The sequence below is a fragment of the Salvelinus namaycush genome, chromosome 3 (genome assembly GCF_016432855.1).
Source record: "Salvelinus namaycush isolate Seneca chromosome 3, SaNama_1.0, whole genome shotgun sequence".
Classification (NCBI taxonomy): Eukaryota; Metazoa; Chordata; class Actinopteri; order Salmoniformes; family Salmonidae; genus Salvelinus; species Salvelinus namaycush.
Window position 1 is genome coordinate 90,657,211 of NC_052309.1, and position 71,885 is coordinate 90,729,095.

Consider the following 71,885-nt stretch of genomic DNA (forward strand, 5'->3'; position numbering starts at 1 on the left):
TTGCTCCCCAGCCCTACGCCATCATCACCCCCAACTGTATGGAGGACTTGGACCAGGAACTACGACAGATGTGACTTATTACATCACAGAGAGAGCTGGTCACTGTGGAGCTACTTCCATATAGCTTCTAGCCATTAGTTCCCTCAGGGTGAGGGTTATATCCATGAATCCAGACTACCACACTGTTTTACCATGTCACTTCTGTTCCCCTACAGGAACCCAGACTACCACACTGTTTTACCATGTCACTTCTGTTCCCCTACAGGAACCCAGACTACCACACTGTTTTACCATGTCACTTCTGTTCCCCTACAGGAACCCAGACTACCACACTGTTTTACCATGTCACTTCTGTTCCCCTACAGGAACCCAGACTACCACGTCACTTCTGTTCCCCTACAGGAACCCAGACTACCACACTGTTTTACCATGTCACTTCTGTTCCCCTACAGGAACCCAGACTACCACGTCACTTCTGTTCCCCTACAGGAACCCAGACTACCACACTGTTTTACCACGTCACTTCTGTTCCCCTACAGGAACCCAGACTACCACGTCACTTCTGTTTCCCTACAGGAACCCAGACTACCACACTGTTTTACCACGTCACTTCTGTTCCCCTACAGGAACCCAGACTGCCACACTGTTTTACCACGTCACTTCTGTTCCCCTACAGGAACCCAGACTACCACGTCACTTCTGTTCCCCTACAGGAACCCAGACTACCACACTGTTTTACCACGTCACTTCTGTTCCCCTACAGGAACCCAGACTACCACGTCACTTCTGTTCCCCTACAGGAACCCAGACTACCACACTGTTTTACCATGTCACTTCTGTTTCCCTACAGGAACCCAGACTACCACACTGTTTTACCACGTCACTTCTGTTCCCCTACAGGAACCCAGACTACCACACTGTTTTACCATGTCACTTCTGTTCCCCTACAGGAACCCAGACGAGCACACTGTTTTACCACGTCACTTCTGTTCCCCTACAGGAACCCAGACTACCACACTGTTTTACCATGTCACTTCTGTTCCCCTACAGGAACCCAGACTACCACACTGTTTTACCATGTCACTCCTGTTCCCCTACAGGAACCCAGACTACCACACTGTTTTACCATGTCACTTCTGTTCCCCTACAGGAACCCAGACTACCACGTCACTTCTGTTCCCCTACAGGAACCCAGACTACCACACTGTTTTACCACGTCACTTCTGTTCCCCTACAGGAACCCAGACTACCACACTGTTTTACCACGTCACTTCTGTTCCCCTACAGGAACCCAGACTACCACGTCACTTCTGTTCCCCTACAGGAACCCAGACTACCACGTCACTTCTGTTCCCCTACAGGAACCCAGACTACCACACTGTTTTACCATGTCACTTCTGTTTCCCTACAGGAACCCAGACTACCACACTGTTTTACCACGTCACTTCTGTTCCCCTACAGGAACCCAGACTACCACACTGTTTTACCACGTCACTTCTGTTCCCCTACAGGAACCCAGACTACCACACTGTTTTACCACGTCACTTCTGTTCCCCTACAGGAACCCAGACTACCACACTGTTTTACCACGTCACTTCTGTTCCCCTACAGGAACCCAGACTACCACACTGTTTTACCATGTCACTTCTGTTCCCCTACAGGAACCCAGACTACCACACTGTTTTACCACGTCACTTCTGTTCCCCTACAGGAACCCAGACTACCACGTCACTTCTGTTCCCCTACAGGAACCCAGACTACCACGTCACTTCTGTTCCCCTACAGGAACCCAGACTACCACACTGTTTTACCACGTCACTTCTGTTCCCCTACAGGAACCCAGACTACCACGTCACTTCTGTTCCCCTACAGGAACCCAGACTACCACACTGTTTTACCACGTCACTTCTGTTCCCCTACAGGAACCCAGACTACCACACTGTTTTACCACGTCACTTCTGTTCCCCTACAGGAACCCAGACTACCACACTGTTTTACCATGTCACTTCTGTTCCCCTACAGGAACCCAGACTACCACGTCACTTCTGTTCCCCTACAGGAACCCAGACTACCACACTGTTTTACCACATCACTTCTGTTCCCCTACAGGAACCCAGACTACCACGTCGCTTCTGTTCCCCTACAGGAACCCAGACTACCACACTGTTTAACCATGTCACTTCTGTTCCCCTACAGGAACCCAGACTACCACGTCACTTCTGTTCCCCTACAGGAACCCAGACTACCACACTGTTTAACCATGTCACTTCTGTTCCCCTACAGGAACCCAGACTACCACACTGTTTTACCATGTCACTTCTGTTCCCCTACAGGAACCCAGACTACCACGTCACTTCTGTTCCCCTACAGGAACCCAGACTACCACACTGTTTAACCATGTCACTTCTGTTCCCCTACAGGAACCCAGACTACCACACTGTTTTACCATGTCACTTCTGTTCCCCTACAGGAACCCAGACTACCACGTCACTTCTGTTCCCCTACAGGAACCCAGACTACCACACTGTTTAACCATGTCACTTCTGTTCCCCTACAGGAACCCAGACTACCACACTGTTTTACCATGTCACTTCTGTTCCCCTACAGGAACCCAGACTACCACGTCACTTCTGTTCCCCTACAGGAACCCAGACTACCACACTGTTTAACCATGTCACTTCTGTTCCCCTACAGGAACCCAGACTACCACACTGTTTTACCATGTCACTTCTGTTCCCCTACAGGAACCCAGACTACCACGTCACTTCTGTTCCCCTACAGGAACCCAGACTACCACACTGTTTTACCATGTCACTTCTGTTCCCCTACAGGAACCCAGACTACCACGTCACTTCTGTTCCCCTACAGGAACCCAGACTACCACACTGTTTTACCATGTCACTTCTGTTCCCCTACAGGAACCCAGACTACCACACTGTTTTACCACGTCACTTCTGTTCCCCTACAGGAACCCAGACTACCACACTGTTTTACCACCTCACTTCTGTTCCCCTACAGGAACCCAGACTACCACACTGTTTTACCACCTCACTTCTGTTCCCCTACAGGAACCCAGACTACCACGTCACTTCTGTTCCCCTACAGGAACCCAGACTACCACACTGTTTTACCACGTCACTTCTGTTCCCCTACAGGAACCCAGACTACCACGTCACTTCTGTTCCCCTACAGGAACCCAGACTACCACACTGTTTTACCATGTCACTTCTGTTCCCCTACAGGAACCCAGACTACCACCACGTCACTTCTGTTCCCCTACAGGAACCCAGACTACCACGTCACTTCTGTTCCCCTACAGGAACCCAGACTACCACACTGTTTTACCACGTCACTTCTGTTCCCCTACAGGAACCCAGACTACCACGTCACTTCTGTTCCCCTACAGGAACCCAGACTACCACACTGTTTTACCACGTCACTTCTGTTCCCCTACAGGAACCCAGACTACCACACTGTTTTACCACGTCACTTCTGTTCCCCTACAGGAACCCAGACTACCACGTCACTTCTGTTCCCCTACAGGAACCCAGACTACCACACTGTTTTACCACGTCACTTCTGTTCCCCTACAGGAACCCAGACTACCACACTGTTTTACCACGTCACTTCTGTTCCCCTACAGGAACCCAGACTACCACGTCAATTCTGTTCCCCTACAGGAACCCAGACTACCACGTCACTTCTGTTCCCCTACAGGAACCCAGACTACCACACTGTTTTACCATGTCACTTCTGTTCCCCTACAGGAACCCAGACTACCACACTGTTTTACCATGTCACTTCTGTTCCCCTACAGGAACCCAGACTACCACACTGTTTTACCACGTCACTTCTGTTCCCCTACAGGAACCCAGACTACCACACTGTTTTACCATGTCACTTCTGTTCCCCTACAGGAACCAAGACTACCACACTGTTTAACCATGTCACTTCTGTTCCCCTACAGGAACCCAGACTACCACACTGTTTTACCATGTCACTTCTGTTCCCCTACAGGAACCAAGACTACCACACTGTTTAACCATGTCACTTCTGTTCCCCTACAGGAACCCAGACTACCACACTGTTTTACCACCTCACTTCTGTTCCCCTACAGGAACCCAGACTACCACGTCACTTCTGTTCCCCTACAGGAACCCAGACTACCACACTGTTTTACCATGTCACTTCTGTTCCCCTACAGGAACCCAGACTACCATGTCACTTCTGTTCCCCTACAGGAACCCAGACTACCACACTGTTTTACCATGTCACTTCTGTTCCCCTACAGGAACCCAGACTACCACACTGTTTTACCATGTCACTTCTGTTCCCCTACAGGAACCCAGACTACCACGTCACTTCTGTTCCCCTACAGGAACCCAGACTACCACACTGTTTTACCATGTCACTTCTGTTCCCCTACAGGAACCCAGACTACCACGTCACTTCTGTTCCCCTACAGGAACCAAGACTACCACACTGTTTAACCATGTCACTTCTGTTCCCCTACAGGAACCCAGACTACCACACTGTTTTACCACCTCACTTCTGTTCCCCTACAGGAACCCAGACTACCACACTGTTTTACCACGTCACTTCTGTTCCCCTACAGGAACCCAGACTACCACGTCACTTCTGTTCCCCTACAGGAACCCAGACTACCACGTCACTTCTGTTCCCCTACAGGAACCCAGACTACCACACTGTTTTACCATGTCACTTCTGTTCCCCTACAGGAACCCAGACTACCACACTGTTTTACCACGTCACTTCTGTTCCCCTACAGGAACCCAGACTACCACACTGTTTTACCACGTCACTTCTGTTCCCCTACAGGAACCCAGACTACCACGTCACTTCTGTTCCCCTACAGGAACCCAGACTACCACACTGTTTTACCACGTCACTTCTGTTCCCCTACAGGAACCCAGACTACCACACTGTTTTACCATGTCACTTCTGTTCCCCTACAGGAACCCAGACTACCACGTCACTTCTGTTCCCCTACAGGAACCCAGACTACCACACTGCTTTACCACGTCACTTCTGTTCCCCTACAGGAACCCAGACTACCACGTCACTTCTGTTCCCCTACAGGAACCCAGACTACCACACTGTTTTACCACGTCACTTCTGTTCCCCTACAGGAACCCAGACTACCACACTGTTTTACCACGTCACTTCTGTTCCCCTACAGGAACCCAGACTACCACACTGTTTTACCACGTCACTTCTGTTCCCCTACAGGAACCCAGACTACCACACTGTTTAACCATGTCACTTCTGTTCCCCTACAGGAACCCAGACTACCACACTGTTTTACCACGTCACTTCTGTTCCCCTACAGGAACCCAGACTACCACCACGTCACTTCTGTTCCCCTACAGGAACCCAGACTACCACACTGTTTTACCATGTCACTTCTGTTCCCCTACAGGAACCCAGACTACCACGTCACTTCTGTTCCCCTACAGGAACCCAGACTACCACACTGTTTTACCACGTCACTTCTGTTCCCCTACAGGAACCCAGACTACCACACTGTTTTACCACGTCACTTCTGTTCCCCTACAGGAACCCAGACTACCACACTGTTTTACCACGTCACTTCTGTTCCCCTACAGGAACCCAGACTACCACACTGTTTTACCACGTCACTTCGGTTCCCCTACAGGAACCCAGACTACCACGTCACTTCTGTTCCCCTACAGGAACCCAGACTACCACACTGTTTTACCACGTCACTTCTGTTCCCCTACAGGAACCCAGACTACCACGTCACTTCTGTTCCCCTACAGGAACCCAGACTACCACACTGTTTTACCACGTCACTTCTGTTCCCCTACAGGAACCCAGACTACCACACTGTTTTACCACGTCACTTCTGTTCCCCTACAGGAACCCAGACTACCACACTGTTTTACCACGTCACTTCTGTTCCCCTACAGGAACCCAGACTACCACGTCACTTCTGTTCCCCTACAGGAACCCAGACTACCACACTGTTTTACCACGTCACTTCTGTTCCCCTACAGGAACCCAGACTACCACACTGTTTTACCACGTCACTTCTGTTCCCCTACAGGAACCCAGACTACCACGTCACTTCTGTTCCCCTACAGGAACCCAGACTACCACGTCACTTCTGTTCCCCTACAGGAACCCAGACTACCACACTGTTTTACCATGTCACTTCTGTTCCCCTACAGGAACCCAGACTACCACACTGTTTTACCACGTCACTTCTGTTCCCCTACAGGAACCCAGACTACCACACTGTTTTACCATGTCACTTCTGTTCCCCTACAGGAACCAAGACTACCACACTGTTTAACCATGTCACTTCTGTTCCCCTACAGGAACCCAGACTACCACACTGTTTTACCATGTCACTTCTGTTCCCCTACAGGAACCAAGACTACCACACTGTTTAACCATGTCACTTCTGTTCCCCTACAGGAACCCAGACTACCACACTGTTTTACCACCTCACTTCTGTTCCCCTACAGGAACCCAGACTACCACGTCACTTCTGTTCCCCTACAGGAACCCAGACTACCACACTGTTTTACCATGTCACTTCTGTTCCCCTACAGGAACCCAGACTACCATGTCACTTCTGTTCCCCTACAGGAACCCAGACTACCACACTGTTTTACCATGTCACTTCTGTTCCCCTACAGGAACCCAGACTACCACACTGTTTTACCACGTCACTTCTGTTCCCCTACAGGAACCCAGACTACCACACTGTTTTACCACGTCACTTCTGTTCCCCTACAGGAACCCAGACTACCACGTCACTTCTGTTCCCCTACAGGAACCCAGACTACCACGTCACTTCTGTTCCCCTACAGGAACCCAGACTACAACACTGTTTTACCATGTCACTTCTGTTCCCCTACAGGAACCCAGACTACCACACTGTTTTACCACGTCACTTCTGTTCCCCTACAGGAACCCAGACTACCACACTGTTTTACCACGTCACTTCTGTTCCCCTACAGGAACCCAGACTACCACGTCACTTCTGGTCCCCTACAGGAACCCAGACTACCACACTGTTTTACCACGTCACTTCTGTTCCCCTACAGGAACCCAGACTACCACACTGTTTTACCATGTCACTTCTGTTCCCCTACAGGAACCCAGACTACCACGTCACTTCTGTTCCCCTACAGGAACCCAGACTACCACACTGCTTTACCACGTCACTTCTGTTCCCCTACAGGAACCCAGACTACCACGTCACTTCTGTTCCCCTACAGGAACCCAGACTACCACACTGTTTTACCACGTCACTTCTGTTCCCCTACAGGAACCCAGACTACCACCACGTCACTTCTGTTCCTCTACAGGAACCCAGACTACCACACTGTTTTACCATGTCACTTCTGTTCCCCTACAGGAACCCAGACTACCACCATGTCACTTCTGTTCCCCTACAGGAACCCAGACTACCACACTGTTTTACCATGTCACTTCTGTTCCCCTACAGGAACCCAGACTACCACGTCACTTCTGTTCCCCTACAGGAACCCAGGGTGGGGTCTAGCAGACATCGACGTTCTGAGACAGCTGGCGTTTGGGAACGGGATGCGTATGGAGAGGATGGTGAGCCTCTTTAACCAGTCTGCTTGTGTGTATGTATAAACTAATGGATCTTTAAGGGTGGACTATACTGTACACACAGAATGTGTAACATAGAAGGTATGTCTGCTGCTAGCTCAGTCCTTCTAAAAGGATGTTGAGGATCAAGTCTTCATTTCTTTTCCCAGATAGAGATGGAACAGTATAATAAATGCCTGGTCTTCAGGAAACGTTGACATGAAAACAGGGCTTCTTCTGCATCTGGACAAACATCCTAATGACCCATATTTTAAACATCTATTTATGTAAATAAAGTACCTTATGCAAAATAAAATGTGTGCCCTTTCATTTTCAGCTCTTAAATGACACTGGATCTAGTCTGGTCCCAGATCTGTTTGTGCTGTATAGTCAACTCCATGACAATGCATCTAGTCTGGTCCCAGATCTGTTTGTGCTGTATAGTCAACTCCATGACAATGCATCTAGTCTGGTCCCAGATCTGTTTGTGCACTTGCCAACTGCATGGCAATGAGTGACAAGGAGTTGGCATGACAACAGACTGGCACTCAGCCTACTTCAGATCCCAAAGACAATATGACAGAAACACACAAAGCAGGTGGACAAGAGAACAAGATATTTATTAAATATAATCTTAAAATGACTTTAAAGAAGTCAGACAGAAGATCATTAATGATGAAGTAAAGAAGTTCAAAGATGGCATCAAAGGGGTTACAGAAGAAGTCACTGATTGGGTGTATGTTACATACATGCACAACACATGTACATCACATGTACATACCCTGAAGAACTGACTACCACCACCTCTCCACTCGCGACCCACAGGGTTCTGAAAGACACTCCGAAAGGGTGGATCTCAAAAGTTTTTTCCTGATTCCCTCCCCTAGGTCCTCTCTCCTCTTCCTCCTCCTCCTCCTCAAAAACATCCGACGGAAGCGGGCAAAGAATTGGAGAAGAACCAAGGAAAGGAAACGAGGAACTGAGGAAATAGTTTTGTGATTAAACCGAACTTTACTGAAACTAGCACCAGAAACACAATGGATGCCCATCTAATGTAGAGTCCCTCTCTACAGATCAGATAACTCCATCTCAGCCCTGTCTACATCTCAGCACCCACAGATACACACCTATAGGGCTCTGGTCAAAAGTAGTGCACTATATAGGAAAAGGGTGCTATTTAGGACACACAGTCAGAGGGTCTCTACTCTCTCATAGGCTGTGTTTACACAGGCAGCCACATTCTGGGGGTTTTGCCACTAACTGATCTTTTGACCAATCAGATCTTTTTCCACTAATTGGTCAAAAGATCAGAATGGGGCTGCCTGTGTAAACAGCCATATAGACCTGACTGCAACCCTCTGGATAACTGCTAGTTAATAGTTGGCAATGGAACTACATTTGTAATCTTAAGTTATATTCACACTAGTTCCTCCTGGAGTGTGACGCAAGGCATTGTGGTTAATGGAGTTGTTGGGAGAGACCCATTATGTCAACAGTTGTGACACAGGACACCTTGAGAGAGTGATGGTGGTAATCTGTCTCTGGAGCTGTGAATATTGGGAACTGTAGTTCCACACTGGATGTAAGTGTTCTATTGTAGTCCCATACTGCTTCCCCTCAGCCAGTCTGATTGGTGAGAAGATAACTATCAGACGTGTACAAACTAATAAAAAGGTTCTTTCTCCCATGTTCTCCATCAACTCAAAAAGATAGTGAAAAACACTACCAAGCCTTACCAACATAAGACGGCCAATCTACACTTTAAAATGAGCTCTGTGTCAGTGGATGTGTGTGTGGAAAATTACACTTGAATGTAAACTCAGGAGGTTAGGAGAGGTGGGTTAGTGCATCCATCCAGTCATCCCTCCCTCCATTCCTCCCTCTATTCATCCATTCCTCCCTCCCTCCATTCCTTCCTCCCTTCATCCATTTATCCCTCCCTCCCTTCATTCCTCCCTCTCTCCATTCATCCATTCCTCCCTCCATTCATCCATTCCTCCCTCCATTCATCCATCCCTCCCTCCATTCATCCATCCCTCCCTCCCTTCTCGGACACTCTCACTAGAACCTGTTCGAGGTGCTTTCTGTGCTCTGTCCTACATCTTTCATTCCCCATCTCCATTAACTTCCACAGCCTCGGTCAACCAAGCAGGCAGTATGAAACATGGCAGTATGAAACATGGCCAATCACCACAATATGACTCCAGAACAGTTACTGCTGTAACACATCTGCCATGTCCATGAAAATAAGGACTTTAACATGCAAACTAGCTTATACAAATATGAGGAAGGATGATTATGGTCTTGCCTTAGATTCCATTGATTCCTATCATATTTGATTTGTTCCTTTATTATACCACTGACTAGATGAGCTTCAGATATTACTTTCAGAAGAGAAAGACTACATACATTATCAGAGAGAGAGAGAGACAGAGAGAGAGAGGAGGGAACACTGTAGCAAAACACATTAAAAGGGAAAGTGTTTCTTATAAGTTCTGGTAGTCACTCCCCGTCTAGGTTCCTAGTGAATACAACCCCGGGGTATGCATGGTGCATAGTAACCCTACCTAACCCCCTCCTCACTCCTCTCATCCTCCATGTCAGGTGGGGGAGAGAGGATGCCTAGGAGGGGTATGCATGGTGCATAGTAACCCTACCTAACCCCCTCCTCACTCCTCTCATCCTCCATGTCAGGTGGGGGAGAGAGGATGCCTAGGAGGAGGGGTAACATGTCCGTTATTTCACAACATTGCCGTAACAAAACAGAAACATTGTAAGAAACATGTGTTTGTTGGGGAATCCAGGCCACGAGCCCAGCAGAGAGAGAGGAGAACACAGAGGAGGAGAGAGGTGAGGACAGAGGTGAGGACAGAAGAGGAGAAGAGAGGTGAGGACAGAAGAGGAGAGAGGGTGTAGTGTTGAACCCTGCCAGCAGCAGGTGGTAACGTTAAGCTGAGCTAGCCAGGTGGATAGATCAGTCGAAGGAGATGAGCTGTGCCTCGCTGCCTGGATGGACCTGCGGAGGCTGCTGCTGCTGAACCTGCTGCTGGGGGCCACCAGGGGGAGCCATCTACACAGAGAGAGACGAGAGATTACCATCAATCCCTCACTGCAACTCCCACTACATAACACATAGAACAAACAAGCCTCTGACATACGGAATCAGAAGTCCCCCTATAGACAGGCAACACTATGCTGGTAGAGGGAGAGAGGAGTGAGAGAGAGAGAGGAAGGAGAGGATGGAGAGAGAGAGGAGAGAGAGGATGGAGAGAGAGAGGAGAGAGAGGATGGAGAGAGAGAGGAGAGAGGATGGAGAGAGAGAGGAGAGAGGATGGAGAGAGAGAGGAGAGAGGAGAGAGAGAGAGAGAGAGAAAGAAAGGAGAGAGAGAGGAAGAAAGGAGAGAGAACAGGAAGAAAGAGACAGGAAGAGAGGGGGAAGAGAAACCAAGGACTCCTACCTGTTGGTACATGGGCTGTTGTCCTGGGCCCTGCATGTAGGGTTGTTGTGGGGGCATGTTGGGGTCCTGCCCAGGAAGGGCTGCCATCATATTCTGCATGGCGTAAGGTGGAGGGTAGGCCACATAGGACATACCGTTAGTGGGGGGAGGCTGGGACATGGGGGGCAGAGACTGGGCCTGGGACACCACATTCTGCTGAGACCGATGACACAAAAAAATATGAACATTACAGACGTCGCTAACAGATGATTTAAAGCCTACATGTAGAATGTATTATGATGTGGTTATAATCTATTATAACACTAGTCGTGAGCCGTTTGACTCCCTCTATAAATCATCATCACATTATGATGCTAAATAACAGTCAAACAGCTCTGAGGAGGAGCCACGCTGAGCTTTAGAAAGTGAGGACCAGGAAACAAAATGAAAGAGTGACATGAAACCTGAAGCACATTTTAAAAAGGACTCCGGTAAACGGTACCGGAGCACCAAGTCTAGTACCAAGAGGCTTCTTAACAGCTTCTACCCCCAAGTCATAAGACTCCTGACCAGCTAATCAAAGGGCTACCCAGACCCCTCTTTTACACTGCTGCTACTCTGTTTATAATCTATGTATAGTCACTTTAACTCTACATACATGTACATATTACCTCAGCTAACCGTGCCCCCGCTCATTGACTCTGTACCGGTACCCCTGTATACAGCCTCACTACTATTATTTGACTGCTGTTTTACTTTTATTTTCTATTGTTTTACTTAACAATTAATACTTTTCTTAAAACTGCATTGATGGTTAAGGGCTTGTAAATACCTGTTGTATTCGGGCGCATGTGACAAATAACATTTGATTTGATCTGACGGTGTAATGCTGAGCCTCTCATTGGGCCGTGACATCAGGCATTACATCATGTAGTTCACATTAAGGAGGAAACCTAGTTACCTAGACGACAAACTCCGTATGAGGAAGTCCACTAACACGTTTCCAGTTCAACACCAATAGTATTGTAACAGGCATGACACTCCCCCCTCTGTTCTCACCTGGTATCCCTGTGTGGGTGTGGGCTGGTAGTTAGAGTAGGCGGGGCTAGTGGTGGGCGGGGCCTGGCCAGGGAGTGCAGGCTGCCCATTGGTTCCTGCAGGCTGGTACATGTACATGTTGGGGTCTGGAGCAGGGAGGCAAACACAGGAGCGTCACGTTACAGAAGGTCAATGTACACAACATATACAAAAGTATGTGGACATCCCTTCAAATTAGTGGATTCAGCTATTTCAGCCACACCCACTGCTGACATGTGTATAAAATCAAGCACACAGCCATGTAATCTCCATAGACAAACATTGGCAGTAGAATGGCCCGTACTGAAGAGCTCAGTGACTTTCAACGTGACACCGTCATAGGATGCCACCTTTCCAACAAGTCAGTTGGTCACATTTCTACCCTGCTAGAGCTGCCCCGGTCAACTGTAAGTGTTGTTATTGTGAAGTGGAAACGTCTAGGAGCTCAAGCTCACAGAACGGGACCGCTGAGTGCTGAAGCACGTAAAAATCGTCTGTCCTCGATTGCAACACTCACTACTGAGTTCCAAACTGCCTCTGGAAGCAACGTCAGCACAAGAACTTCATGAAATGGGTTTCCATGGCCGAGCAGCCGCACACAAGACTAAGATCACCATGCTCAATGTGTTTGGAGGACGCCAGTAGAATGATAACTGTTCTAATGGATAGTGCCAACTGTAAAGGTTCATGAAGGAGGAATAATGGTGGCAACAGTTTGGGGAAGGCCCTTTCCTGTTAAGGCATGACAATGCCCCCCCGAGCACAAAGCCAGGTCCATACAGAAATGGTTTGTCCAGATCGGTGTGGAAGAACTTGACTAGCCTGCACTAACCTCAACCCCAACGAACTGAGAGCCCGGCCTAATCGCACAATATCAGTGCCCGACCTAGCCTGGAACCAAGTCCCCACAGCCATGTGGAACGCTTTCCCAGAAGAGTGAGCTTTCCCCACGTTCTAGTGGAACGCTTTCCCAGAAGAGTGGAGGCTGGTATAGCATCAATGGGGAGGAGCAACCCTGATTCCACCTCTGATTCCACCCCTGATTCCACCCCTGATCCCACCCCTGATTCCACCTCTGATTCCACCCCTGATTCCACCCCTGATCCCACCCCTGATTCCACTGCTGATTCTGAGACACTCCAGCATTTATCCTGGTCCCAGATCTGTTTGTGCCATCTTGCCACTCCTTGTAACGCATTGCCACATCAAACAAGCCCCAGGCTAACTACCATGCTATTCAACAAGACATGCTGGCCCCCAGGCTAACTACCATGCTATTCGACAAGACATGCTGGCCCCTAGACTAACTACCATGCTATTCAACAAGACATGCTGGCCCCTAGACTAATTACCATGCTATTCAACAAGACATGCTGGCCCCTAGACTAACTACCATGCTATTCAACAAGACATGCTGGCCCCCAGGCTAACTACCATGCTATTCAACAAGACATGCTGGCCCCTAGACTAACTACCATGCTATTCAACAAGACATGCTGACCCCCAGGCTAACTACCATGCTATTCAACAAGACATGCTGGCCCCCAGGCTAACTACCATGCTATTCAACAAGACATGCTGGCCCCCAGGCTAACTACCATGCTATTCAACAAGACATGCTGGCCCCCAGGCTAACTACCATGCTATTCAACAAGACATGCTGGCCCCCAGGCTAACTACCATGCTATTCAACAAGACATGCTGGCCCCCAGGCTAACTACCATGCTATTCAACAAGACATGCTGGCCCCCAGGCTAACTACCATGCTATTCAACAAGACATGCTGGGCCCCTAGACTAACTACCATGCTATTCAACAAGACATGCTGACCCCCAGGCTAACTACCATGCTATTCAACAAGACATGCTGGCCCCCAGGCTAACTACCATGCTATTCAACAAGACATGCTGGGCCCCTAGACTAACTACCATGCTATTCAACAAGACATGCTGACCCCCAGGCTAACTACCATGCTATTCAACAAGACATGCTGGCCCCCAGGCTAACTACCATGCTATTCAACAAGACATGCTGGCCCCCAGGCTAACTACCATGCTATTCAACAAGACACAAACATTTGACTCATTGGGGTCTGTACTAACCCGGAGGCATGGCCTGGTACTGTCCTGGTCCAGGCTGGTTCATGTAGACGTTGTGCATGGGCGACCCCTCCACTGACCCTGAGGGGCTAAAGGTGCCTGGGTAACTGGGGGGTCCCCCCGGCTGCCCGTACACCACCCCTCCTGCCACGTTGGGGGGCAAAGACTGCATCTAGGGTGAAACGGAGAGGAATTTACACAAGAGCTGGACAAAAAGAACAGCCACTAAGGTAAACGCCAGATAAAACACCTGCAGCAACCATTAACACAGAACCTCTATAGACTAACAGTGTGCAGAACCTCTATAGACTAACAGTGTGCAGAACCTCTATAGACTAACAGTGTGCAGAACCTCTATAGACTAACAGTGTGCAGAACCTCTATAGACTAACAGTGTGCAGAACCTCTATAGACTAACAGTGTGTCGTGACACGCCTGCTCCAAGGCTCTGTTTGAAGACTAACTCCCCTGTGTGCCGGCCAGAGAGACGGGTATAGTGTAGTGTCTACCTGTGGGTAGGGCACGGTATAGTATAGTGTCTACCTGTGGGTAGGGCCCGGTATAGTGTCTACCTGTGGGTAGGGCCCGGTATAGTGTCTACCTGTGGGTAGGGCCCGGTATAGTGTCTACCTGTGGGTAGGGCCCGGTATAGTGTCTACCTGTGGGTAGGGCCCGGTATAGTGTCTACCTGTGGGTAGGGCCCGGTATAGTGTCTACCTGTGGGTAGGGCCCGGTATAGTGTCTACCTGTGGGTAGGGCCCGGTATAGTGTCTACCTGTGGGTAGGGCCCGGTATAGTGTCTACCTGTGGGTAGGGCCCGGTATAGTGTCTACCTGTGGGTAGGGCATGGTATAGTGTAGTGTCTACCTGTGGGTAGGGCACGGTATAGTGTAGTGTCTACCTGTGGGTAGGGCATGGTATAGTGTAGTGTCTACCTGTGGGTAGAGCATGGTATGGTATAGTGTAGTGTCTACCTGTGGGTAGGGCATGGTATAGTGTAGTGTCTACCTATGGGTAGGGCATGATATGGTATAGTGTAGTGTCTACCTGTGGGTAGGGCATGGTATGGTATAGTATAGTGTCTACCTGTGGGTAGGGCATGGTATGGTATAGTATAGTGTCTACCTGTGGTTAGGGCATGGTATAGTGTATACCTGTGGGTATGGTATGGTATAGTGTAGTGTATACCTGTGGGTAGGGCATGGTATAGTGTCTACCTGTGGGTAGGGCATGGTATGGTATAGTATAGTGTCTACCTGTGGGTAGGGCACGGTATAGTGTCTACCTGTGGGTAGGGCACGGTATAGTGTCTACCTGTGGGTAGGGCATGGTATAGTGTCTACCTGTGGGTAGGGCACGGTATAGTGTATACCTGTGGGTAGGGCACGGTATAGTGTATACCTGTGGGTAGGGCACGGTATAGTGTCTACCTGTGGGTAGGGCACGGTATAGTGTCTACCTGTGGGTAGGGCACGGTATAGTGTCTACCTGTGGGTAGGGCACGGTATAGTGTCTACCTGTGGGTAGGGCACGGTATAGTGTACCTGTGGGTAGGGCACGGTATAGTGTACCTGTGGGTAGGGCACGGTATAGTATAGTGTCTACCTGTGGGTAGGGCACGGTATAGTGTCTACCTGTGGGTAGGGCACGGTATAGTGTCTACCTGTGGGTAGGGCACGGTATAGTGTCTACCTGTGGGTAGGGCACGGTATAGTGTCTACCTGTGGGTAGGGCACGGTATAGTATAGTGTATACCTGTGGGTAGGGCACGGTATAGTGTATACCTGTGGGTAGGGCACGGTATAGTGTATACCTGTGGGTAGGGCATGGTATAGTGTATACCTGTGGGTAGGGCATGGTATAGTGTACATGTGGGTAGGGCACGGTATAGTGTATACCTGTGGGTAGGGCATGGTATAGTGTACCTGTGGGTAGGGCACGGTATAGTGTACCTGTGGGTAGGGCACGGTATAGTGTACCTGTGGGTAGGGCACGGTATAGTATAGTGTCTACCTGTGGGTAGGGCACGGTATAGTGTACCTGTGGGTAGAGCATGGTATAGTATAGTGTACCTGTGGGTAGGGCACGGTATAGTGTACCTGTGGGTAGGGCACGGTATAGTGTACCTGTGGGTAGGGCACGGTATGGTGTAGTGTCTACCTGCGGGTAGGGCACGGTATAGTGTAGTGTCTACCTGTGGGTAGGGCATGGTATAGTGTAGTGTCTACCTGTGGGTAGGGCATGGTATAGTATAGTGTCTACCTGTGGGTAGGGCATGGTATAGTATAGTGTCTACCTGTGGGTAGGGCATGGGGAAGGCAGGCATCTGGGCTCTCATCTGGATGGTGTGTTTCTGTTGCTCCAGCCTCATCTGTCTCTCCTTCTCCTGCTCCTGGAGCCGCTGGATGGCCAGCTGACGCTGCATCTCAAGGTACTCCTGAAACACAGTCACCACATCAGACACCATATACCACCTAACAGGCTGACGCTGCATCTCAAGGTACTCCTGAAACACAGTCACCACATCAGACACCATATATCACCTAACAGGCTGACGCTGCATCTCAAGGTACTCCTGAAACACAGTCACCACATCAGACACCATATACCACCTAACAGGCTGATGCTGCATCTCTAGGTCCTCCTGAAACACAGTCACCACATCAGACACCATATACCACCTAACAGGCTGATGCTGCATCTCTAGGTCCCCCTGAAACACAGTCACCACATCAGACACCATATACCACCTAACAGGCTGATGCTGCATCTCTAGGTCCTCCTGAAACACAGGTCACCACATCAGACACCATACACCACCTAACAGGCTGATGCTGCATCTCTAGGTCCTCCTGAAACACAGGTCACCACATCAGACACCATATACCACCTAACAGGCTGATGCTGCATCTCTAGGTCCTCCTGAAACACAGGTCACCACAACAGACACCATATATCACCTAACAGGCTGACGCTGCATCTCTAGGTCCTCCTGAAACACAGTCACCACATCAGACACCATATACCACCTAACAGGCTGATGCTGCATCTCTAGGTCCTCCTGAAACACAGTCACCACATCAGACACCATATATCACCACATCAGACACCATATACCACCTAACAGGCTGACGCTGCATCTCTAGGTCCTCCTGAAACACAGGTCACCACATCAGACACCATATATCACCACATCAGACACCATATATCACCACATCAGACACCATATACCACCTAACAGGCTGATGCTGCATCTCTAGGTCCTCCTGAAACCAAGACCACTTATAAAAGAGCAAAGAAACTCCATAAGTCAGAAGCAACCTACACCTCATCACGTGACTAACCCCCTACCACAGAACAACCCATACCTCATCACGTGACTAACCCCCTAGCGCAGAACAACCCATACCTCATCACGTGACTAACCCCCTACCACAGAACAACCCATACCTCATCACGTGACTAACCCCCTACCGCAGAACAACCCATACCTCATCACGTGACTAACCCTCTACCGCAGAACAACCCATACCTCATCACGTGACTAACCCTCTACCGCAGAACAACCCATACCTCATCACGTGACTAACCCCCTAGCGCAGAACAACCCATACCTCATCACGTGACTAACCCCCTAGCGCAGAACAACCCATACCTCATCACGTGACTAACCCCCTAGCGCAGAACAACCCATACCTCATCACGTGACTAACCCCCTAGCGCAGAACAACCCATACCTCATCACGTGACTAACCCCCTACCGCAGAACAACCCATACCTCATCACGTGACTAACCCCCTACCACAGAACAACCCATACCTCATCACGTGACTAACCCCCTAGCGCAGAACAACCCATACCTCATCACGTTACTAACCCCCTACCTCAGAACAACCCATACCTCATCACGTTACTAACCCCCTACCACAGAACAACCCATACCTCATCACGTGACTAACCCCCTACCTCAGAACAACCCATACCTCATCACGTGACTAAATCCTACTGAATCTGAGGGTTCAAATGATTCTATTGAAAAGGTCCAATGCAGCCGTTTTTATCTCAACATCAAATCGTTTCTGGGTAACAATGAAGTACCTTGCTGTAATTGCTTTCAATTAAAATGGTCGAAAATAAACAAAAATGTGCTTCTTAGCAAAGCAAGAATTGCTATTGGCAGAGAGATTTGGAACTCGTTCTTATTGGTCTATTAACTAAAAATTTGCAGCCTGGTGCTTTCACCAGGCAGGCCAAAACACCATCCCACCAAAACAGGCTGAAATTTCAGGAGTTTTTACACTAAAATGTCATTGTCATTTCACACTATTATTCCAACCTCATAGTGTGGACATAAATAGAAAACACAAGGAAATCACGTTTTTTACTGCACTGGGCCTTTAAATATTCTACAGCTGATCTGTTCTACACAATACATCAAAACAGACTCCCAGCCCTTTTGTTCCCCAGTCTGTCACCTGTTACTATCTGTAATAACACCCCTCCTAAACAGACTCCCAGCCCTGTTGTTCCCCAGTCTGTCACCTGTTATAATCTGTAATAACACCCCTCCTAAACAGACTCCCAGCCCTGTTGTTCCCCAGTCTGTCACCTGTTATAATCAGTAATAACACCCCTCCTAAACAGACTCCCAGCCCTGTTGTTCCCCAGTCTGTCACCTGTTTCTTCTGTCTCATGATCTCTAGTTTCTGGGCCAGCTGGATCTGTCTCTGTCTCTCTGCCTCCTCGGCAGCACGACGCAGCTTCTCTCTGTGCTCGTCTCGTAGGGCGTTCAGGGCGGCCCTCGCATCACGCACCTGGGCCAGCTTGTCCTGCAGACCCTCGTAGTACACTGGCAGACAGACATGGAGATGTTTAGTTAGACAGCGGTTAAACGTTACAGGACCAAGACAACAAACATGATAAACCAACAAGCAGACAGACATGGAGATGTTTAGTTAGTCGTGTAACGTTTAACCGCTGTCTAAGACAACAAACATGATAAACCAACAAGCAGACAGACATGGAGATGTTTAGTTAGTCGTGTAACGTTTAACCGCTGTCTAAGACAACAAACATGATAAACCAACAAGCAGACAGACATGGAGATGTTTAGTTAGACAGAGATTAAACGTTACAGGACCAAGACAACAAACATGGTAAACCAACAAGCAGACAGACATGCTCACAGTTTCAGCAAGAGTTAGGCCGGGATCACAGATTTGGACAATATGCCATTTATAGGCCATTCCTGATTGAGACATATGTATCGTTTACAGTGAATGTGGTCTCCACAAACATGGGAACATAGTTTTTAAAACATGCATTGCAGACAAAGCTCGATCAGATTGAATCACGGCTTCAGAGAATCTCTTACAAAAACAAACACTGAAACAAAGTCACACACAGAACCAAACCCCCCCCCCTAACTCACGTCTCTTCTCGTCCAGCTGATTGAGGATGTCCAGTAGCTGGGGGTGCATGGTGTTGATGGACTGGAAGAGGGAGAGCACGGCGCTGTCGTTGGTGATGCTGCGACCACGCATGTGGTTACTCTTCATACGGTTCAGGAAGGTGGTGACCGCATTCTGCAGAGCCTTCAGGAACGCATCGTGGTTCTCCTCCGACTCACCATTCTGATACTGCTGCTGGGGGTGGGGAAGAAGAGAGGGGAGAGGAGAAAGGGAGGACGACGGAGGAAGAGAGGGGAGAGGAGAAAGGGAGGACAGGGGAAGAAGAGAGGGGAGAGGAGAAAGGGAGGACAGGGGAAGAATAGAGGGGAGAGGAGAAAGGGAGGAAGGCGAGAGGAGAAAGGGAGGACGGGGGAGGAAGAGGGGAGGACGGGGGAGGAAGAGGAGAGGAGAAAGGGAGGAAGGCGAGAGGAGAAAGGGAGGACGGGGGAGGAAGAGGAGAGGAGAAAGGGAGGAAGGCGAGAGGAGAAAGGGAGGAAGAGGAGAGGTGAAAGGGAGGAAGGCGAGAGGAGAAAGGGAGGAAGAGGAGAGGAGAAAGGGAGGAAGGCGAGAGGAGAAAGGGAGGAAGAGGAGAGGTGAAAGGGAGGAAGAGGAGAGGTGAAAGGGAGGACGGGGAGGAAGAGGGAGTAGAGGAAGAAAAAGGAGAGGAGGGAAAGTGGAGTCATTCAGGAGGAACAAACAGCTAATGAAAAGGAGCATGTAGTCATTTCTAATCTAAATCTACTTCAATCTCTGCTGCTACGTATGAATTTTCACCTGAATAAATAAGAAAATCCGTTTGTCTTCCATCTCTCATAACTCAGCAGTGTACAACTAACCTCCACTACGTTGACTGGAGGCGTGGCCATGACGACTTGAGCTGGGAGTGGTGCGACAGTTTCCACTGGCTGGGGCTGGCTGATTGGCAGGGGCTCAGTAGCCAATGGTACGGGGGCAGGGGCAGAGGGGGTGGGACTCTTGCGTGCCTCTTCCTGTTTCTTCTCCCAATACGTTCTGTTCAGGTAGCGAGCCAGCTGGAGAGAAGACCATTATAGATCAGGAATGTCCTCTCAACCAAAACATGACTAGACATACTGACCTGGGACCAGTTTCCCAAACACATAAAGAGGATCTTTAGCAGAAAGATCATGAGTCCATAGGTGGGCAATGGACAACCAATGATCTAGTAATCACCTGTATGTTTCTGGGAAACTCACCCCAGTATATAGTTCATTTACACTACAGTGCAGTCTGAGCTGTAAATGTAACCGTATCAAATGAGACGTAGGTTTAATTCTAGACTCAGAGACAGCACAGAGACAGCTCAGAGACAGCACAGAGGACAGCACAGAGGACAGCACAGAGACAGCTCAGAGACAGCACAGAGACAGCACAGAGACAGCACAGAGACAGCACAGAGACAGCTCAGAGGACAGCTCAGAGGACAGCTCAGAGGACAGCTCAGACAGCACAGAGACAGCACAGAGACAGCACAGAGACAGCACAGAGACAGCTCAGAGACAGCACAGAGACAGCACAGAGACAGCTCAGAGACAGCTCAGAGACAGCTCAGAGGACAGCTCAGAGGACAGCACAGAGACAGCACAGAGACAGCACAGAGACAGCACAGAGACAGCTCAGAGACAGCTCAGAGACAGCTCAGACAGCACAGAGACAGCTCAGACAGCACAGAGACAGCACAGAGACAGCACAGAGACAGCACAGAGACAGCACAGAGACAGCACAGAGACAGCACAGAGACAGCTCAGAGACAGCACAGAGACAGCACAGGAGTGTCAGAGTTGACATGTGTCTAACCTCAGGGTCCACATCTTCAGCTGAGGGAGCAGAGGAGTTCTGTGGAGAACGCACACATTATACATTACAACAGACCCTATACATGGTTAAGTCCCTGCACAGTAATTACATGGTTAAGTCCCTGCACAGTAATTACATGGTTAAGTCCCTGCACAGTAATTACATGGTTAAGTCCCTGCACAGTAATTACATGGTTAAGTCCCTGCATAGTAATTACAGGTGCATAGGCCCCCTGCATAGTAATTACATGGTTAAGTCCCTGCAAAGTAATAATTACATGGTTAAGTCCCTGCACAGTAGTAATTACATGGTTAAGTCCCTGCAAAGTAATAATTACATGGTTAAGTCCCTGCAAAGTAATAATTACATGGTTAAGTCCCTGCACAGTAGTAATTACATGGTTAAGTCCCTGCAAAGTAATAATTACATGGTTAAGTCCCTGCACAGTAGTAATTACATGGTTAAGTCCCTGCAAAGTAATAATTACATGGTTAAGTCCCTGCAAAGTAATAATTACATGGTTAAGTCCCTGCACAGTAGTAATTACATGGTTAAGTCCCTGCACAGTAATAATTACATGGTTAAGTCCCTGCACAGTAGTAATTACATGGTTAAGTCCATGCATAGTAATTACAGGTGCATAGGCCCCCTGCATAGTAATTACATGGTTAAGTCCCTGCATAGTAATTACAGGTGCATAGGCCCCCAGCATAGTAATTACATGGTTAAGTCCATGCATAGTAATTACAGGTGCATAGGCCCCCTGCATAGTAATTACATGGTTAAGTCCCTGCAAAGTAATTACAGGTGCATATGCCCCCTGCATAGTAATTACATGGTTAAGTCCCTGCAAAGTAATAATTACATGGTTAAGTCCCTGCACAGTAGTAATTACATGGTTAAGTCCCTGCAAAGTAATAATTACATGGTTAAGTCCCTGCACAGTAGTAATTACATGGTTAAGTCCCTGCACAGTAGTAATTACATGGTTAAGTCCATGCATAGTAATTACAGGTGCATAGGTCCCCTGCATAGTAATTACATGGTTAAGTCCCTGCACAGTAATAATTACATGGTTAAGTCCCTGCAAAGTAATTGCAGGTGCATAGGCCCCCTGCATAGTAATTACATGGTTAAGTCCCTACATAGTAATTACATGGTTAAGTCCCTGCACAGTAATTACAGGTGCATAGGCCCCCGGCATAGTAATTACAGGTGCATAGGGTCCCTGCATAGTAATTACAGGTGCATAGGCCCCCTGCATAGTAATTACATGGTTAAGTCCCTGCAAAGTAATAATTACATGGTTAAGTCCCTGCACAGTAGTAATTACATGGTTAAGTCCCTGCAAAGTAATAATTACATGGTTAAGTCCCTGCAAAGTAATAATTACATGGTTAAGTCCCTGCACAGTAGTAATTACATGGTTAAGTCCCTGCAAAGTAATAATTACATGGTTAAGTCCCTGCACAGTAGTAATTACATGGTTAAGTCCCTGCAAAGTAATAATTACATGGTTAAGTCCCTGCACAGTAGTAATTACATGGTTAAGTCCCTGCACAGTAATAATTACATGGTTAAGTCCCTGCACAGTAGTAATTACATGGTTAAGTCCATGCATAGTAATTACAGGTGCATAGGCCCCCTGCATAGTAATTACATGGTTAAGTCCCTGCATAGTAATTACAGGTGCATAGGCCCCCAGCATAGTAATTACATGGTTAAGTCCATGCATAGTAATTACAGGTGCATAGGCCCCCTGCATAGTAATTACATGGTTAAGTCCCTGCAAAGTAATTACAGGTGCATATGCCCCCTGCATAGTAATTACATGGTTAAGTCCCTGCAAAGTAATAATTACATGGTTAAGTCCCTGCACAGTAGTAATTACATGGTTAAGTCCCTGCAAAGTAATAATTACATGGTTAAGTCCCTGCACAGTAGTAATTACATGGTTAAGTCCCTGCACAGTAGTAATTACATGGTTAAGTCCATGCATAGTAATTACAGGTGCATAGGTCCCCTGCATAGTAATTACATGGTTAAGTCCCTGCACAGTAATAATTACATGGTTAAGTCCCTGCAAAGTAATTACAGGTGCATAGGCCCCCTGCATAGTAATTACATGGTTAAGTCCCTACATAGTAATTACATGGTTAAGTCCCTGCACAGTAATTACAGGTGCATAGGCCCCCGGCATAGTAATTACAGGTGCATAGGGTCCCTGCATAGTAATTACAGGTGCATAGGCCCCCTGCATAGTAATTACAGGTGCATAGGCCCCCGGCATAGTAATTACAGGTGCATAGGCCCCCGGCACAGTAATTACAGGTGCATAGGCCCCCGGCATAGTAACTACAGGTGCATAGGCCCCCGGCATAGTAACTACAGGTGCATAGGCCCCCGGCATAGTAATTACAGGTGCATAGGCCCCCGGCATAGTAATTACAGGTGCATAGGCCCCCTGCATAGTAACTACAGGTGCATAGGCCCCCTGCATAGTAACTACAGGTGCATAGGCCCCCTGCATAGTAACTACAGGTGCATAGGCCCCCTGCATAGTAACTACAGGTGCATAGGCCCCCGGCACAGTAATTACATGTGCATAGGCCCCCGGCATAGTAATTACAGGTGCATAGGCCCCCGGCACAGTAATTACAGGTGCATAGGCCCCCGGCACAGTAATTACAGGTGCATAGGCCCCCGGCATAGTAATTACAGGTGCATAGTGGTACTTGAATATACACGTTACAATACATAACAACACACACAAACAGAGTACATGTCTCATTATTCACCTCTTGACCAACTAGGTGGTTAGTGTAAAAGATGACTTACGGGTATAAATAAATATTTAGATAAAAAGATGTGCAGCAGTTCAGTATAATATGGAGCCGTCATAATGTACCAGTTACTAAGTAATACTTCACAAGAGACTTAGTGGGGCGGCACGACATAGTGTAGAAAACAGAGTACTTCTATAGAGAGAGAGGATGGTGTTAACACAGAGTACATCTAGAGAGAGAGGATGGTGTTAACACAGAGTACATCTAGAGAGAGAGGATGGAGGGAGTGGATGAGAGTAAGTCTTACCACAGGAGAGGAGTAGAGTGAGTTGACGGGGGGGGCTGAGGAGGTGACTGGGGCGGGGTCAGCTTTGGGGTAGACCCCGTACGAGTTCTTCTGTCTCTGTAGACACACAACATGTATCAGTGTCTTTCCATTCACACTGTGGAGCTACAGTCCCTTTATTTATATACAGCACTACCCACCATCCTCTCCTTCTCCTCAGCCTCGCTTTGTGATAGGGCGATGGCCAGCTGAAGCTCCTCCTCCTCCTGCAGGGCCGCCTCGTCCCGTTTGGGGGGCACCTGGTGAGACAGGGAAAAGAGATGAAACCCCCAGGGGAGGGAGGCCCCGAGGCGAGAGGGCCAGGGAGGAACAGGGGCCCACAGGAGAGAGGACCAGGGAGGAACAGGGGCCCACAGGAGAGAGGACCAGGGAGGAGAGAGTACCAGGGAGGAGAGAGGACCAGGGAGGAGAGAGGACCAGGGAGGAGAGAGGGAACCAGGGAGGAGAGAGGGAACCAGGGAGGAGAGAGGGAACCAGGGAGGAGAGAGGGAACCAGGGAGGAGAGAGGGAACCAGGGTGGAGAGAGGGAACCAGGGAGGAGAGAGGGAACCAGGGAGGAGAGAGGACCAGGGAGGGGAAGGTTAGAAGAGAAACACCAGGGAAGGTAAAGCAGGGTGGGCATTGGGTAATAAGCCAAGCCAATGGCTGCGTTCCAGGTGGTCTTCATTGCAGTTGTGCTTCACTTCTCAGAATATTGCTTTATCATATTGTTGCAGTTCCAGGATGGATGGTTCACTTTAAAACAGTCCTACAGACTTTGTGAGATCTGATCACCTGAACCCCCCAACTGCAGAGGGAACACTGCTGCTGCCTCGCTCTCCCACCAAGGGGCATGAACTGAGGAGCAGCCTCACTGCAAACACAGACAACCTGGAACCCCACCGCGGTCAAGGAGGCAGGGAACGTTAGGAGAAAGACAAACGAGAGACAGCAGGTGGGCCTTATAAGAATCTAATAACAAAGACTTGATTTCTGTGTGTTCCAGGGGGGAGGGAGATGATTGGTGATCATTGGGAATCATTTTACCATGTCAAACTACAACCCCCCCCACCCCCCAAAGTTCATCAAACTACAACTCCCATGTTGTAGTTTATGGCATGTTAAACTGATCCCCATATGTCGTCTCTATTGGGGAGGATGAGACGGTCTGGGTCTGCACTTGAAATTAAACCCTACTCCCGATATAGTGCACTACTATGGAGCTCTGGTGGTCACAGCCCAAAGTAGCCCAAAGTAGTGCACTATGTAGGGAATAGGGTGCCATTTGGGACGCAGACACCTTGACCCACCACCAGGGGGTCGTCTCTTAGGCCATACATTCACTTACTGTTTCCTGGACCACTACCTGAGACTGCTGGGACAGGGGGCTGGTCAGGTACTCTGGCGGCAGCTCTGCCGGGCCTGGGGCCACGGAGGTGGATGTCCCGACGGGTTTACCCCCTTCAGCTTTCCTAGGCGGGGGAGAGAGGGAAGGGTGGCTGGTGAGGAGAGGGGTCAGAAGGGAGGTCAGGGGTCAGACACACAACTTGGTGAGTCAGAGGTGGTTGGACATGGACAATAAACTGGATGGATGGAAACCGACGGGTACTGAGCAGCAGAATGGTATTTACAGTAGAAGATCACAAGTATCCATACAGATCATTCACTAAGTGTACCTACCCACCACATGAAATTATACCACTAGAACAACTTGTACAGGCTGATGAAATGCTCTATAAAGGCTGAAGTGGGACATTTTAAATATACAGGCTGATGAAATGCTCTATGAAGGCTGAAGTGGGACATTTTAAACATACAGGCTGATGAAATGCTCTATAAAGGCTGAAGTGGGACATTTTAAACATACAGGCTGATGAAATGCTCTATGAAGGCTGAAGTGGGACATTTTAAATATACAGGCTGATGAAATGCTCTATGAAGGCTGAAGTGGGACATTTTAAATATACAGGCTGATGAAATGCTCTATGAAGGCTGAAGTGGGACATTTTAAATATACAGGCTGATGAAATGCTCTATGAAGGCTGAAGTGGGACATTTTAAATATACAGACTGATGAAATGCTCTATGAAGGCTGAAGTGGGACATTTTAAATATACAGGCTGATGAAATGCTCTATGAAGGCTGAAGTGGGACATTTTAAACATACAGGCTGATGAAATGCTCTATGAAGGCTGAAGTGGGACATTTTAAATATACAGGCTGATGAAATGGAATTGAGGGGGGTTTTGGCTGAGCCACTCCCTCTCTCTCTAGCCCGGTAACTCTCTCTCTCTCTAACCCGGTAACTCACTGTCCCTCTCTCTCTAGCCCGGTAACTCTCTCTCTAGCCCGGTAACTCTCTCTCTCTAACCCGGTAACTCTCTCTCTCTAACCCGGTAACTCTCTCTCTCTCTCTAGCCCGGTAACTCTCTCTCTCTCTCTCTAGCCCGGTAACTCACTGTCTCTCTCTCTAACCCGGTAACTCACTGTCTCTCTCTCTAACCCGGTAACTCACTGTCTCTCTCTCTAACCCGGTAACTCACTGTCTCTCTCTCTAACCCGGTAACTCACTGTCTCTCTCTCTAACCCGGTAACTCACTGTCTCTCTCTCTAACCCGGTAACTCACTGTCTCTCTCTCTAACCCGGTAACTCACTGTCTCTCTCTCTAACCCGGTAACTCACTGTCTCTCTCTCTAACCCGGTAACTCACTGTCTCTCTCTCTAACCCGGTAACTCACTGTCTCTCTCTCTAACCCAGTAACTCACTGTCTCTCTCTCTAACCCAGTAACTCACTGTCTCTCTCTCTAACCCAGTAACTCACTGTCTCTCTCTCTAACCCAGTAACTCACTGTCTCTCTCTCTAACCCAGTAACTCACTGTCTCTCTCTCTAACCCAGTAACTCACTGTCTCTCTCTCTAACCCAGTAACTCACTGTCTCTCTCTCTAACCCAGTAACTCACTGTCTCTCTCTCTAACCCAGTAACTCACTGTCTCTCTCTCTAACCCAGTAACTCACTGTCTCTCTCTCTAACCCAGTAACTCACTGTCTCTCTCTCTAACCCAGTAACTCACTGTCTCTCTCTCTCTAGCCCGGTAACTCTCTCTCTCTCTAGCCCGGTAACTCACTGTCTCTCTCTCTAGCCCGGTAACTCACTGTCTCTCTCTCTAGCCCGGTAACTCACTGTCTCTCTCTCTAGCCCGGTAACTCACTGTCTCTCTCTCTAACCCAGTAACTCACTGTCTCTCTCTCTAACCCAGTAACTCACTGTCTCGCTCTCTAACCCAGTAACTCACTGTCTCTCTCTCTAACCCAGTAACTCACTGTCTCTCTCTCTAACCCAGTAACTCACTGTCTCTCTCTCTAACCCAGTAACTCACTGTCTCTCTCTCTAACCCAGAAACTCACTGTCTCTCTCTCTAACCCGGTAACTCACTGTCTCTCTCTCTAACCCGGTAACTCACTGTCTCTCTCTCTAACCCAGTAACTCACTGTCTCTCTCTCTAACCCAGTAACTCACTGTCTCTCTCTCTAACCCAGTAACTCACTGTCTCTCTCTCTCTAGCCCGGTAACTCTCTCTCTCTAGCCCGGTAACTCACTGTCTCTCTCTCTAGCCCGGTAACTCACTGTCTCTCTCTCTAGCCCGGTAACTCACTGTCTCTCTCTCTAGCCCGGTAACTCACTGTCTCTCTCTCTAGCCCGGTAACTCACTGTCTCTCTCTCTAACCCAGTAACTCACTGTCTCTCTCTCTAACCCAGTAACTCACTGTCTCTCTCTCTAACCCAGTAACTCACTGTCTCTCTCTCTCTAGCCCGGTAACTCTCTCTCTCTAGCCCGGTAACTCACTGTCTCTCTCTCTAGCCCGGTAACTCACTGTCTCTCTCTCTAGCCCGGTAACTCACTGTCTCTCTCTCTAGCCCGGTAACTCACTGTCTCTCTCTCTAGCCCGGTAACTCACTGTCTCTCTCTCTAACCCGGTAACTCTCTCTAGCCCGGTAACTCTCTCTAGCCCGGTAACTCTCTCTCTCTCTAGCCCGGTAACTCTCTCTCTCTCTAGCCCGGTAACTCTCTCTCTCTCTAGCCCGGTAACTAACTGTCTCTCTCTCTCTAGCCCGGTAACTAACTGTCTCTCTCTCTAGCCCGGTAACTCACTGTCTCTCTCTCTCTCTAGCCCGGTAACTCACTGTCTCTCTCTAGCCCGGTAACTCACTGTCTCTCTCTAGCCCGGTAACTCACTGTCTCTTTCTCTCTAGCCCGGTAACTCTCTCTCTCTCTAGCCCGGTAACTCTCTCTCTCTCTAGCCCGGTAACTCTCTCTCTCTAGCCCGGTAACTAACTGTCTCTCTCTCTCTAGCCCGGTAACTAACTGTCTCTCTCTCTCTAGCCCGGTAACTCACTGTCTCTCTCTCTCTCTAGCCCGGTAACTCACTGTCTCTCTCTCTCTCTAGCCCGGTAACTCACTGTCTCTCTCTCTCTCTAGCCCGCTAACTCTCTCTCTAGCTCGGTAACTCGCTGTCTCTCTCTCTAGCCCGGTAACTCGCTGTCTCTCTCTCTAGCCCGGTAACTCACTGTCTCTCTCTCTAGCCCGGTAACTCACTGTCTCTCTCTCTAGCCCGGTAACTCACTGTCTCTCTCTCTAGCCCGGTAACTCACTGTCTCTCTCTCTAGCCCGGTAACTCACTGTCTCTCTCTCTAGCCCGGTAACTCACTGTCTCTCTCTAGCCCGGTAACTAACTAACTAACACCCTCTCTCGGTAACTCTCTCTAGCCCGGTAACACACACTCTCTCTCTAGCCCGGTAACACACACTCTCTCTCTAGCCCGGTAACACACACTCTCTCTCTAGCCCGGTAACACTCTCTCTCTCTCTCTCTCTCTCTAGCCCGGTAACACACACACTCTCTCGGTAACTTTCTCTCTCTCTCTCTAGCCCGGTAACTCACTTGTTGAGCAGCTCGTGGCAGGGCTCACACACACGCACTTCCTTCTCGATGCCAAACTTGGGGATGGTGGAGTACTTGGAGGAACACTTCCCACAGAAGATCTGACCACAGGCTCTGCAGTGGTGCTGCAACAGGAGGGAGAGAATGTCAGACAGAGAAGATCTGACCACAGGCTCTGCAGTGGTGCTGCAACAGGAGGGAGAGAATGTCAGACAGAGAAGATCTGACCACAGGCTCTGCAGTGATGCTGCAACAGGAGGGAGAGAATGTCAGACAGAGAAGATCTGACCACAGGCTCTACAGTGATGCTGCAACAGGAGGGAGAGAATGTCAGACAGACAGACAGAATAATCTAAACAGATACAAAGTCATATCATTCTCCCCCTTTTACTTACACAATGTGTTACTGGAGGAGGAAGGAAAGAACACATTTCCACACAAACCACTGCTGTTGTTGGTCTGTCCCCTCCTGCCCGTCCATCCACCAGTTGGTCTGTCCCCTCCTGCCCGTCCATCCGCCAGTCGGTCTGTCCCCTCCTGCCCGTCCATCCGCCAGTTGGTCTGTCCCCTCCTGCCCGTCCATCCGCCAGTTGGTCTGTCCCCTCCTGCCCGTCCATCCACCAGTTGGTCTGTCCCCTCCTGCCCGTCCATCCACCAGTTGGTCTGTCCCCTCCTGCCCGTCCATCCGCCAGTCCGTCATTCCGCCAGTCCGTCATTCCGCCAGTCCGTCATTCCGCCAGTCCGTCAGTCCGCCAGTCCGTCATTCCGCCAGTCCGCCAGTCCGCCAGTCCGTCATTCCGCCAGTCCGTCATTCCGCCAGTCCGTCATTCCGCCAGTCCGTCATTCCGCCAGTCCGTCATTCCGCCAGTCCGCCAGTCCGCCAGTCCGTCATTCCGCCAGTCCGTCAGTCCGCCAGTCCGCCAGTCAGTCATTCCGCCAGTCAGTCATTCCGCCAGTCCGTCATTCCGCCAGTCCGTCATTCCGCCAGTCTGCCGTGTTGTCTTACCTTTCTAGTCATCACTCCAAACTGAACGCGGCAGCGATGACACTCCTCTGCATCCACCCAATCTGGAGCCTGGACACACAGAGAGACATCAGAGATCCTCCTAACAAGCGGAGAACATTCAGTAGTAAGGACGTATCAAACCAGAACAACATCAGTGAGAGAAAGACTCTTACTCTCTCTGCAGCAAACATGGCATCACTCTCCTTGAACTCTGGAAACACGTGACCTGGAACAACAGGAGATACAGGATGTCCAACAATATAGGATAAAGGTTGATGAATACAAGTTGAATATTTACTGTGACACTACTCAATTCTGTTTGCTGTGTGTTAGTGACTGTGTGTCTGAATCCCAGATCATAGCCAACCTCCCTATGGAAAACCTGAGGACACCTGAGAGGAGGGGATGAGAGCAAAATGCCAAAGAGCTGCCACTATGTTTCTTCCACCGAGCCAATCTTCTCAGGTCTTCAGGAGTGTCAAGGGGGCTAGGGGCTGATCTGGGGTCTGACTTACCCTCCACCTTCATGATCTGGTACGTGTCCTGAACCACCTTGTATTTGGGCTCGTTGCGGAAGGCGTGGGCCCAGGCCTGGATCAGGTAAAGGATCTTATTCCTCACGTTGGGCTCCGTCTGTTTCAAGGGGCAACACATCACCACTCACTGAGTTACAGTACAGATACACTGTAATACATCACCAATCACTGAGTTAGTCACAGTACAGATACACTGTAATACATCACCACTCACTGAGTTACAGTACAGATACACTGTAATACATCACCACTCACTGAGTTAGTCACAGTACAGATACACTGTAATACATCACCACTCACTGAGTTACAGTACAGATACACTGTAATACATCACCACTCACTGAGTTACAGTACAGATACACTGTAATACATCACCACTCACTGAGTTACAGTACAGATACACTGTAATACATCACCACTCACTGAGTTAGTCACAGTACAGATACACTGTAATACATCACCACTCACTGAGTACAACTTCACAAGTACACCTTTTATAGACAGATGAACTGCATTTAAAAACGCTACTCTATATTAAGTACAAAAAATAATAATAAATTGGGCACCTCAGTCCCCTTACAAACACAACACTTCCCCAAAAATAGAAGACAATACTAAGCTATACTATAATAATAATAATACGATATGAATACATCTAGACTGAAACAAGGTTCTAACCTGGCTAGAGAGACTTGTTTTACCAGACCAACAAGTCTCTAGAGAAATACTTCAAACTAAAAGTTTTCCTTTAGTTCTTTTCCCCATAAATAATCCCATTCCAGACGTCACTTCAGAGACTAAACGTTCAGAGTGTTGTCTTGCTGTGTTCTCTCACAGAGAGGTGGGAAGCTGGGAAGTTCCTCAGTCTGTCTGAATCAGCGTGTGACCAAGCTATGACATCACCATCAGGAAGTCAACAGAAGGTCACCTGACAAGGGTGGGGAGCCAATCAAAAGACTGCAATGTCATGCTGTATAGTGTATCCAAATGAACTGTTCCAAGAGGGTGCACCCTTAACATACCATTCACAATCAGATAGATATGCGTGGTGTAGAACAGATACTGTTCCTAGGCCATCATTGAAAATAAGAATTTGTTCTTAACTGACTTGCCTAGTTAAATAAAGGTTTAATAAAAAATTAAATAAAAAAAAGAGACTGATTTCAGTTTTATTCATAAAATGTATATCTTATTCTGAACATTGCAGATAGAAATGCATTATGTAGAACATACAATTGACAGTCCTGTAAGGAATCGTGTCAACTCCACTCATTAGGCTACATTTCTATGTGGAAAACTGAATGACCTCTGGCCAGCTCCCAGGCTGTCAGACTACAGCAGACTTGGGTTCAAATACTATTTGAAAATCATTTCAAAGACTTGATCAGGGCTTGATTTAGCTCACCTGGAACAATGGAACCAATAGAATAGTCTGAAAACGGCAAACCCTGTAGATTCCGGCATTCCAGACAGGTTTAAGCAAAACACCAGAAATATTTGAAAGACTTCTAACCCTATTTGAACCCAGGTCTGCAGTTCACTACAGCACCAGTGGGTGATTATCAGGCTAAGACGCAGGGTTGAAAGGTCATAAGGATTGGAGTCAGCAGCACAAGGCTCAGACATATCCCCCAGACAGATCACACGGTGTGTGTGAAAACTAGTACAAACTGTAGCTGGCCATGAAGCTGATTTCAGTATAGAGGGACCATGAATACGTCTGCTATCTAGACACGTTGGAGAAAGCAGAGCGAGAGGTGTCTGCTGTGTTATTACAGCTGTTCTGGTGTGCTGTGATCGCCATGGTTACGTCCCAAACGGCACCCTATTCCCTACATAGTGCACTTCTTTATACCAGAGTCCTATATGGGCCCTGGTCAAAAGGAGCGCACTAGGGAACAGGGTGTAATTTGGGAAGCAAGCCCATGTCAGCTGACTGGGTCACGGCCTAGTCCTCCTTTACCCAACTAAACCACAAGAGCTCCAGAGCCAGGGAGGGCATTCCTTCCACAAGGAGCGGGGTGAAGTTTCCTCTAGGTTCAGATCTAGGGTCAGCTTCCCCTCCCCCACTCCAAACCTTAACCATTAGTGGGGGGGAATGCAAAACTGACCCAAGATCAGTGTCTAGGGAGAACGTCACCCTTGTCCACAAGAAACCCTCACGTGATTGGATTAGTACTTCAGTGCTGCAGCCTAAAACTCCCAGTTCCTACACTGAGATCTGAATAAGTTGTATCTTGTAAAACTGACAGCCGACATAAAACCAAGACATTCCTTTTTCTGGTCTAAATTGAAATGCTAACATTTTTTTATTATTCTAATGTGTAGTTTGATTCCTGTCCCTTCATTCTCTTGGATCAGCACAAACATAACTGTTCCTGCATCCTCTTGGCTCACCACAAACATAAATGTCCCTGTCCCTTCATCCTCTTGGCTCAGCACAAACATAACTGTTCCTGCATCCTCTTGGCTCAGCACAAACATAACTGTTCCTGCATCCTCTTGGCTCACCACAAACATAACTGTTCCTGTCCCTTCATCCTCTTGGCTCAGCACAAACATAACTGTTCCTGTCCCTTCATCCTCTTGGCTCAGCACAAACATTACTGTTCCTGCATCCTCTTGGCTCAGCACAAACATTACTGTTCCTGCATCCTCTTGGCTCACCACAAACATAACTGTTCCTGTCCCTTCATCCTCTTGGCTCAGCACAAACATAAATGTTCCTGTCCCTTCATCCTCTTGACTCAGCACAAACATAACTGTTCCTGTCCCTTCATCCTCTTGACTCAGCACAAACATAACTGTTCCTGTCCCTTCATCCTCTTGGCTCAGCACAAACATAACTGTTCCTGCATCCTCTTGGCTCACCACAAACATAACTGTTCCTGTCCCTTCATCCTCTTGGCTCAGCACAAACATAACTGTTCCTGTCCCTTCATCCTCTTGGCTCAGCACAAACATAACTGTTCCTGTCCCTTCATCCTCTTGACTCAGCACAAACATAACTGTTCCTGTCCCTTCATCCTCTTGACTCAGCACAAACATAACTGTTCCTGTCCCTTCATTCTCTTGGCTCAGCACAAACATAACTGTTCCTGTCCCTTCATCCTCTTGGCTCACAACAAACATAACTGTTCCTGTCCCTTCATCCTCTTGGCTCACAACAAACATAACTGTTCCTGTCCCTTCATCCTCTTGACTCAGCACAAACATAACTGTTCCTGTCCCTTCATTCTCTTGGCTCAGCACAAACATAACTGTTCCTGTCCCTTCATCCTCTTGGCTCACCACAAACACAACTGTTCCTGTCCCTTCATTATCTTGGCTCACCACAAACATAACTGTTCCTGTCCCTTCATCCTCTTGGCTCAGCACAAACGTAACTGTTCCTGTCCCTTCATCCTCTTGGCTCAGCACAAACATAACTGTTCCTGCATCCTCTTGGCTCACCACAAACATAACTGTTCCTGTCCCTTCATCCTCTTGGCTCACCACAAACATAACTGTTCCTGCATCCTCTTGGCTCAGCACAAACATAACTGTTCCTGTCCCTTCATCCTCTTGGCTCAGCACAAACATAACTGTTCCTGCATCCTCTTGGCTCACCACAAACATAACTGTTCCTGTCCCTTCATCCTCTTGGCTCACCACAAACATAACTGTTCCTGTCCCTTCATCCTCTTGGCTCACCACAAACATAACTGTTCCTGTCCCTTCATCCTCTTGGCTCACCACAAACATAACTGTTCCTGTCCCTTCATCCTCTTGGCTCACCACAAACATAACTGTTCCTGTCCCTTCATCCTCTTGGCTCACCACAAACATAACTGTTCCTGTCCCTTCATCCTCTTGGCTCAGCACAAACATAACTGTTCCTGTCCCTTCATCCTCTTGGCTCAGCACAAACATAACTGTTCCTGTCCCTTCATTCTCTTGGCTCAGCACAAACATTAATGTTCCTGTCCCTTCATCCTCTTGGCTCACCACAAACATAACTGTTCCTGTCCCTTCATCCTCTTAGCTCACCACAAACATAACTGTTCCTGTCCCTTCATCCTCTTGGCTCAGCACAAACATAACTGTTCCTGTCCCTTCATCCTCTTGGCTCACCACAAACATAACTGTTCCTGTCCCTTCATCCTCTTGGCTCACCACAAACATAACTGTTCCTGTCCCTTCATCCTCTTGACTCACCACAAACATAACTGTTCCTGTCCCTTCATTCTCTTGGCTCAGCACAAACATTGATGTTCCTGTCCCTTCATTCTCTTGGCTCACCACAAACATAACTGTTCCTGTCCCTTCATCCTCTTGGCTCAGCACAAACATAACTGTTCCTGTCCCTTCATCCTCTTGGCTCAGCACAAACATTAATGTTCCTGTCCCTTCATCCTCTTGGCTCAGCACAAACATTAATGTTCCTGTCCCTTCATCCTCTTGGCTCAGCACAAACATTAATGTTCCTGTCCCTTCATTCTCTTGGCTCAGCACAAACACAACTGTTCCTGTCCCTTCATCCTCTTGGCTCAGCACAAACATAACTGTTCCTGTCCCTTCATCCTCTTGACTCACCACAAACATAACTGTTCCTGTCCCTTCATTCTCTTGGCTCAGCACAAACATGAATGTTCCTGTCCCTTCATCCTCTTGGCTCAGCACAAACATAAATGTTCCTGTCCCTTTATTCTCTTGGCTCACCACAAACATAACTGTTCCTGTCCCTTCATCCTCTTGGCTCAGCACAAACATAACTGTTCCTGTCCCTTCATCCTCTTGGCTCACCACAAACATAACTGTTCCTGTCCCTTCATCCTCTTGGCTCACCACAAACATAACTGTTCCTGTCCCTTCATCCTCTTGGCTCAGCACAAACATAACTGTTCCTGTCCCTTCATCCTCTTGGCTCAGCACAAACATAACTGTTCCTGTCCCTTCATCCTCTTGGCTCACCACAAACATAACTGTTCCTGTCCCTTCATCCTCTTGACTCACCACAAACATAACTGTTCCTGTCCCTTCATCCTCTTGGCTCAGCACAAACATAACTGTTCCTGTCCCTTCATCCTCTTGGCTCACCACAAACATAACTGTTCCTGTCCCTTCATCCTCTTGGCTCACCACAAACATAACTGTTCCTGTCCCTTCATCCTCTTGACTCAGCACAAACATAACTGCTCCTGTCCCTTCATCCTCTTGGCTCACCACAAACATAACTGTTCCTGTCCCTTCATCCTCTTGGCTCAGCACAAACATAACTGTTCCTGTCCCTTCATCCTCTTGGCTCAGCACAAACATAAATGTCCCTGTCCCTTCATCCTCTTGGCTCACCACAAACATTAATGTTCCTGTCCCTTCATCCTCTTGGCTCACCACAAACATTAATGTCCCTGTCCCTGTCCCTTCATCCTCTTGGCTCACCACAAACATAACTGTTCCTGTCCCTTCATCCTCTTGGCTCACCACAAACATAACTGGCCCTATGAGAGCTGTCTGAATGGAAGTAACCCAAGGAGGAGATTGATGGGATGTCGGCCTGTAGAAGACCACAGCAGACTAGTCCCCTCTACAGTAACACTCCTATACAACATGGAGGAGATTGATGGGATGTAGGCCTGTAGAAGACCACAGCAGACTAGTCCACTCTACAGTAACACTCCTATACAACAAGGAGTGGAGGTAAAGGTAAGGACATGACACCATTAGACCTGACTCCATCACTTGTTTTAAGGAATGACCCATCAGAATGGGGTCACCCAGGTCTCAATGAAGCTTCCCTGGAGTGGAACTGAGCAAGTGGAGAGTGGGAGGGTGAGAGAGAGAAACATCTGAGTAACCTGCTTAAAATGATTTGGCTTCGGTTGGTTTCAAATTGAAACTTTTGGTGTAAGAGGCCCTTGATGTGGACCTGTGAGCCTGTGTGTCCCACCTGGAAAAGAATCAAAGTGAAAGACTGCTATGATGCTAAGAAAGATGGAGCATGGCAGGGGTGAATGGAAGGTGTAGAGGAGGTGGAGGAGGTGGAGAGGGGGTGGTGTAGAGGGGGTGGTGTAGAGGGGGTGGTGTAGAGGGGGTGGTGTAGAGGGGGTGGTGTAGAGGGGGTGGTGTAGAGGGGGTGGAGGAGGTGGAGAGGGGGTGGTGTAGAGGAGGTGAAGGAGGTGTAGAGGAGGTGGTGTAGAGGGGGTGGAGGAGGTGGTGTAGAGGGGGTGGAGGAGGTGGTGTAGAGGGGGTGAATGGAATGTGTAGAGGAGGTGGTGTAGAGGGGGTGGTGTAGAGGGGGAGGTATAGAGGGGGTGGAGGAGGTGTGGAGGGGGTGGTGTAGAGGGGGTGGAGGAGGTGTAGAGGGGGTGGTGTAGAGGGGGTGGAGGAGGTGTAGAGGGGGTAGTGTAGAGGGGGTGGAGGAGGTGGTGTAGAGGGGGTAGTGTAGAGGAGGTGAAGGAGGTGTAGAGGGGGTAAATCAAGACAGGGTCACCTTCAGTAGATCCTTCAGCTCCTCCATGGTGGTTTTACAGGCCACCTCATCATGGACCGTCTGCCCACAGTTCTTCACTACTGACTCCAACACCTGACAGGTAGAAGAAACACTCATAATCACACTTCACAACACAGGGGTCTAATTCTTCCGATTAAGCCTCACGTCAGACTTTTTACTATGGAACTGGACTATCACCTTGGAGACACCGACAGCGTCATTACGCAAAATGTTACGCAGCATCATCTGGATAGGTGTGCAACAAAAGTTCAACATTCACCTTCTGCTACCATTTCTGTCAAGCCGTCTACACATACAGTTTGACGCTTACGTTCAATAAATCCAACGTATGCACCACAGAACGCACTGCCACTGCAATGCAATGCTGCAAGGCAAACGCAGCGTTCCATTGGAAACGAATGTACCTCTGGTGTACCAAAATGGAATCGAGGCATATAAATCTGGATATCATTTCCATTTATTATTCAAAACATCTGAACATGGCCCAATTTGAATAATTGATCAAGCCATCCTTTAAGCAGCACTAGAAGGTTATCATTGTGTCATTACAAGCGGTTCAGCGTAGATCCACGCAGCATTGGTCAGTCTAGTAACCCACCTCAAGACCATAGAGGGCCACATGTGGGTTCTTATCCATCAGCTTCTTCTTAATGGCTCCGATGGCATACTTCGCCCTGCAGGAGGAGAAAGACTTTGATCAGATCAGACACACGTCTATCGTGTGGAGAAACATGGGGCTAGTTCCAATTATTTTCAAATGGTTCCTTCCTTCCTAGGCCTCGTCATGGAAACAATTAAGGACCTCTCCACTGCAATTATCCAATCACAGAGATTAGGCTAGTGATTACCAGAAGGAAGGAAGGATTGTAAGTATTTGATCAGGGCTGTGGTGTACTCAGCACTCTACTACTCACTGTGTGTCTCCTTGACGGATGAGATCACAGATCTGCAGGATGGACTCCCAGTCTGTCTCCAGCAGCAGCTGACTGGTGGCTTTATCTGCAGACAGAGAGGAGAGGGTTCACTGTCTCACATGTCTTTCATTCAACATCATCATAAACATGTACGTCATTCAGCAGACAACGTTATCTGACTTACAGCCAGTGCATTCACCTTAAAATAGCTAGGTGGGACAACCACATTTCACAGTCGTAGCAAGTACACTTTTCCTCAATAAAGTAGTTATCAGCTAAGTGAGTGTAGGTAAGAAAAGAGAAGTGTAAGGGTCTTTTAACCAGGGTGGATAAGACTAAACCTTACACCTGAAAGCATAGGCTATTTCTCTAAACAGTAGAGTTGTGCGTTTGCTTGTGAGCAGGTGATATTGATTCATGTGACTAGGGCCTATTCAAAATCATTAATGACTGAGAAAGCAGCCTTTCACACATCACATTTGAATTCAGAGTTTAGACCACAATATGAACATGTCCAGGCATGGCGTGTGGGCCTATACAAATGTAACTGATCATATTATACGCTCACTGGAGGTATGAAACAGAGGATTTCTCCATTCAGTAAATGATGGGGGTGGGGTAGGCCTAGTTAGTGATTAATAGTGAGTGGATCAAGGTACGTTGTTATGGAATGCATTTCTACACAGTAACTAACTAGCTTGCGGCTGTTGCAAAACTAAACGGAAACGTCGGTGACCGGGAATGAGCCTGTATGTTATGTTATGATTGACACAAACCTTCGGCCTTTTCTGTTGACCAGTTTATTATGTGTTGGCCAGTTTTTTTATGCCAACACAGGGCTCAACAATAGGCACTGGCACCCTCAATAACATCAGAGCACTGGAAGCAATCTACTCATGATTACAGTTGTCAGCGAGTTGTCTAAACTGTTTTGGGGTTTAAGTTAGTCTATGATGAGGCTGATAAGAAAATATGTCTGGTGACGTTGTCTGGCGCAGTGGGGTGAGCTGGATAGATAGCCAACTAAGCTACTACTAGCAAAAGAGCTAATATAGCTAGAACAACTAGCTAGCTAGATGGCAAATAATGAAAGTTATGCAAATTACAAAAACAATGATTTATGTCTGACGGTCAGGGATATCCAACAAAACAAATATGTTTGTATTTAGGATTTTATGTCGGGAAAATCGGGGCGCAGCGAACCCACACAACATCCTCTGATTGCGTTGCTAGCATGCTAGCTAGCCAAGCTAACCTAGGCTTGACACTTTCCGGGTAATTTACAGAGCAAAATGCAAGCATAGTTTTTGGTAGATTAAATGACATGTTATTGATAAGCAGTTAAACTGCAATGCTCGATAGAAAAGACGATTCTCGATTAGAGGCCTCGGCCTATCGTCGAACTGAACACAGACAATGCCAATTTTAGCTAGGTAACTAGCTAATGTTAGAAGGGCTGTGTCACAGCCCCACACGACTGCCAAAACAATACGCAAAAACAATCACCGGTGTAAAATGTTAAGATACTCATATCTTACCAAGAAGCCTCTCAAATGTTCCACCACCCTTTCCCATGGCTGATCCAATGACTCAGGCTAGCTGACGAGACGTAATTTTTTGGTCAATCAAAAATTATTTTGACACATCCACTGTAAAGATCGCTAGCCAGCTGCAAAGTTATTGCTACTTCCTACTTCCCGTGTCGGGTTTAGAAACTCTGTGGTTCGGTGAAGTCCGTCTATTCCTAAAAGTATTGCGACGTTGCCCCCTAGAGTCTGAAGAGGTGAGTGTACAGGGGGTCATTGTTGTGTACAGTTTATTCAAGTGGACATGGGTTCCATAACATTACGTTTGACAGAGGAACATGTATGACGGTGCAACAAGCTAGCCCTACTGGCTACTCAATCAATCCCAAACGATGGCGGTTTTCTGATCAGTTGGTTCGCCTAAATTCTACTCAGTTAGATAAAGTGAAATATAGGGAGACATTTAATTTAGAGAACAAATCAGAGCCCCATCACAGTCTACCTATGTGAGCCAATTTAATTGACATGAAATTGTTCAAGAGAAGAGAGGGAACATTATGTGTTGGTGGGTGGTGGAGCTGCAACCTTCTATGTGTCTAGGCCACAGGAGGTTGGTGGCACTTTAACTTGGGTGGACTGGTAGCAAATACATAAAACACATGGTTTCCATGTGGTTGATGCCATTCCATTTGCGCAATTCCGGCCATTATTATGAGCCATCCTTCCGTCAGCAGCCTCCTGTGGTATAGGCCTACGTCATCAAGTGTGATCAGGCCCTATCCAGCCATCTATCCATTCCATCACATTGTTATGAGGAATAATGGGAACTGCCTTGCTATATTTCATCACACTCTCCTCCTCCCTACACTGGTATACATAGGTCTACTTAGGTCATAGATGAGTACATAGAAGCAGAATGCATAGAACGACCCACCCCATTCAAGTCAATGATGGCATAATGGGGGGACTGGCAGCCAATGTGAGAGTCCCCATGAGTTTACCAGTCAAATTGCCAGGGTTAGAGGTTCCAAGCCCTTTTCTGTGGATTATATTTCTATGTATGAGTCACTACCTGGCACTCATAACACTGGAGGCCATTGTTGTGGCTGTGATCCTGATGCTCCATACAGTGGCATTGTGTCTCCGTCTCTACTAGCCTCTACTGTTAGCTAGTAGGGCTGGACACAGAGAGAGGAAGGCTGTCTACTAGTGGTGTAAAGTACTTAAGTAAAAATACTTTAAAGTACTACCTAAGTAGTTTTTTGGGGGTATCTGTACTTTACTTTACTGTTAATATTTTTGACAACTTTTACCACTACATTCCTAAATAAAATAATATACTTTTTACTCCTTACATTTTCCCTGACACCCGAAAGTACTCGTCACATTTTTAATGCTTAGCAGGACAGGAAAATTGTCTAATTCACGCACTTATCAAGAGAACATCCCTGGTCATCCCTACTGCCTCTGATCTGGCGGACTCACTAAACAGAGAACATCCCTGGTCATCCCTACTGCCTCTGATCTGGCAGACTCACTAAACACAAATGCTTCATTTGTAAATTATGTCTGAGTGTTGAACTGTGCTCCTGGATATCTGTAAATTAAAAAGAAAAAAAAGAAAATTGTGTCGTCTGATTTGCTTAATATGAGGAATTTTAAATGATTTATACTTTTACTTTTGATGCTTAAATACATTTAAAAACAAATACTTTTAGACTTTTTTTTTTTTTTTTTTTTTTTTTTGGGGGGGTGGATCAGCTTAATATTGCGGAAAGAATGTTGCTTCCAATGTAATTGTCTGCATCATTTCCAATCCCCCATATTTTTTGGGGTAAATATATATATCCATTCACGTATGCATACATATACACATATATACATACACATACCTACATAGACATACATACTTTTTTTTAAAGAGTATACCTTTATTATTATTCCCCGCAAACCCTACCACCGATCCCCCAATTGGAGTAAACTGATAAACATTTCTGTTTTTACCTTCAATTTATACATCTTATACACATTTTACAGACACAGTCTACTTTATAATAGTTCTCTCTTGTTTGTTCTTAGTCCTTCCTCTATTTCTGTTGTCCATCCAGTTTGATTTCCACTTGTAACTGTGCTATTTCACAATAGCTCCGCACCTATACACATTTCACAGATCCCGTATGCCCTACATTGTTTATCTTGTTATTAGTCCCACCCTTCAGCTCCACTCAACCTTTCCCATCTATCTTCCAACATCATCCATTTCGGATTTTTATTTGCCATATATTTTTCAACTGTGCTGTGATGCTTCACAAAAGATTTGAATCTTCCTATTCTCATAGCTTCCACGGATTGTAAATTAAAAATAAATTTTTTTGCTAAAATAATTATTATATTATTGATTGATTGACTATGGCTTTTCAAATCCCCCAGTATTGCTATCTGTAGCGTTAGTTCTACGCAAATGTTGCAATTCTTCAACCATTCCTGGACCTGTGACCAAAAACGAGCTACATGCGGACAATACCAAAATAAATGGTCTAATGACTCTGCCTCCTCACAGCAGAATCTACAGAGCTGGGAAGATTGTATCCCCCATATATATAACATTCTATTAGTTGCAAGAATTTTGTACAATAATTTGAATTGAAAAATTCAAAGTTTTGAATCCGGCGTTGTTTTGCGTATCAATTCATAAACCATGTGCCATGGAATGGGTACATCGAAAATCTCTTCCCAACTATTTTGCAATTTATATGGCACAGCTGTAAGTTTTTTGGTCCTTAAATGAAATTGGTATATGTTTTTATTTATCACACTTTTCTTTAACCATTTATGTTCTTTAATATAAGGCCGACATACAAGTTCCTTACTTTTATCCCCTTCTACCTGCCTCTTCCATTTTTGTGGTAATGCTGCAATTAATTGGTTGTAATTTTGGGTAGAGCAGACATTTCCATATGTCTGTGTTAGCTGCATGTGTGACATTACTCCACCAGTCCTATTTATGATATCATTCACAAAAATTATACCTTTTTTAAACATTTCTTCGATAAATACAGTTTTTTTATCAATTACTATATTTGAATTTAACCACAAGATTTGTTGTACTATTTGTTCCGTCTTTTCAGGTGGATTAAACTGAAATTGCAACCAACTTTCTAAGGCTTGTTTAAAAAATAAAGATATTTTGGAGATTATTTCCTTTTCAAGCAACCGAAAGTGAGCAGGTGTAATCTGAATAAAGGGAAAAAGGCCCTTCTTGAACATAGGATGAGACATTCGTACCAATCTACTAGAGAACCAGTTTGGATTTAAGTATAACTTTTGTATGACTGATGCCTTTAGTGAGAGGTCTAATGCTTTAATATTTAATAATTTCTGCCCTCCGAATTCATATTCGTTATATAAATAGGCCCTTTTAATTTTATCTGGCTTGCCGTTCCAAATAAAATTGAATATTTTTTGTTCATATAATTTAAAAAGCAGGTCACTAGGTGTAGGCAAAACCATAAGCAAATAGGTAAACTGTGATATGATTAAAGAGTTAATCAGGGTGATTTTCCCACAAATAGACAGGTATTTTCCTTTCCATGGTAGCAAGATCTTATCTATTTTTGCTAACTTTCTATAAAAATTTATTGGAGTGAGATCATTTCTTTCTTTTGGGATTTGTATACCGAGTATGTCCACATCTCCGTCAGACCATTTAATTGGTAAACTACATGGCAATGTAAAATGTGTATTTTTTAGTGATCCAATACGTAATATGGTACATTTATCATAATTTGGTTTTAATCCAGAGAGGATAGCAAATGTATCTAGATCCTCTAAGAGGCCGTGGAGAGATTCTAGTTGTGGTTTTAAAAGAAAACATGAATCATCAGCGTACAATGACACCTTCGTTTTTAGGCCCTGGATTTCTAATCCCTTAATATTAATGTTTGATCTAATTTTAACAGCTAACATTTCGATGGCAATAATAAATAGATATGCCGATAGTGGACAACCTTGTTTTACTCCTCTAGATAGTTTAAAACTTTCTGAGATGTAGCCATTATTTACTATTTTACACCTAGGGTTACTATACATAATTTTTACCCATTTTATAAGAGATTCCCCAAAATTGAAATATTCTAGGCATTTATATATAAACTCCAGTCGTACTTTATCAAAAGCCTTTTCAAAATCAGTTATGAAAACCAGGCCTGGTGTCCCCGATATTTCATAGTGTTCTATTGTTTCCAGTACTTGCCTTATATTATCTCCAATGTATCGTCCATGTAAAAAACCTGTCTGATTAGGATGAATAATATCTGACAAAACTTTTTTTATTCTATGCGCCAAGCATTTTGCTAGGATTTTTGCATCACAACACTGAAGTGTAAGAGGTCTCCAATTTTTTAAATGGACTGGATCTTTATATATACCACTTGGGTCCTGTTTCAGTAATAATGATATCACACCTTCTTGTTGCGTGTCTGATAATCTATCATTTATATAGGAGTGGTTAAAACAAGCTAATAATGGTCCTTTGAGTATATCAAAAAAATGTTTGTATACTTCCACTGGTATGCCATCCAGTCCTGGAGTTTTCCCATCCTTAAAGGCCCCAATTGCATCAAGTAGTTCCTCCTCTGTAATTAGGCCTTCACATGAGTCTTTCTGTACAGATGTTAATTTTACCTTATTATTAGGGAAAAAATCCATACAATTAGTTTCAGTTAGTGGAGATGGAGGAGCCTGAAACGAAAACATATTCTTAAAGTACTTTACTTCCTCTTTCAAAATATCATTTGGTGAATCATGCGTGACTCCATCATTTGTAACAAGTTTTAATACGTTTTTTTTGGTAGCATTTCTATATTGAAGATTGAAAAAGAATTTGGTGCATTTTTCCCCATATTCCATCCAGTTCGCTTTATTTTTATAATATATTACACTGGATCTTTCTTGAATAAGTTCCTCCATTTCTTTTTGTTTTTCCTCTATCTTATTCTGTGCCTCTATGGTACCGTTTTTATTGTTATCTAACTGTACTGTTAGTCCTTCAATTTCCTTTGTTAATATGGACTCTTTTGATCGAAATTGCTTTTGTTTTATAGATGAGTACTGAATTGCATGGCCTCTAAAGGCACACTTAAAAGTGTCCCATACAATATGGGGATCTGCTGTACCTATGTTATGTCTAAAAAAGTCAGTTATAAATTCTTCTGTCCTAGTTCTAAACAATTTATCATCTAGTAGGCTTTGATTAAATTTCCAATATCCTCGCCCACGTGGAAATTCTGTAAGAGTAATATATATGCCAATTATGTGATGGTCCGACCGCATTCTGTCCCCTATCAAACACTTTTTAACTTTTGGTGCCAGAGAGAATGATATAAGAAAGTAGTCAAGGCGACTAGCTTGATTAAGCCTCCGCCATGTATATCTCACTAGGTCAGGGTATTTAAGTCTCCATATATCCACTAATTCCAATATATCCATGACATTCCTGATTTCCTTAAGTGCCTGAGGGTGATAGTTTGTAGTGTGATTTCCTTTCCGGTCCATAGAGGTATTTAAGACCGTATTAAAATCTCCCACTATAATAATAGAGTCTAGTGTTGCTTGTAGAGTTGATACATTCTTATATATATTGTCAAAGAAGCTTGGATCATCATTATTCGGACCGTATAGGTTAATAAGCCATATATGTTTATTGTCCAATAACATATTTAAAATAATCCATCTACCTTGAGGATCTGTTTGGACAAGTTGCACATTTGGATCAAAGTTATTATTAATTAAAACCATCACCCCTTTTGAATTTCTTTGCCCATGGGAGAAATATATTTCGCCCCCCCAGTTCTTTTTCCACAAAACTTCATCTAAAACTGTCGAATGGGTTTCCTGTAAACAGTAGATATTATAATCCTTCTCTTTTAGCCAGGTAAATACTGATCGTCTTTTCTTATTATCTGCTAAGCCATTACAATTGTAACTGGCTATACTTATTTCACCACTTACCATAATCAGACACACCTTTCAATTATTTTTATCAAAATATATGTTTGTAAACGTCCTATTAAAAAGTAACATAATGATTGAGTGTCTATATAGTTGTACCATGACATTTGCATCTCCACTAAGCAAACCTCCAATTGGTCCCCACTATTCCACCCGCCAAAAGCCCCCATCTCGAGTTGGGTTGTCATCCCAATGCCCGGCAGACCACCCCCGACCCCCCGCATCGCACAGCCCCGGACCGACTGGGATCCATCCTTCGAAAAGTGCACACAGCGCCATCCACCGAACCGAAGCAGATCCATTGCCAAATGCATTTCCATCGCCCTCACCTCGATTTTTATTTCATATTGCTGTGAATCATCCTCTATAGTCCCTAACATCTTTTACTTCTTCCTTCGCAACAGTTGTGGGATACACACATACACCCACACACATTCAGCCCTTACCCCCACACAACCATAAGCTCACCCTCTCAACAATTGCACCATCTCAGAGCCCAACTCAAGATGGGTCATGATTTACAAATGTACTTGCAGTTGCAGCTGCATGAGAAGGCCTGCAAGACCGCGCAAAAAAATGAGCATAAATGTAGAGATTTATTTACCATTGTCACATCCTAGATGATGGAGGTCAAATGTACACCTTCTTCCTGAAACACCCACAATAAGGTCATCCATTTTGACCATGTTCCCAAGCATCTCCATGCAGTCCGACTTGATTTCGTGCCACCAGGGCCACAATAATATACCCCCTCTCTGAATGTCCGAGTGTGACCCCCTCCCCATGGGTTACTGCAGCTAGTGTTGCCAGCACTGCCACTGCCTGGGTGGGGGCACCCCACCGGAATCCCCACCGGCTAGGTACAAGGTCGTCAAGGTTCTCATTAGCAGCTTTGAGAATTTCCTTGTATATTATGCTCTCCCTTTAGGGGGCTTTGGCTTTGCAGGACCAACCCTGCCAAGCAGGCTCAGAATCTTGAGGGGGCAGTGCTGCTCTTGGTCCCTGACCTCATTTTGGCTGCATACAGACTGCTTACAGCATGCACATAAAACAGTTAGGGACTTCTCCTTAGTATCTGGGCCATTCATGTGGGTGTCTAGGGTATAGGGCCATGGACCGTACCATTAAAATAGGATAATAGGATAATACTTTTAGACTTTTACTCAAGTAGTATTTTACTGGTTGACTTTCACTTTTACTTGAGTCATTTTCTTTTAAGGTATCTTTACTTTTACTCAAGTATGACAATTGGGTACTTTTTCCACCACTGCTGTCTACTAGCCTTTATTATTAGCTGGTAAGGCTGGACACAGAGAGAGACAAGCTGCCAAGAGCGTCCTCACCACCCACCAGTCAAAGAAACAAGACAATGTATAAACAACTGCTTATAGCAGGTGACAACATGTGTTTAATTTAATGAGATGGATACCATTTTGTGTGCAGACATTCTACTTTAATTAAAAGTAGAATGTGTGTGTTTAAAATATGTTACTTGATTTATTTATATACCTACACTAAGAGGCTACATGCCATGCACTGTAATACGTATCTGCTGCTGTACAGTTAATGAAATCTGCATTTATATATGATACATTGATAGTCATTATTCCTGCCGGTGATGTGAGTTGTCATATTTATAAGATGGATAGATCTTATGAAATGACTTATAAAATTAAAGTAGCTATAACAGCGCTGCACTGTAGAATCTGAAGGATGTCAACTATGCCTCATGAATACAATATGTATTACTGGGCCTCAACACATCCCACATGACACGCTTCGACAAAACACACACACACACACACACACACACACACACACACACACACACACACTTACCGTTTGAATGGAGAGATGTTTGTAATTTCTTCTAATGTACTCAATCAACAGTGGAGATTTGACATCAAATCATCCAGTATATGGAAGGTAATTGTTCTGAAGGAATGTTGCCGTAAGTAAAACTAGCGTAGCCTACAGTAGACTACGTAGAGCTGTTTTTCCCCACCAATCAACGCACAGAGAAATACACACAATAAGAACTGATTAAGAAGACATTGGTGATTTTATGAGTTTAATCAATTCAAAATGATTATGTTATTGTCATTCAATGTATTACGTATTGATCATGTGTTCAAAAACAATGTTGTTCCATTTGTAGTGTAAGCCTATTAACTTTGCTCGTATTATATGCTAATTATGTTCCGGCCCGCCGACTATTAGCTCAGAAAACCTTTTGGGGCCGAGGCAAAAACCTAGTTGACGAACCCTGTCTTACGATGTATGGGAACTATACAATGACATCATCAGGTGATGATGTCATTGTCAGCCAATCATTTGTGAGGAGCCTGGTTCTGCTGGACTGGACCCAGTCTGAGTCTTAAATTGAACCCTATTCCCTATATAGTGCACTTCATTTGATCAGAGTCCATTGTAGTGCACTAGTTTTAAACCAGAGCTCTATGCTTCCATCAAAAGCATTGAACTGTATAGGGAATCGGGTGGTATTTGGGACGCGGGCAGTGTCCCCTAAGAACTGAGGACAGGACCCCGGTTTTGATGTCTAGACTGGACTGGAGACATTGAAACATGGAGATAACTGTACAGTCTGTAGTGATGGCCTGGTGGGAGATGGAGGATGAATGGTAGCTGGTCGGGAAAAAGACCATTCGCTGGTGCTCTCTCCATCAGCGCTACACCACACACTCACAGACGTACACACGTACACAGTTCCCCATTGTTCTATTGTTCCGTTCCAATCTGCACCACCACTCACAGTGCACAATGGTGACTACATGACAACATGTTCCATTGGCCCACTACAATGCCAAGACATTTACTCTTGGTGACCATCATTTCTAATCCTTTGGTTTGAAGCGAATATAGGCTACTGTATCCTAGAATAGATGAATTCACACAGAGGAGTTTCCCAGAGAGGAATTGAAAGACTGATGATTTTATTGGGTTTTACACTGACAGACAGACTGACAGAAAATAGGGTTATCAGGAGGACAACAGGGACACATGAAATAACAAAATGATTTCACAATTCCCTTCATAACCTCCTAGTGCATCTTTTGAAAGAATGAGAAAAAGCACCACAGAATAATAATAACATTCCAAAGTATTAAAAAGTATAAATACTAAGAGAGGAGGGTTTTTCATGTTGTCGGGGCGGAATCATGGAATCATAGAATCATAGAATCATAGATTCTCGGAATCATGGGGTGTTGTTTTGTGTTTTGTGGCATTCCGATCAGACGTAACCTTTGACCTGAGCGGCAGGTCCTCTACGGGGGCTGCTGTCGCTGCTGAAGGTCGGAGACCCGGGGATGCCGGGAGGACTCGACCCCGCATACAGCAGCGACCCACCAATCAGGAGCAAGGCTGACGCCCCCCAGCCCAGGTATAGGGCGGGGCCTAGCTCTCTCTTGTGCGGCGCGGCCACGTGGGGATCATAGAAGTCCCTGATAATGGAGTGGGCCGTCCAGCAGATAGGAACCAGGTAGAGAAACCCAGCGATGCCGAACAGAAAGCCGGAGATCCTTGCAATACGAGCCTTCAGACTATTCTGACCAATACATTTGGTGCACTTTACCCCCACCACGCCTAGAGCCAGGGCCAGGCCACAGAGGAGGACGGAGAGCACGGTGAGGCCCCGGGCCGCCTGCATGTCGCTGGGCAGGGCCAAGAGACTGTCGTACACCTTGCACTGGATCTGGCCCGTTGATTGGACGATGCACGTCATCCACAGCCCCTCCCAGATGATCTGAGCCGTCACAATGTTGTTGCCGATGAAGGCGGTGACGCGCCACAGCGGAATAGAGCATACCAGGAAGCCGCCCACCCAGCCAACCAGGGACAAGACCAGGCCCAGGAGCTGCATGCCGGTGGTCGCCATGGTGAAGGTGAAAGGCTGTTGTTGTTGTTGTGGTAGTAGTAACGGTTGTGGTGACGGTTGACGATGTCTACCGGTATTTGGCTGGATCTTCGTAAGTATTTGTACCACGTTGGTTGTTACTGGGATGTTAAAGTCCTTTCTCTTTGTCTCACTAAAATAGTCCCAAGCTGTGGAAAGTCTATGCACCCCCGAAATCTTGAAAAACAGATGTCTTCCTCCTCTTCTTCTTGCCCCTCTCCTTCTCTCTGGTTGATGTGGAGGCCAACTGGGGACAGACAAGGCCAAACGTCCTAACAACCAGATGGAATTAAAGCAGTGGTTAGTATAATGATCCAGCTGAGGACATTTCTGAACTGTACTTATGCAAATGTACTTCTAAACCATCAGAATAATAGCAAATCAAATCATTAATCAGTGTAAATAACATTCACCCAGCCTATTGACTCCTACACAGATTAACATGGCATTAATAAACATTTAAAAGTCTAAATAATCACAGTGCTTAGCTACTGTAAATAATGTTTATCATAACTATTTGTAAACAGGCAGGGAGGGCCTGAGAGTGACTGGATTCCAGTGTGGATCTGAAGGAGCAGAGAGAATGGTTTCCATTGACTGTGCTGTTGTGGGTGTTGGAGCTACGAGCTGCTATGCCTGCCTGGCCGGAACACTGGATTATCTCAGAAAAACACGAGGAGGATCGGAACACAGCAGGGCTTTCATACAGAACTGGTACAGTGGGCCCAGGCTCTGTTGACTGAGGACCCAGCTCGGTTTAACTCTGTTCTGGACTGTCTTAATTACACTGGGAGAAATAACAGCTGGACTAATACAATAGATTGATCAATCACTACTTGTATCTGCAAAACTGATAGAGATTAACCCACTGGGGCAAACTGATAGAGATTAACCCACTGGGCAAAAACTGGTTGAATCAACGTTGTTTCCACGTCATTTCAACAACAACAAAACATCTACGTGATGACGTTGAATCAACGTGGGAAACTGACTGGATCAAAAAGTCATCAACGTAACGGGCATTTCGTCTTTTTCTCACCTAACTTTTAACCTAAATCCAATGACATGGTGACATTTGTTGTTCATTTCAAGTTGAATTCACGGTTAGCTGACAACTCAACCAAATGTAATGTATGTCATTGAATTGACGTCTGTGCCCAGTGGGATGATGAAATAAGATTATGATTAAAATATTGTCTAACAGGGGATGGACCTTTAACTTTTGTTTCACCTCTCTAGTTTCATGCCACATTGTTTAAAAAAAGAATAGGCATCAGATACTTAAGCAATAAGGCCCGGGGGGGTATATGACCAATATACCACGGCTAAGGGCTGGTCTTCATCACGACGCAACACGGAGTGCCTGGATAAAGCCCTTAGCTGTGGTATATTGGCCATATGCAACACACCCCCGAGTTGCCTTATTGCTATTACAAACTGGTTACTAAAGTAATTAGAACAGTAAAAATAAATAATTTGTCATACCCGTGGTATATAGTCTGATATACCACGGCTCTCAGCCAATCAGCATTCAGGACTCGAACCACCCAGTTTATACATTACAGTATCATACTAATGATAAAAGAGAATAAACACATTAGTATAAAAGACAGTGAGATCCTAAAAGAGAATAAACAGATGAGTATAATTGACAGTGAGATCCTAAAAGAGAATAAACAGATGAGTATAATTGACAGTGAGATCCTAAAAGAGAATAAACAGATTAGTATAATAGACAGTGAAATCCTGACACAGACAGGTCCAACAACCTAGGGAATACACATTCTTAACCTTGAGGTGGAATGTTTCAATACCACAATGTTTTTGTTGACTGTACCAACACCATAGTATTTTCAATACACAACAAACAATACCTTAGAGTACATTAGTCACCTCAGATGTAGAGTGATGGATCTCCTCTCGTCTTCCAAGCAGTCGTTGGAAAAGCAGCGTGTTCTTCAGCAGTCCTGTGGTGCTGTGGTTGTATAGGTCAGAGGTGGATGTAGGTAGCCGGTTGGCTGGTTGAGGAGGAGGCGGAGACAGAGGCCTTGAAGGTTCAGCTCAGTCCACAGGTACGAACGAGGACCTGAGAGGTCAGGTTGGCTTCTGCAGAGGGGTGAAGAGCTTCAACGTCCAGCTAGCTTCAACACCCAGGACAGGACTGGAGAGAGGGCTGCCCTCTGAGATGCCAGCTAGCGCAAGTCTGTGTGGCAGTGGGTAGAAGCATACGCTTGTGTCTCTGTGAGTGTGTCTGTGTAAGCGTGTGTGACAGTGTGTGTGCCTGTGTTTTTTTTGTGTGTGTGTGTGTGTGTGTAAATGTGTGTGTGTGTGTCTCCCAGTGCCTGGTGTTCAAGTACAATGACACGCTGTTCTCCACTGCTGTTCTCTCTCTCCGACGCCCCCACACCATCATCCATTCATTCCTCCATCCATCCAGGCCAACAACCCATTCTGTCTTCTTTTTCATCTTTTCGCTCTCTTGTTCTTTGATGTGCTCCATTCTTTTCATCCCCGTTTCTAATGTTTTATGTGTTCAACTGAAGTTGGTGACTGAGCCGGGTCACAGAGGGCTCTAGTTTAGTTCTTTCCCTTTCACATGAAGGAAAGAGAAAAATAAAGAGGAAAATCATGTCTCCTAAAGACCTGCCTTTAACTTGAACTTTGGCAGTTACAAAAGGACCGTTGTAGCTGTGGTAATCAACCATCAACCTGTTAACCATGCTAATCAACGACGAGAATTCAACTAACCAACGAGAGAAACAGGAAGAACAGACAGGGATCAAAATTAACTTTTTACGTTTTACATTTATGTCATTTAGCAGACGCTCTTATCCAGAGTGACTTACAGTTAGTGCATTCATCTTAAAATAGCTAGGTGGGACAACCACTTATAACAGTAAGTTCCTTTTTAACTCAATAAAGTAGTTACCAGCAAGGTCAGTGCTTGTAGGAAAAGAGAAGTTAACTTTAAGTTGGAGGGGAAATAAGACTGGGATGTCTTATTTAAGATGCTCTTTGAAGAGGTACACACATTTTCAGAAGATGGATAGGGACTCTGCTGTCCTAGCTTCATGAGGAAGCTCATTCCACCATTGGGGTGCCAGGACAGAGAAGAGCTTTGACTGGGCTGAGTGGGAGCTGCCCTCCCCTAGGGGTGGGAGGACCAAGACACCAGAACGGAGTGCTCAGGTTTTAAATATGTTATTTATTTAACCTTTATTTAACTAGGCAAGTCAGTTAAGAACAAATTCTTATTTACAATGACGGCCTAACCTGGCCAAACCCTAACCCGGACGACACTAAGCTAATTGCGCGCCACCCTATGGGACTCCCAATCACGGCCGGTTGTGATACAGCCTGGAATCAAACCAGGGTCTGTAGTGATGCCTCTAGCACTGAGATGCAGTGCCTTAGACCGCTGCGCCACTCGGGAGGTTGGGGTGTAGGGTTTGAGCAGAGCCTGAAGGCAAGGAGGGACAGTTCCCCTTGCTGCTCCGTAGGTAAACACCATGGTCTTGTAGTGGATGGATGGTCTTGTAGTGCATAGTTGGTCTTGTAGTGCATAGTTGGTCTTGTAGTGCATAGTTGGTCTTTTAGTGCATAGTTGGTCTTGTAGTGCATAGTTGGTTTTGTAGTGAGTGGATGGTCTTGTAGTGGATGGATGGTCTTGTAGTGCATAGTTGGTCTTGTAGTGCATAGTTGGTCTTGTAGTGCATAGTTGGTCTTGTAGTGGATGGTCTTGTAGTGGATAGTTGGTCTTGTAGTGCATAATTGGTCTTGTAGTGGATGGTCTTGTAGTGGATAGTTGGTCTTGTAGTGGATGGTCTTGTAGTGCATAGTTGGTCTTGTAGTGCATAGTTGGTCTTGTAGTGGATGGATGGTCTTGTAGTGGATGGATGGTCTTGTAGTGGATGGATGGTCTTGTAGTGGATAGTTGGTCTTGTAGTGGATAGTTGGTCTTGTAGTGGATGGATGGTCTTGTAGTGGATGGATGGTCTTGTAGTGCATAGTTGGTCTTGTAGTGCATAGTTGGTCTTGTAGTGCATAGTTGGTCTTGTAGTGCATAGTTGGTCTTGTAGTGGGTGGATGGTCTTGTAGTGGATAGTTGGTCTTGTAGTGGATAGTTGGTCTTGTAGTGGATAGTTGGTCTTGTAGTGGATAGTTGGTCTTGTAGTGCATAGTTGGTCTTGTAGTGCATAGTTGGTCTTGTAGTGGATGGATGGTCTTGTAGTGGATGGATAGTCTTGTAGTGCATATTTGGTCTTGTAGTGGATGGATGGTCTTGTAGTGGATGGATGGTCTTGTAGTGCATAGTTGGTCTTGTAGTGCATAGTTGGTCTTGTAGTGCATAGTTGGTCTTGTAGTGCATAGTTGGTCTTGTAGTGGATGGATGGTCTTGTAGTGGATGGATGGTCTTGTAGTGGATGGATGGTCTTGTAGTGGATGGATGGTCTTGTAGTGGATAGTTGGTCTTGTAGTGGATGGATGGTCTTGTAGTGGGTGGATAGCTGGTCTTGTAGTGGGTGGATAGATGGTCTTGTAGAGGATAGATGGTCTTGTAGTGCATAGTTGGTCTTGTAGTGCATAGTTGGTCTTGTAGTGCATAGTTGGTCTTGTAGTGGATGGATGGTCTTGTAGTGGATGGATGGTCTTGTAGTGGATGGATGGTCTTGTAGTGGGTGGTCTTGTAGTGGATGGATAGTCTTGTAGTGGATGGATTGTCTTGTAGTGGATGGATGGTCTTGTAGTGGATGGTTGGTCTTGTAGTGGATAGATGGTCTTGTAGTGGATGGATGGTCTTGTAGTGGATGGTTGGTCTTGTAGTGGATGGATGGTCTTGTAGTGGATGTATAGTCTTGTAGTGGATGGATGGTCTTGTAGTGGGTGGATGGTCTTGTAGTGGATGGATGGTCTTATAGTGGATGGTCTTGTAGTGGATGGATGGTCTTGTAGTGGGTGGATGGTCTTGTAGTGGATGGATGGTCTTGTAGTGGATGGATGGTCTTGTAGTGGATGGATGGTCTTGTAGTGGGTGGTCTTGTAGTGGGTGGTCTTGTAGTGGATAGTCTTGTAGTGGATGGTCTTGTAGTGGATGGTCTTGTAGTGGATGGTCTTGTAGTGGGTGGTCTTGTAGTGGGTGGATGGTCTTGTAGTGGGTGGATGGTCTTGTAGTGGATGGTCTTGTAGTGGGTGGTCTTGTAGTGGGTGGTCTTGTAGTGGGTGGTCTTGTAGTGGGTGGTCTTGTAGTGGGTGGGAGCACATGTGGTGCTGACAACTTTAAAGGCCCAGTTCAATCAAAAACTAGACATTTCTGTGTTTATATATATTTCCACACTATGAGATTGGAATAAATCTGAGCAACTGTGAAATGTATGATAATGCCCTTATAGCGTAAGAGTTGTTTAAAAAGACTGTCTGAAATTACAGCCTGTTCTGGTGGGATGGAGTTTTGGCCTGCCTGGTGACATCACCAGGTCATAAATTGGTAGTAGACCAATAAGAAAGAGAGTTCCAAACCTCTGCCAATAACAGCTCGTTTTCAGTTTCCCCCTCCCCTACTCAGACCACTCCCAGACAGTCCAAGCAAAATTGTTGTTTGAGAAATTGCTCTTTTTTTAAGAAGCACATTTTGGTTTCTCTTTGACCATTTCAATTGAAAACAATCACAGTAAGGCACTTCATTGTTACCCAGAAACGATTTGACATTTAAATAAAATGTCTGCATTGGACTTAAGAAGTTAGGAGCACCAGACAGTCACAGGGGAACCAGAAAAGGAGATGATCAATCCTACCTTTCAAGCACATCACCTGGAGTATCTATCGTCCATATTTCCATCTGAAACCATACTGGGCAAGTTAGCCAGCCGTTAGCCAGCCAGCCGTTAGCCAGCCAGCCGTTAGCCAGCCAGCCGTTAGCCAGCCAGCCGTTAGCCAGCCAGCCGTTAGCCAGCCAGCCGTTAGCCAGCCGTTAGCCAGCCGTTAGCCAGCCGTTAGCCAGCCGTTAGCCAGCCGTTAGCCAGCCGTTAGCCAGCCAGGTAGCCAGCCAGGTAGCATGATTGGACGAGGTCGATACATGAATGGTCAAGGTTTCTTGTTATCTAACAAATAGTCAGGGCCTGCGGCATGGTTTATGAAATTACTCACATTAGTCATTCTAGAACTAGAATGTATGTGGATAATTTACAGATTTTTTAATGATGCACAGAATTTAAAAAAAGTCAACACTTTATAAAAAATATATATTTGAAGGTTCATATATACTGTCATAAATTATAATTCAAATAAATTATAGCATCACCATTGATTACCCAGCTCATTTCCTGATAATACAGACACTGCATTAACTCAATATTAGGTAGGAAGCCGGTTTATCCAACTGAAAATGCAGACGTGAGAGAGGACCGAGTGAGCCTTATTCTACATTAGGCTGCATAATGACATTATTAAATGACTATTCCAGGTGTGGGGATTAAGTCAGGGGGCTCAGATGCTACAGAAGCTAGTACTAATAATAAGAGGAGCGATATTCCTGCCCCCATGTTGCCGCCCAGGACTAAAGAGGGGATGTAGTCTATCAGTGAAGCTATCTGTAAACGTATGGATGTGAACCCCAGTCTCCGCGCAGTAGAAGGACACTCGGCCCTCCACGTAGTCCAGAAACACCCCCACCTTCCTGGGCTTCTGCTGCAGGCCCACGGGGGTGACAGTGGGGGAGGTGTTAGCTACATATTGACCCCCGCTCTTTAGGCTCAGTGTCCAGAAGCCATTGGCTGGGCTGACTGTAAACTTCCCTTTCCTGTTGATGGACTGTCTGGCCACGCCCAGGTTCCACTCTATCTTCTCTCCCACCTCCACCTCCCAGTAGTACCTGGAATGGAGTCAGCATTAGTACCTGGAATGGAGTCAGCATTAGTACCTAGAATGGAGTCAACATTAGTACCTGGAATGGAGTCAACATTAGTACCTGGAATGGAGTCAACATTAGTACCTAGAATGGAGTCAGCATTAGTACCTAGAATGGAGTCAGCATTAGTACCTGGAATGGAGTCAGCATTAGTACCTGGAATGGAGTCAGCATTAGTACCTGGAATGGAGTCAGCATTAGTACCTGGAATGGAGTCAGCATTAGTACCTGGAATGGAGTCAGCATTAGTACCTGGAATGGAGTCAGCATTAGTACCTGGAATGGAGTCAGCATTAGTACCTGGAATGGAGTCAGCATTAGTACCTAGAATGGAGTCAGCATTAGTCCAGTAGTACCTAGAATGGAGTCAGCATTAGTCCAGTAGTACCTAGAATGGAGTCAACATTAGTACCTGGAATGGAGTCAGCATTAGTACCTGGAATGGAGTCAGCATTAGTACCTGGAATGGAGTCAGCATTAGTACCTGGAATGGAGTCAGCATTAGTACCTGGAATGGAGTCAGCATTAGTCCAGTAGTACCTGGAATGGAGTCAACATTAGTACCTAGAATGGAGTCAGCATTAGTCCAGTAGTACCTGGAATGGAGTCAACATTAGTCCAGTAGTACCTGGAATGGAGTCAACATTAGTCCAGTAGTACATAGAATGGAGTCAGCATTCGTCCAGTAGTACCTGGAATGGAGTCAACATTAGTCCATTAGTACCTAGAATGGAGTCAGCATTAGTCCAGTAGTACCTGGAATGGAGTCAACATTAGTCCAGTAGTACCTGGAATGGAGTCATCATTAGTCCAGTAGTACCTGGAATGGAGTCAACATTAGTCCAATAGTACCTGGAATGGAGTCATCATTAGTTCAGTAGTACCTGGAATGGAGTCATCATTAGTCCAGTAGTACCTGGAATGGAGTCAACATTAGTCCAGTAGTACCTGGAATGGAGTCAACAATTGTCCAGTAGTACCTGGAATGGAGTCAACATTAGTCCAGTAGTACCTAGAATGGAGTCAGCATTAGTCCAGTAGTACCTAGAATGGAGTCAGCATTAGTCCAGTAGTATCTGGAATGGAGTCAGCATTAGTCCAGTAGTACCTAGAATGGAGTCAGCATTAGTACCTAGAATGGAGTCAACATTAGTCCTGTAGTACCTGGAATGGAGTCAGCATTAGTCCAGTAGTACCTGGAATGGAGTCAGCATTAGTCCAGTAGTACCTGGAATGGAGTCAACATTAGTCCAGTAGTACCTAGAATGGAGTTAGCATTAGTCCAGTAGTACCTAGAATGGAGTCAGCATTAGTCCAGTAGTACCTAGAATGGAGTCAGCATTAGTCCAGTAGTACCTAGAATGGAGTCAGCATTAGTACCTAGAATGGAGTCAACATTAGTCCTGTAGTACCTGGAATGGAGTCAGCATTAGTCCAGTAGTACCTGGAATGGAGTCAGCATTAGTCCAGTAGTACCTGGAATGGAGTCAGCATTAGTCCAGTAGTACCTGGAATGGAGTCAGCATTAGTCCAGTAGTACCTAGAATGGAGTCAGCATTAGTCCAGTAGTACCTGGAATGGAGTCAGTATTAGTCCAGTAGTACCTGGAATGGAGTCAGCATTAGTCCAGTAGTACCTGGAATGGAGTCAGCATTAGTCCAGTAGTACCTGGAATGGAGTCAACATTAGTCCAATAGTACCTGGAATGGAGTCAGCATTAGTCCAGTAGTACCTGGAATGGAGTCAACATTAGTCCAGTAGTACCTAGAATGGAGTTAGCATTAGTCCAGTAGTACCTGGAATGGAGTCAGCATTAGTCCAGTAGTACCTAGAATGGAGTCAGCATTAGTCCAGTAGTACCTGGAATGGAGTCAGCATTAGTCCAGTAGTACCTGGAATGGAGTCAACATTAGTCCAGTAGTACCTGGAATGGAGTCATCATTAGTCCAGGTGGAATGGAATGGAGTCCATGTTTTCGTCATTACAACTGATGAACTTTGCATTCAAGTCCAGTCCAAGTTTATCATTATAACTGATGAACTTTGTATTCTAGTCCAGTCCATGTTGTCATCATTATAACGGATGAACTTAGTATTGAAGTCCAGTCCATGTTTTACTACAGCACTAGTTAAGGTAAAGAGCCAGGAGTGAATCCTAACTTCTACTTAAGTTTGTATCCCCGCAATAGTTTCAGTAAAGTTCAACAAACAAACTATATCAGACGGCCTGACATCCTTTCTAAGAACCATAGATATATGATCATAGATCTTTATGATAATATAGATATATAGAATGCTATTATATAGGCAAACAGTATAAAGAGGGACATTACAGTACCTGCCGCTGCTGAAGGATTCTCTTCCCAGGACGTTGGACACGCGGTCAAACCTCTTGGGGTTGTCTGGGACCTCCTGGTGTTTGTCTGTGTGTCGCACCTGTTTCCGGTCGTCTGAGACCGAGAGGAAGGCGTGGGCCGTCTTGGGACTCAGCGAGATGTCTACTAGGGTAGAGGAAGGAGAGAGAAACATATAAGTGCCATGGCAACAGAAAACTCACCTTGGTAAAACAAGTACTTTGAAGGCCCAATGCCGCCATTCTTATATCAATATCAAATTATTTTCTGAGTAATAATTAAGTATCTTACTCTAATAGATTTCGATTAAAATGGGCAAAAATTTGAAAAGTATTTCTCAAGCAAGATTTTTGCTAGGACTGTCTGGGAGTGGTCTGAGGGGGGAGGGGAAAACTGAAGACTAGCCATTATTGGCAGAGAGGTTTGGAATCTCTTTGTTATTAGTCTATTCACCAATTTACCACATTGTGATGTCACCATGGAAAGCCTAAACTTCCGCCCACGCAAACCTGCTGATAAAGATTGTATTTTCAACCCTTAACTATCAGGAAATAACACTTCCCCACACTTTTACTGTGTTAGTTTCATCAGCTGTTGTACGATATGATATAAAACACAGAAAAACTGAATTTTGACTCCACTGGTCCTTTAAGAACAACAAAAAAGAGATGTTATGGCATATCTAACTCTTTGGGCAGGTGGAGACATACCTGTATAATTCTGTATTTTCTTCAGCTCTGCAAAAGATAACAGTTCCAGTAAGAATCCTTCCCAGACAAACAGATCTGACATTTCACTCATCCTAAAGATAACAGTTCCAGTAAGAATCCTTCCCAGACAAACAGATATGACATTTCACTCACCCTAAAGATAACAGTTCCATAAGAATCCTACCCAGACAAACAGATCTGACATTTCACTCACCCTAAAGATAACAGTTCCATAAGAATCCTTCCCAGACAAACAGATCTGACATTTCACTCACCCTAAAGATAACAGTTCCATAAGAATCCTTCCCAGACAAACAGATCTGACATTTCACTCACCCTAAAGATATGCAGTAGAATAATACTATAACCATTTATCAGATGCTGACAGATGTCTAATCAACACAAAACATGTAGGCTACTAAAGTGTTGAGGGTGAATGTAGAACTGTAAGAGATAGATCCAGTATGATATGAAAGATAGTATCTGTAGTGTAATACTAACCAGCTTTAGAGAGTCTACAGAGCTCTCCTTTAACCATGTCCATCAGGTCTGACACTGCTCTCCTGGTCACGCCCATACAGGGGTCTGTCTCCATGGAAACCTTGGACCAGTCCCTCCTCTCAGAGTAGCCCGTGGTGGAAGTGGTGCTCTGCAACGTTCATAGAGGACAAACAAACAAACACTGTTATATTTTAAGATTAAATATAAGTGGTTGGGGGACTAATTTAAGGGTTCAAGCCTTTTCTTCTGTGGTCATGATAATTAAGAAACTCTGTTTTACAAACTGTTTTTGGAAATTAAGACATGATGAAGCAAAGGTCTACGTGTTGACCTACTGTGTCCTAATCTACATTATAAACCAGGTAGTTTGGGTCCTGAATTCTGATTGGCTGAAATCCGAGGTATATCAGACATTATAAACTGGGTGGTTCGAGCCCTGAATGCTAATTGGCTGAATGCCGTGGTATACCACGGGTATGAAAAAACATTTATTTTTCCTGTTCTAATGACGTTAGTAACCAGTTTTAAGGTCTGTATCCAGTCCGTACTCTGCTTTGCGACGTGCATAAGAACAGCCCTTGGCTCTGGTATATTGACTATATGCCACACCCCCTCGGGCCTTATTGCTTAAGTATATGATTACCGCTCTGGGGTGAAGTTTCCCCTAGGTACAGATCTAGGATCAGCTTCCTTTCCCTCAATCTAAACCTTAACCATTAGTGGAGAAAATGCTAAACTGACCCAAGACTAGCGTCTCGGGGCGACTTAACCCTACTCCAAGCTTACCACTGCAACACTCTTCTGACCACCACCACCACAGAGCTCATCATGGCTCTGCTGAGATTGACAAGGCCCCAGGTCAGAGTCTCCACTCCTCAGCTGTTGAATCTCCTGTTCCAGCTCCTTCACCAGCTTCTCAACAATCCTCTAAAGAAACACAAACATTGTTACATTTGGTATATTGATAATCACATTGTATTCTGTCAATAGGTGGTGGATGAGGTGAGTTTTCCCCTTACATACATAAAGCGCTTTGTGTACCTCATTTACGAGAATGGAGCTAAATAAATCCAATCCGTTATTATTTTTAATCTAAGTTTATAAGTTCATGAATAAATCAGAGTATTACTGTACATTACAGACCTCCTCCTTCCCCTGTCTCTCCTCAATGGCTGTCACCACGGCCTTGTGGCTCTTCTCCATGGAACTGACGAGGGCAGAGAACACCTTCTGGCTCTCACGCACCTCCTTCACACACGAGTTCTGATTGGACAAAAGACAATATCAATATCTCAGACATCAGTTCTGATTGGACAAGATACTGTCAATAGCTCAGACATCAGTTCTGATTGGATGAAATACATGTCTGTATCTCACATCACTTTAAGATGATAATGTGTGATTGGACAAAACATGTATGTGGTAAGGGTGGTGGATTTGTCTAACTCATCTAGATCTACATAAGGGCGTAGGGTGTAGGACCTCTCTAACCCTGTACCAGTAAAGCTACCATCCTGTAGGACCTCTCTAACCCTGGACCTGGAGAGCTACCATCCTGTAGGACCTCTCTAACCCTGTACCAGTAAAGCTACCATCCTGTAGGACCTCTCTAACCCTGGACCTGGAGAGCTACCATCCTGTAGGACCTCTCTAACCCTGTACCAGTAAAGCTACCATCCTGTAGGACCTCTCTAACCCTGTACCTGGAGAGCTACCATCCTGTAGGACCACTCTAACCCTGTACCTGGAGAGCTACCATCCTGTAGGACCTCTCTAACCCTGTACCTGGAGAGATACCATCCTGTAGGACCTCTCTAACCCTGTACCTGGAGAGCTACCATCCTAGGTTTTCACTACAACCCTAATCTAGTGCACCTGATTCTAATAATTAGCTGGTTGATAAACTGAACCAGGTTAGTTATAACTGGAGTTGGAGTTAAAACCTACAGGAGGGTAGCTGTCCAGGAAGAGGCTTGGAGAGCCCTGGTGTAGGGGCTAGGGGCCCATTTGGGATCAGGACTCACTTTGAGGAGCTGCAGGGAGTGTCTGAGTCTGTCAACTTTCTTCAGTCTCTCCTGGATCATCTGGTCAATGTCTACAACCTGTGGCTGCAGAAGAGGATTACACCAAGGTATCATAACATCAAGAGGATTGCACCAAGGTATCATGACATCAAGAGGAATACACCAAGGTATCATGACATCAAGAGGAATACACCAAGGTATCATGACACCAAGAGGATTACACCAAGGTATCATGACACCAAGAGGATTACACCAAGGTATCATGACATCAAGAGGAATACACCAAGGTATCATGACACCAAGAGGATTACACCAAGGTATCATAATATCAAGAGGTTACACCAAGGTATCATAACATCAAGAGGATTACACCAAGGTATCATGACATCAAGAGGATTACACCACGGTATCATAACATCAAGAGGATTACACCAAGGTATCATGACATCAAGAGGTTACACCAAGGTATCATGACATCAAGAGGATTACACCAAGGTATCATAACATCAAGAGGATTACACCAAGGTATCATGACATCAAGAGGATTACACCAAGGTATCATGACATCAAGAGGATTACACCAAGGTATCATGACATCAAGAGGATTACACCAAGGTATCATGACACCAAGGTATCATAACATCAAGAGGATTACACCAAGGTATCATGCCACCAAGAGGATTACACCAAGGTATCATGCCACCAAGAGGATTACACCAAGGTATCATGACACCAAGGTATCTATTACAGGTACACCGTAGCGTCTTGAACCTCTTAATGTCACAATACGTTGCACTAAGGTCACTAGAGTACCGTGTCATGGCTCCCTTGAGGGCTCTCAGGCCGTGTCTTCCTGTAGTTGTCACAGACGTCAACCAGGATGCGGTTGACACTAAGGTCTGGCCTGGAATGGAACAACCTCTTGCAGACTGGACAGTAGTCTGAACGGTGCCGGGTCCAGTACCTGTAATGAGCCCAGTCCATGTTTTTATTATGCCGATGATACGCTCTGTACTCTAGTACATGTTTTACTCATGCACTATTTGAGCTTCAGAGCTCGTGAACAACAATGTACGGATCCTCTGCAATGCTTTCAATAAAGTTCCACAAACGATAGACACCCCCGGCCTCCATGTTTTATAATGGAAAGATAAAGAGGACGTACCCACACAGGCAGGCCTGACAGAAACTGTGGCCACACGGAGTAGTCACGGGACTGCTGAAGATGTCCTTACACAGCGGGCACAGGAAGTGCCTCTCGGAGACGAGGCTGATGGTAGATGCCATGCCCTGGAAGAACACCATAGAAATCAATCAATTCATCCTTTCGGTACCCTTCTTTTCCCTCCAATCCATCTCTCCACCCTTTCCAATTCCCCATTTTCTAAAAAGGTCCAAGTTCAATATATTACGAGATTGATCATGAAACACTTTGTAGTATCAGATACTTGTAGTGTACCGTCTCTCATTAACAGGGAAGCAACTTTCACTGGGGGCATGTCCCCCCCCCCCCACACCCACACATTCTGAAATTGCATTTTTATCTCCCCCCATTACCATTGTAATGTGATACAAAAACGAGGCGACGGTATGCTTTAGGACCATGCAGACGTCTCCAAGCGGTCGCGTAGCCTGTTTGAGAATATATATCATGTCCCCCCCCCCCAGTTTTATCATTGTCGTCCCCTCACTTCTAAAAACCAAAGTTGCACCCCATTATATATCAATATATAGATGAAATGTAATGTCAAGTCTCTTGACATGTTCTTGTCACGTAATACTTCCATTTGATAGGCCAGATAAAAAAATACTTCCCCCATTCATTTTTTCCAATGGAAGAAGAGCGTGCGTTAAAAGCCACAGTATTCACTCTCTTCAAGGTTAAACTTAATCAACTAGTCATTGAAAGTTGGGTTACAATGCCTTCAGAAAGTATTCAGACCCCTTGACTTTTTCCACATTTTGTTAGATTACAGCCTTATTCTAAAATTGATTAAATTGTCCCTCCCTCCCTCAATCTACACTCACAATAGCCCATAATGAAAAGCAAAGCAAAAACAGATTTAAACATTTTTGCAAATTTATTTAAAATAAAAAACGGAAATATTGGTATTCAGACCCCAGCAATTACAGCATTGAGTCTTCTTAGGAATGACGTTACAAGCTTGGCACACCTGTATTTGGGGAGCTTCTCCCATTCTTCTCAGCAGATCCTCTCAAGCTCTGTCAGGTTGGATGGAGAGCGTTGCTGCACAGCTATTTTCAGGTCTCTCCGGAGATGTTCAATCGGGTTCAAGTCCGGGCTCAGGCTGGGCCACTCAAGGACATTGAGATTTGTCACGAAGCCATTTATGCGTTCTCTTGGCTGTGTGCTTAGGGTCATTGTCCTGTTGGAAGGTGAACCTTCGCCCCAGTCTGAGGACCTGAGAGCAGGTTTTCATCATTTTTCTCTCTGTACTTTATGTTCATCTTTGCCTCGATGCTGACTAGCCTCCCAGTCCCTGCCGATGAAAAACATCCCCACAGCATGATTCTGCCACCACCAGGCTTCACCGTAGGGATGGTGCCAGGTTTCCTCCAGACGTGACGTTTGGCATTCAAGCCAAAGAGATCAATCTTGGTTTCATCAGACCAGAGAATCTTGTTTCTCATGGTCTGAGAGTCTTTAGGTGCCTTTTGGCAAACTCCAAGCGGGCTGTCATGTGTCTTTCACTGAGGAGTGGTTTCCGTCTGGCCAGAAAGGCCTGATTTGTGGAGTGCTGCAGAGATGGTTGTCCTGGAAGGTTCTCCCATCTCCACAGAGGAACTCTAGAGCTCTGTCAGAGTGACCATCGGGTTCTTGGTCACCTCCCTGACCAAGGCCCTTCTCCCCCGATTGCTCAGTTTGGCCAGGCGGCCAGCTCAAGGAAAAGTCTTGGTGGTTCCAAACTGCTTCCATTTAAGAATGATGGAGGCCACTGTGTTCTTGGTGACCTGCAGAAATGTTTTGGTGCCCTTCACCAGATCTGTGCCTCAACACAATCCTGTCTCGGAGCTCTACGGACAATTCCTTCGACCTCATGGCTTGGTTTTTGCTCTGACATGCACTGTCAACTGTGGGACCTTTTATAGACAGGTGTGTGCCTTTCCAAATCATGTCCAATCAATTGAATTTACCACAGGTGGACTCCAATCAAGTTGTAGAAACATCTCTAGGATGATCAATGGAAACAGGATGCACCTGAGCTCAATTTTGAGTCTCATAGCAAAAGGGTCTGAATAAATGAGGTATTTCTGTTCATAGATTTTTATAAATTTGCCCCCCAAAAATAAAAATAAACTGTTTTTGCTTTGTCATTATGGGGTATTGTGTGTAGATTGCTGAGGATTTTTATTTATTTAATTCATTTAGAATAAGGCTGTAACGAAAAATACTTTCCGAAAGGCACTGTATGTGACTGTTTTCTCTCAGCATATAATACAATCATACTTTCCAAGGTGAAATAACAAAGACTGATTCATTCAATAACCTCTTCACCATTTGCTGATAAATAACAAGCTGTAGAAGGACAGAGGTTTATAAAACTCATCGGTTATGAAACTCAAGGACAGCAGAGGGCTACTGAAGTTAAGATGTTAACACTGACTAGAGGGAACATACAGTATTTTGTCTTAAATATAGTGTGCATCTAGGATCCTCTCTGAAGTTATGGAGACTTCAATAGACCCAGACCCGCTTCTGATAATCCTGGGAGTGTCTGATTCCCTAAACGGATTAACTAACCCCCAAAAACAACTCATCTCTTACAGTCTCATTTCGGCCAAAAAAAGTATCTTGTTGTTTTGGAAATGGAGGGAAGCGCCCTCTACCAAATTATGGCTCAGCGAATTGGCAAACACTGTACACCTAGAAAGAATTAGATATATCCTGAACAATAAATGATCAACATTTGATGAAATCTGGCAGCCTTTCCTCTCTTACTTGGACCATTTGGCGCTGTGAATTTGTACTTTTTAACGCACTCTCAATTGTAATATTTTAATCTACCTTTGGGCAGCCTGTGCTGGCCCCGCCACCCGGGCAGTCGGGAGGGGAATAGGGGGGAATAAGGGGGGGATAAAGGGGGGTGACATCTACCCTCTTTCTTTCTGCCTGTCCTTGTTCTGTATGTCTTGTTTTGTAATATTTGTTTTGTACCCAGAACTCTGGGTCTTGTTGTTTCTGTCTGCTCTTTTATGTTTATATAAGAATTGTATACTTGTCTTTTATACCTATACACCATTCTTGTGTGTGTTCAATAAAAAAGATTTGAACTAAAATATAGGCTCCTTCCTAAATGGCACCCTATTCCCTATGGGGCCCTGGGTCAAAAGTAGTGCACTATACAGGAAATAGGGTGCCATTTGCAGTATTGGAGAGGAAGTCATTGAGACTTGGTGCAGCCAACAGACTCCCAACATAAAAGCTATGAACTCATGTCCTTGACATCACCGCAGCGAGCAAAGTCACATTCCAGATAATCCAATCTGATTAGACGAAAGACAGGATGTGGAGATTCTGTCAGAGTCTGTCTGGCTCTGTCTGTCTGTGTCTGTCTGTGTGTTTGAGAGACAGAGAGCGTAACATTCCTTGGTATGCAGTAGAACAGGTAACACCACATATTCTGTTACATAATCAAGGAACCAACACAACACTCAACACCTGCATGAGCTCTTCAAGCTATTATTCTCACTAGAATCACAACTGTTTGTTTTACCTCAAAGCGGTATTGTATTTTCCAGTTAAAAACCAACAGTGTAGTACCTATAAAGTTGTGACTTCCTGAACTGAGAAGAGTGACGTCCTGACCTGTTCAGTCGTAAACATGTTATAAAAGAAAATGGATGTTTAACATACTGTTCTGAACAGAGAGCCAACATCCTGACAAGGAGGATAGATTAGAATAAGCTTTATTGTTCCCAAGCTGTGTTCATTATTTACAACCTATGTTCAGTATGATGTTAACAAGTTAAACCTACCTGTCCCACTTGTTCCTGGCCAGGTGCTCAGAGCTTCGGTCGCTAGTCAGTCTGTCTCTCTTCCTGTATTCAGAGGCCAGGTGTTCAGAGCTTCGGTCGCTAGTCAGTCTGTCTCTCTTCCTGTATTCAGAGGCCAGGTGACAGGTGTGAGTTCCTAGAAAGGTGCTGTGGGTGGGGCTTAATCCAGGTGTGTTCAGCTGTTGTCAGTCAATCAGGCGTTTACTTTGGGAGGAAGCTGTAACCTTAGACATTGGCTACGTCCCAATGATCTCTCCTTCTTCCTGAAGGGTGCACTTCACTACTCCCCACAAACGTAAAAGCATTTGATTGGTGGAGCCATGGACAATAGGCTAGAGGAAGTTTCCATATTTCCTATATTCATTTCAAATAAGTAAAGTGAAGTAAACAAGTGCACACTTGGGGAGAAGGGGCAGTCTTAGGTAAGGCCCCACCCACCCTGTTAGAGCTGTCAAACAGCAGCACCAGGCTCTGCAGTAGCTCTGGTCCAGGGTGTTAGAGCTGTCAAACAGCAGCACCAGGCTCTGCAGTAGCTCTGGTCCAGGGTGTTAGAGCTGTCAAACAGCAGCACCAGGCCCTGCAGTAGCTCTGGTCCAGGGTGTTAGAGCTGTCAAACAGCAGCACCAGGCTCTGCAGTAGCTCTGGTCCAGGGTGCTAGAGCTGACAAACAGCAGCACCAGGCCCTGCAGTAGCTCTGGTCCAGGGTGTTAGAGCTGTCAAACAGCAGCACCAGGCCCTGCAGTAGCTCTGGTCCAGGGTGTTAGAGCTGTCAAACAGCAGCACCAGGCTTTGCAGTAGCTCTGGTCCAGGGTGTTAGAGCTGCCAAACAGCAGCACCAGGCTCTGCAGTAGCTCTGGTCCAGGGTGTTAGAGCTGTCAAACAGCAGCACCAGGCCCTGCAGTAGCTCTGGTCCAGGGTGTTAGAGCTGTCAAACAGCAGCACCAGGCTCTGCAGTAGCTCTGGTCCAGGGTGTTAGAGCTGACAAACAGCAGCACCAGGCTTTGCAGTAGCTCTGGTCCAGGGTGTTAGAGCTGCCAAACAGCAGCACCAGGCTCTGCAGTAGCTCTGGTCCAGGGTGTTAGAGCTGTCAAACAGCAGCACCAGGCTCTGCAGTAGCTCTGGTCCAGGGTGTTAGAGCTGTCAAACAGCAGCACCAGGCTCTGCACTAGCTCTGGTCCAGGGTGTGTTAGTGTGGCTTGCTAACGCTGAGCCTTCCTGAAGGTTCACTAACACCCTGGACCAGAGCTAGCCCTGTAATAGCTAGTCTCGTCCACTAGCCGGCGCTGTCTCTCTGTACTGTATCAGTTAAGCCTGTGGATGAGACTATGTGGTGGCTAGCCTCGGCCCCAGCCTCAACTGCCACACACTGATACAGAGACAGAGGAGACAGAGAGAGAGATGAGAGAGAGGTACTGTACAGTACAGTATCAGTGGGTTCTGCAGCCAGAGATCCAGTAGTCATCGTGGAAGGCTGGACACCAGAGCCCTACTAGAGTGGATTAGTGCAGCAGTGTAGGAGGTTAGCTGTGTAGCCATTTAGCAGTGTAGGAGGTTAGCCGTGTAACCGTGAAGGAGTGTAGGAGGTTAGCTGTGTAGCCGTTTAGCAGTGTAGGAGGTTAGCTGTGTAGCCGTTTAGCAGTGTAGGAGGTTAGCCGTGTAGCCGTTTAGCAGTGTAGGAGGGTTAGCCGTTTAGCCGTTTAGCAGTGTAGGAGGTTAGCTGTGTAGCCGTTTAGCAGTGTAGGAGGTTAGCCGTGTAGCCGTTTAGCAGTGTAGGAGGTTAGCTGTGTAGCCGTTTAGCAGTGTAGGAGGTTAGCCGTGTAGCCGTTTAGCAGTGTAGGAGGTTAGCTGTGTAGCCGTTTAGCAGTGTAGGAGGTTAGCCGTGTAGGAGGTTAGCCGTGTAGCCGTTTAGCAGTGTAGGAGGTTAGCCGTGTAGCCGTTTAGCAGTGTAGGAGGTTAGCTGTGTAGCCGTTTAGCAGTGTAGGAGGTTAGCTGTGTAGCCGTTTAGCAGTGTAGGAGCTTAGCCGTGTAGCCGTGAAGGAGTGCTGGAGGTTAGCCGTTTAGCAGTGTAGGAGGTTAGCCGTGTAGCCATTTAGCAGTGTAGGAGGTTAGCCGTGTAGCCGTTTAGCAGTGTAGGAGGTTAGCCGTGTAGCCGTTTAGCAGTGTAGGAGGTTAGCCGTGTAGCCGTGAAGGAGTGCTGGAGGTTAGCCGTGTAGCCGTTTAGCAGTGTAGGAGGTTAGCCGTGTAGCCGTTTAGCAGTGTAGGAGGTTAGCCGTGTAGCCGTTTAGCAGTGTAGGAAGTTAGCCGTGTAGCCGTTTAGCAGTGTAGGAGGTTAGCTGTGTAGCCGTTTAGCAGTGTAGGAGGTTAGCTGTGTAGCCGTTTAGCAGTGTAGAAGGTTAGCTGTGTAGCCGTTTAGCAGTGTAGGAAGTTAGCTGTGTAGCCGTTTAGCAGTGTAGGAGGTTAGCCGTGTAGCTGTGAAGGAGTGCTGGAGGGACGGCTGGTGGAAAGATTAAGTGGAATGTGTTTGAGATGGAAGTGTTGAAGCTGAAAGAGCAAGTGAACCTGGGAGACAGACTGGTCTCTCTTGATTGAACTGTCTGTCAGACTGTTCAGTACAGCAATGGAAGATCAGATATGTGCTTTAACACAATAAAAATACCACAGGGTAGCAAAACAGGGATTTATATTTTTTTTTAAAGGGAATTTATTAGGCAAAATAGAGACATATACAGCAGCAGTAATATAAAATTAAAAATAACAATGTTCTTTCATAATTGGATTTAGAATGTATATTTACATACCTATTTAAATGTACACAGATTTATTGTGTATTCCAAAGACACCAAAAACAACACAGTACATTTATAATGTGTTTAAATATTCCATTGTTTAAAGGATCTCCCTCTATTCACGATTACGTATTTCAACAATGAATCTGGGTAAAATAACCTACTAGAAACCATCACCAGATCAGCAGCCAAAAATCAACAGCGTCTATTATCTACAAAACATACATCTCTGAATATTTTCTCACTGACAAATAAGATTCATTAGTGAACTGATTGGCCTCAGACTTCTACAAATCTGACAGTGGTGTTAAACTGTGCAGGAACGGCATCAACATGACACAACCTGTTCAACTCTGCAATGCATCATCGATGTAGGCAGCATTGTCTCAACGTCTATTCATTTGTGCAGCAGCGTTTGTGACGTAACCCCATGCCGCACTGGCAGCACCTCCTATGACACCCCCGACGACGGCACCTACAGCGGCTCCCACCGCCATACCCTCAAACCCCATGACCGCTCCACATAAAGCCCCGAGAGCTGCCCCTTTACCTACTGCAGCAGCATAGTCAACTGCTGTGAGAGTAAATCCCAGTACCTCGGAGATCTTCCTCTCAGCCTTCTCTCGGTTCTCTACTCTTATCCTCGTCTCAAACTGCAGCAGCTCCTTCTCAAGACCTTCACATGTGTACCTGCTCTCCAGCTCCTTCCTCTTTGTCAGCATCTCTTTCTTTCTCCCTTTCATCATGAAACGCTCCTCTTTCTGGATTCTCTCCTCTGCTTCCTGGTATTGGTGATTGGAGTAGAATCTGCATCCGTTTTCCCTCACCATGTCGTCCATCTTCTCCAGGAGCTGTCTGGAAACCTTCTCGTCTCTCCGGGCCTTCCTCTCATTGAAGAGGTGATACCTTTGTCCACACTTCTCAATGAGCTCCCTGAAGTCTCTGTTAGTCTTGACTTTCTCCTCTAGAGCTGAATCCTCCTTCTCCTCCTCATGGCACACCACCACCATCATGTGGTTCAAGATGCTGTCCCCAAAATGCTTTGTGACCAGTTCCAGGATGCTTACTGCACTTGGTGAGATGTTGTTCAGGTCGAATGCAAAGAGAACGACGTAGGGACCAGGAGAGGACATACACACAGACATCTTGAACACTCTTCTCAGCTCTTTCTGGGATGCCTCATACTCAGAGAGGTTTGGAGTGTTGATCACAGCTAGTTTTCTCTCGAACGCCTCACTCCTGTGTCTCTTACTCTCTGTAATGTTGCAGAGCTCATCCTCGAACACATCTGTCCCCAGAATGGAGTTTGCCAGAGAAAATTGACTGCGGCCACCTCTCCCAAAGAGAAGGACTCTAAACTCTGCATCGCCTGACACTGACAAACAAACACACACACAACCAACAGTCAACAAAAGTACACAATTAGACCAGCATGCACTATTCTCTTGGCCATCACAAGTATTATTTATGTACAGATGAATACAAAACTAAAATGTATAGAACTCACAATAAGGGGGCTCCTCCATGCTGCTCTTCCTCCTTCTTTTCCGTTTAGAACCTATGAAAACATGTTAAGTTATAGGCCTACTAAATTCACTGTATACCCATATCCCTTCCTGACATACCATACAATATACTTTACTGTC

The 71,885-nt window shown here is 46.0% G+C and overlaps 4 protein-coding genes across 14 annotated transcripts in view; all 4 read right to left on the bottom strand.

Annotated features, from left to right (window-relative positions):
• Positions 1–9,930: 9,930 nt before the first annotated feature.
• LOC120042122 (hepatocyte growth factor-regulated tyrosine kinase substrate-like) lies at positions 9,931–40,198 on the bottom strand. 11 transcript variants are annotated; one of them, XR_005476042.1, is made up of 21 exons: positions 40,033–40,198; positions 38,495–38,579; positions 38,179–38,254; positions 37,560–37,652; positions 31,067–31,184; positions 30,725–30,777; positions 30,552–30,620; positions 29,546–29,670; positions 25,949–26,099; positions 24,762–24,860; positions 24,583–24,678; positions 21,490–21,528; positions 20,511–20,705; positions 19,656–19,869; positions 18,901–19,073; positions 16,521–16,661; positions 14,228–14,396; positions 12,108–12,232; positions 11,070–11,264; positions 10,510–10,681; positions 9,931–10,472 (listed from the first exon to the last, which is right to left on the bottom strand). XR_005476042.1 is itself a non-coding variant. In XM_038987034.1 (20 exons), exons 1-20 carry the CDS (start codon positions 40,067–40,069, stop codon positions 10,586–10,588), a joined length of 2,298 nt encoding a protein of 765 aa, XP_038842962.1. In that variant the 5' UTR covers positions 40,070–40,198; the 3' UTR covers positions 9,931–10,585. The 11 variants fall into 11 exon arrangements, 10 of the variants coding, with proteins under 10 accessions (XP_038842962.1, XP_038842955.1, XP_038842978.1 ...); XM_038987034.1 differs by having other exon boundaries at positions 9,931–10,681; positions 11,070–11,261; positions 19,656–19,866; positions 25,967–26,072; XM_038987027.1 differs by having other exon boundaries at positions 9,931–10,681; positions 19,656–19,866; positions 25,967–26,072.
• A 9,084-nt stretch (positions 40,199–49,282) lies between these two features.
• On the bottom strand, positions 49,283–50,126 carry LOC120044706 (claudin-6-like). The gene has a single exon (XM_038989383.1). It carries the CDS (start codon positions 49,925–49,927, stop codon positions 49,283–49,285), a length of 645 nt encoding a protein of 214 aa, XP_038845311.1. The 5' UTR covers positions 49,928–50,126.
• A 6,129-nt stretch (positions 50,127–56,255) lies between these two features.
• LOC120044707 (E3 ubiquitin-protein ligase TRIM39-like) lies at positions 56,256–63,724 on the bottom strand. Its single transcript, XM_038989384.1, has 9 exons — positions 63,603–63,724; positions 63,251–63,401; positions 62,438–62,521; positions 61,557–61,676; positions 61,200–61,340; positions 60,414–60,561; positions 59,913–59,939; positions 59,187–59,349; positions 56,256–56,813 (listed from the first exon to the last, which is right to left on the bottom strand). The coding sequence occupies exons 1-9, from the start codon at positions 63,722–63,724 to the stop codon at positions 56,429–56,431; spliced, it is 1,341 nt and encodes a 446-aa protein (XP_038845312.1). The 3' UTR covers positions 56,256–56,428.
• A 6,423-nt stretch (positions 63,725–70,147) lies between these two features.
• Positions 70,148–71,885, bottom strand: part of LOC120044708 (GTPase IMAP family member 9-like) — a 2,913-nt gene continuing 1,175 nt past the window's right edge. Inside the window, exons 3-4 of the mRNA XM_038989385.1 lie at positions 71,747–71,797; positions 70,148–71,614 (exon numbers count right to left, since the gene is read on the bottom strand). Of these exons, the coding sequence (XP_038845313.1) occupies positions 70,626–71,614; positions 71,747–71,797 (1,040 nt within the window). The 3' untranslated portion in view covers positions 70,148–70,625. The remainder of the gene's footprint in view (positions 71,615–71,746; positions 71,798–71,885) is intronic.

Excerpts from the sequence above, each read along its gene's own strand:
- LOC120042122 (XM_038986982.1), bottom strand. The coding sequence starts at position 40,069 with ATGGGAAAGGGTGGTGGAACATTTGAGAGGCTTCTTG. Across the intron at positions 30,778-31,066 it reads CCAGATCATGAAGGTGGAGG|GTCACGTGTTTCCAGAGTTC; the intron begins GTAAGTCAGACC and ends CTGTTGTTCCAG. Across the intron at positions 30,621-30,724 it reads CCATGTTTGCTGCAGAGAGA|GCTCCAGATTGGGTGGATGC; the intron begins GTAAGAGTCTTT and ends CTGTGTGTCCAG.
- LOC120044706 (XM_038989383.1), bottom strand. The coding sequence starts at position 49,927 with ATGGCGACCACCGGCATGCAGCTCCTGGGCCTGGTCTTGTCCCTGGTT.
- LOC120044707 (XM_038989384.1), bottom strand. The coding sequence starts at position 63,724 with ATGGCATCTACCATCAGCCTCGTCTCCGAGAGGCACTTCCTGTGCCCG. Across the intron at positions 59,940-60,413 it reads CTGTAGACTCTCTAAAGCTG|AGCTGAAGAAAATACAGAAT; the intron begins GTTAGTATTACA and ends TATCTTTTGCAG. Across the intron at positions 59,350-59,912 it reads GAAAATACAGAATTATACAG|TAGACATCTCGCTGAGTCCC; the intron begins GTATGTCTCCAC and ends CCTCTACCCTAG.